The sequence below is a fragment of the Corvus kubaryi genome, unplaced genomic scaffold (assembly GCF_017639235.1).
Source record: "Corvus kubaryi isolate FWS band 111438036 unplaced genomic scaffold, C.kubaryi_AGA036_p1.0 37387, whole genome shotgun sequence".
In the NCBI taxonomy this organism is placed as follows: Eukaryota; Metazoa; Chordata; class Aves; order Passeriformes; family Corvidae; genus Corvus; species Corvus kubaryi.
Window position 1 is genome coordinate 10440143 of NW_024581129.1, and position 72089 is coordinate 10512231.

The 72089-nt window shown below is 44.4% G+C and overlaps 2 long non-coding RNA genes across 2 annotated transcripts; both read right to left on the bottom strand.

Annotated features, from left to right (window-relative positions):
* Positions 1–10578: 10578 nt before the first annotated feature.
* LOC121669074 lies at positions 10579–29692 on the bottom strand. Its single transcript, XR_006017603.1, has 3 exons — positions 25820–29692; positions 24420–24477; positions 10579–13864 (listed from the first exon to the last, which is right to left on the bottom strand). It is a non-coding gene; the product is annotated as an uncharacterized LOC121669074 (long non-coding RNA).
* A 7992-nt stretch (positions 29693–37684) lies between these two features.
* On the bottom strand, positions 37685–42334 carry LOC121668990. Its single transcript, XR_006017586.1, has 3 exons — positions 39606–42334; positions 38588–39370; positions 37685–37831 (listed from the first exon to the last, which is right to left on the bottom strand). It is a non-coding gene; the product is annotated as an uncharacterized LOC121668990 (long non-coding RNA).
* Positions 42335–72089: the final 29755 nt, after the last annotated feature.

The window sequence follows — 72089 nt, forward strand, 5'->3', positions numbered from 1 at the left end:
AGACTGTGATTTATATTTCAGAGCTATTTTTTTTTTCTGACCTTGAAACACAGGGGAAAAAAATACTGAAAAGATTTTTCAAAACAACCGTGGGGAAGCTCTAATGCAGCCTTTGCTTACCTCCTCCAGGGCTGGAGGTATTTCAGGCTCCAAAGGCAGCACAAACATGAGATGTTCCAGGCCCTGTCACTCTGGCTGGTGTGAGACACTGCTCTTTGCTGAGTGGCTGAGAAAAGTATTGGTACAGTGTCAAAAAGCCTACACAGGGTTAGAACAGGAACTCAAATCTGCCTGTGCAGGCACCGAAAAATTATAAGGGAAGTTATCATATTAAAGCAACCTGACTTTTTTCTCCCCTTAAACTAATCAAAGGCTTGTGCTGATTGTTGAGGATGGGGCTATTGAAAGAAAGGGTCTGAACTGAGAGATGCAAATGCATGAGAGAATTCCCAACCACTTCCTTCCAAAAGTTGAATCAAACCTGTGGGCAAAAGGACATGAGGGAGCCTGGAACATCCATCCCCACACCAAACCCACTCTGCAGTGGCCACATCAGCAGAATCTTCACTGGATGTGTCCAGTGGGTAACTAAGGGGAAGCAGGATGGTGTCTTGTGCCACCAGTCTGGGTATTTCACACCACAATCTCACATCCATCCCAGGAAACTTCAAGGAACTAAAGAGCATAATCAGTGAAGGGAGTTAATCAATGAGCAGAGACAGGCATCTCTGGAGGGCAATTCAGCCCAGCTAGAACCAATCACCCTGTCGCCTGTAGGGGAGCAGAGGCCAAGTGTGCTCCAAGTTCCAGTGCCTCAGTGAAGTGCCTGAAGCTCGATGGAACAAATCTCACCTAAGAGGCTTTCAAAGACCCTTAATGGCTACTGGAAGTAATCACAGATTTCAGTGAGTATGGGTCAGGATTTAACTTCATCCTATTTTGGTAGTAAAAAAGTCAAATGCAGCCGTAAGCATTTAAGAAGAGAAAAAGAAGTCACAACTGAGTTTTTTTCTGAGATTGGGATCTCTTTCAGTTTATCAGAGTGAAAGGTTGTGATATTCCCTGTTAGGTCCTTTAGTGCTGTTTTCAGAATTCTCCAGTCTCCCTCTTAAATACAAATCCAAGATCTGGATATCAACTTTAAAAAAAAAATAGTCTGCCAAAAAAGAAATTAAATGGTAGTTTTAATTTCTGTCAGTAGAACCCATACTATTTTCCCCCCAATTTTAATGGCAATGCAAGAGACGAAATAACATTCCCTTTCACAATCAAAGATGATTTCTTTTTCTTTTATGCTTTTTGTCAGCAGCGCCAACTTTTTTGAGTTACTGTTAAATGCAGTCATTGTAAACAGAGCTCAAACCCATCTACTCCTATTATCTCACTGCACCATAAATTGCCTTGATAGTGAAATAACAGCAACAAGACTGCAGTGTTCTTCCTAACAATCCCTGCTATGACTGAAGTGGATAGGTCATGTACACAAAGCCAAGAGCAGGCTTTGGCCACAGCAAAGTGTTAAGAGATATATCAGTGAAATAGAAGCTGTCACTTACACAGTGTCAGACATATAGAGCTGCAGTTAATTATCTGTATTGCTGCAGCATCCAAAAACCTTAGATCCAAACCCAAATTCCATTCTTCAAAGTGACAAATAAGTAGAGAACATAAAAATAGCCCAGTGAGGCAAGAACTAAAGCCTGTTGTAGAACAGACAGGGCCCATAACCCAGGCAGACAGGAGATGCTGCCTGTGCAGGTCCGTGGGAGAGGGAACCCTCACTGCCTGCCCACCCACTGCCAAATGCCACAGGAAAACTTTTATGAACGGGAGAAGAGGCTGGGAGGAGAGTTTAGTTATAGAGAGCTCCTGCTGAGTTCAGGAAAACCTTCAAGGTACATCTCTCAGCATCTAGCAGCTGCACTTTTAAGGGTTTTAGCAGGGCCCAGGTGAGAGCTGGTAAATCAAGAGTAATAAAAAGGATAATGGGGAAGAGGAGGAGGGAGCAGTAGCCATGAGCAGTGCTGCAAATGGGAACAGCTCACTTTTTCCTGACCTGACTGGGAAGAGGGAAGCAGTGATGGAGTGCAAAGAGTGACATGGGCAAGGGCACAGACCAGAGGAAATCACCTTTCCAGAGGCTTCCCAACAGCTACGAGGAAGGCAGACCACAGTCACCAAAGTGAGAAAAACAACTGCTGCAGTAATTGGAACAGGATACAACAGCATTTCAGGCCCTGTTTTGATATATGAATGTGGGGGGGGGAAGTATTTTGCAGCAGGAATCAGCAAGATTTAGACATTGGCCAAATAAAAGCATCTACATGAAAGTCTTGGTCAGGGACAAGGCTCCAACCCCGCAGACAGCATTCTGTCCATACTGGTCTAGTAAAGCAGCAAGGTGGGAACACAGACTAACCTGTCTGCAGCTACGTGGGGCTAGACCTGGCAGCTCCAGAGCTCTGAAAAGTGTCAGAAAAACTGAAGCAGTCTCTTGAATGTGGATGAGGTAGTGGGAAATATCAGCAGAGGGGTGGAGATGGATTTATGCTTGCAAATGGTTTTGCCAAGACACAAGGTCTGGGTCACAGAGAGGAGGAGGTGGGGAAGGGTCCTGGAGAAACCCCTCACAGCAGAGGAGAGTGAGAGGGTCTGGCTGACAGGGCACCCCAAAGAGCAGGGGAGAGCTCTGTGGCTTTCCATGGCCTGGATGCATTCAAACCTAGGAATGCAGCTTGCACAACATAACCTTTGGGACCTATTTCAGATGTAGGTAGGTTTTAAAGACACATGGATATATTCTATATGAATATAGGTATTTCACTGCTTCTTGCAAGTGCAAACAGCTTTCCTGAGAGCACTCCAGACTGCTGTACTCCCTCACACAGCTTTTAATAACCAGGCAGAAACTGGAGTGCAAAGTAGTCATAACCAGTGTTTCTCTCTCCAAAATCCCTGTGTTGCAAAGAAAGAAATTTGTCAGAAGCTGAATTTATATGCATCATTCATTCCCATTTGTACCAATTCTCACTTCTGCAGGTCAGGAATTGCTTCTTGTCCTGCAGAGCAATGAAAAGCAGGCCAATAATGCCACCCACAGGTGCCCAGGTTTATTGCTGCCATGGATTTCCAGATGGGTTCTGTGATCCTGCAGGTAACTGGGATGTTGCTTCTAACTCAGTAGTGACACAGGTGCCTCTAAACTCACCTGCACTAAGAACTGCACTGTCGGTGCTTTTTCAGCACTGCTGGGTTACAGAACTTACAGGTTACTGTGCAGATGGCTTGTTTTCATTACAAAGAATTTGTGGGGGGAAGAAACAAAACCTACACAGGTTACAAAAGAGAAATTAAAAATAAAAAAAGCCCGCCCATCTCAGTACTCAGTGATATGGAGATCTGGTGAAAGCATTTCAAGCAATCAAATCCACTTTTTAAATTAAAAACATACAACAAGTATGTTCTCACAATGTGCAGCTTATTTTATTTTGCCATTCCTATCTCAGAGATCCTTCAATTGTCATGACAAGGACTGTGATGATTTAAGAATTCTTCTTTACAGAATAAGACAAAACAACTAAGAGCTCAGTCTGACTGAAGCAGGGAGAGTTCTGCTCACAGGTAATGTACTCATTCTCTTATTTCTCTTGTCCATTTTATTAAGAATTTAAATGTTGGAAACACCGTTTTCAGTAATTGTTACCTGAACATTAAAATAGGAATTCGTGTTTAAGGTAAGAGGCATTAAAGGGTATTTATTAGTTTATTCTCCCTTTCTTACAGAGTCAGATCACAGTCTCATGGAGAGGCTTGGGATCAGATCACTCTGCAGGGGAGGAGGCAAAGTTTTCTTGCACGTGATCTGTCTCAAAAGCAGTGAAGGTGGGCCACTCAGGGGAGATAAAACCCTGGCACTCTGCACAGACTTGTTACATCTCATGGCTGGAATTAATTTCTATCCCCCAGCCAGACTGACACCAGTGAACTCTGAGTTCTGCAGGGTGGGTGATGGATCTGAATGATAAATCCTTCTCGTATGCTGTTGTGTCTCAGCCCCTCACAAAAGGTCAATTCATCTGAATTCTCTAGTGTTTTCCACCAGTACTGACTGAGGCTGAAGACATTGGTGTACTTGCAGAAAGTCTTGGAGGAAGCAAAACCACAAAAGAAGTGAGTAAATACAGGATTTCATATTGCAAGTGCCTTGCTGAAAAAAGGACTGGTCCTAGCAGTGAATTCACTACATGAAACACGATTTGTATGAGTGAGATTATCTTGGGTGTCTGCAGCTACAGAATAATTTAAGAAAATCTATAAGGGAAATTTTCTCTATTGAAAAATAAATTTGAGAACTGACTTGTGTTAAACACATTTAACATGAGAACTCAGAGATAAGCTCCTGCCCTTGATCTTGTGTTTAGGCATCTTATGTTATGTTTTCCTTAGATGCAGTTGTAGATATAGCACCTACATTCCAAGACAACATTATCTCAGCACAGTATGAATATCATCCTAGTTTACATATAGCAGTAAGTCTTTGTATATTAATTGCATAATCATTTAGTTTATTTGAAATTATTTATTGCACAGAACATAATCAGATGAGGCCAGATTCAAAGTAAATTAGACACATGGAGTGAAAAACATGAAACTGTTCCATCCTAAGCTCTTACTAGACACACTCACACTTTATTGATTAAATTCATCAGTACTCTTATTTAAAGACCTGGAGCTCTGGAGGAGCCACTGTCAGGCTATCCCTGCTGGCACCAGAGGTAAGAAGTTATTTCTGAAAGCTAAGGGCTCTCCAAAGGCCCCCCCAAGTTATCCAGTCTCCTTAAAATCAAAGGCATAATCTACTGTCCTTGAATATTTGAAGGGAAAAAAAAACCCACCTAAGGTATTTAAGTAAATGGATTTTTTCCTCATTAAAACCAATATTTAAATACTTACAGCCTTATCTTAATTACATAAAAGATGACACACCTACCTCTTAGCCTCCCATCCCCGTGGGACAAAGCCCATTTAACGTGCTGCAGGGGAGGTGACAGCAGGTCCTGTCGCTGGAGCAGGGCTGGGCTCCCAGCAGCAGCCCCAGACACACATCCCCCAGCCCACAGGGCACCCACAGGCAGGAATTAAGCAGAACAGGGAGCTGAATCTGGGTTTCCCACTAAAAATATTTATGGAAGAGTAATAAATGGTAATGATTTTGAGCAGCTACCAGAGAGCAGAGCCCTAAGTTTGGTCTGTGCCCATTGCAGAGGTTCTGCTGCAAGAGCAGTTCCAGGGGTTTGGAGCAATTGCACAACACTTGTGACAGAGCCGCCCAAGGAGTCCAGCTCAGCCAACTCGAGCTGTCCCCCAAAACAAACATGTTTATCTACAGTTCTTTTGATGCAGTCATTAAAAACAAAACCTTGTTCAGTTTAAAGATTCACTGACAACACAAGACCATTCAAAGAGTTTTCCATCAGAAGTGTTGCATTTGTTGTCGTACTAGTGCCACAAAGGATTTCACCAAGCAGACAATAACACATCCCATGATAAATAAGACCAAAACACTCTCCAGGCAAATTTATGGCAATCATCACTCACAGGCAAGTGTGATAAAAAAGCATCAAGCTAACTTCAGAAATAGTGAGAGATCTGATCCTCAGGCAAGGCCTTTCCAAGGTGACAGCTATCTGGGTGATCTTGAGGACACCTTATCTGCCAGCAGGACTGGACTGTGCTGATGTGAGCCCCTGCACGTGTGGGGGCTTTGCTTCACTGCTCTGCCACTGAGCAAGTGCCAGCTCCCACAGGCTGCTTCACTTCTGCCTCCATCCATCACAACAGCACCATTTGCTGACTGGCTAAAGAGAATGCCTTTCCCAGGGAAAACACCAGAGAGCAAACGCTGATCCACTGAGTGCTTTGGGTGGTGATAGAGCCTGTGAAAGTGAGTTTGTGACTGGAGAGACTGGAAAAGGTAGTGGCTCTGTAAATACAGCCAGACCTTCTGAATTTGGACAGCAATTCTTCAGGGAATTATGTTCTCCCCATGGGAGACAACAGCACAGGAACAATAGCTCCCTCCACAGAAAGCCCATCTGGATGTGGCCCTTGACAAAAGTAAGGGGCTGCTATAAAAGGCCCTACTATTAAATATCCCAGACCTCACTGAAAGCAGTTTTACACAGAGCTCTCTCACCTACTCACAGATTTCCTCTCCTCTGGACACAGTCTGCACCCAAACACCGAGCCAGCGTGGCTTGGGAGTTCATTACTCTTTCATGGGAGAAGAGAGGGACAACACAAGAAATTTTAAGGAGTTGAACAGGGTGGCCATAGGTTAAATCTTTAAAGATTTTCAGAAAATCAATTGCAACTGTGCCTGGAACTGGGCATTCAGTAATCATGTTTTCACAAATATATCCAATACCCATATTTACAGCTAAATTCCTCACATATCTAAAATAAACACTGCACTGCAATGTAGGAGCACCAGCCCCTCAGTGTGCCGCATTTCACTGCAGGCTCTGAGACAAATCATGGCAAGCAGTAAGGGCTGTGCAAGCAGAAAAATCTCACAACGTGGAACCAGAGCTTTCCAGCAATGCTGGCAGAAGAGAGCTACTCAGAAAAGCAACGATTAATTCCTTCTAGAAATCTGCATATTGACACCATTTCCTTCAGGTTCAGTGGAAACAGTACAAAGAAAAATAAAAATATGTTAAAATACAGCAAAGGTTTGCTCAGGAGAGGCTGTGAGGCCCTTCCCTGTGGTGCTGATGCCACTCACACATGCCCAGACTCTGATTCAGGGGAAGAGCAGAGCAGGGGCTCACTGGAGGAAGGCCGGGCAGCACCAGCGCAAGCACAGTGCCATAGGAGACAGGGCTGCCAATCTTCCAGCAAGCCCACAGCCTCCACTTGCTCCCTCTCCGTTACATGCCAAGTGCCCACTCTCCAAAGGTTCACAATTAGATTTTTTTAAAAAATCCTACTTTGTCTTCCATATATTAGCACTAAATCCACTTCAGTTAAGCTACAATTTTCCATGTTTTCTTCACTAGAGCCTTGCTTTGACATAGCTCCTCCCTCCACACCCTCCCCACACAGTTCTTGGGCTGCTTCTTCAGAAGGGAGCAAAGCTGAACCAGGCCAAAGGTTAAAGACAGGCAGTTCAACGTGACCACTGCTTTTGGCCACTTATTGTTCAGTCAGATGAGCTCAGCTCACAGACACAGAACACTCTGTGATCCTCCAGAGCCTTCAAGGCAGAACCTTGCCAAAATCACCCTCCAGCAGCGAGCCAGCAGGACACCACAAACGTGTAATGCAAAGATTTACAGTGAGGTATTTTAAAAGCACAACAGGGATCCTATCCTGGACCCAGCTCCACAGGGAATCAGGCACTTTGCACCAGCCAGGAAAACCTGCAGGACTACATTGCTGATACACTTTGCTGCATCAAAAGAGAATTGCAAATGTTGTTATTTGCTCCACCAGAATATCAAAAAGGAAACACAGCCAGAGCTCCAATGATACAAATCCAAACAGATAAATACCTTGGCAGGTGTCCAGCAGGGCTGCAGCTTGGATTCATTCACAGAGAGGCAACAGTAGAAAAGTTCAAGCGCAAATTCTTTTTCCAATTATTCATAAACCAGTAAAGTGGTGTTTAGGGAAAAAAATATCAAAAAGTTTTCTTCTACAACCACAGTTCCCCCCGGCATGGCTGGCACCACATAACCCATAACGCACGAACATTGAGTCTGCCGCCTCTGCCAAGCCCACACAGCAGCTCCCAGAAGCACGAAGAGAGTAATTAGCAGCAAACGACGACAACATGAAGGCAACAGGTCAGAAACAAACACTCCAGAGCAGATCTAGAGGCTGGTTTGCTTCCCCCAGCCCTCACAGCCAGCCTGTGAGAGCACATGGCAACTTCCTTCCTCCCTTCCCTTCCTTCCTTTCCTTCCTTCCCTTCCTTCCCTTCCTTTTCCTTCCTTTTCCTTTTCCTTCCTTTCCTTTTCCTCCTTTTCCTACCTTTCCTTCCTTTCCTTTTCCTTCCTTTCCTTTTCCTCCTTTTCCTTCCTTTCCTTTTCCTCCCTTTCCTTTCCTTTTCCTTCCTTTCCTTTTCCTCCTTTTCCTTCCTTTCCTTTTCCTTCCTTCCTTTTCCTTCCTTTCCTTTTCCTTCCCTTTTCCTTCCTTTCCTTTTCCTTCCCTTTTCCTTTTCCTTCCCTTTTCCTTCCTTTCCTTTTCCTCCTTTTCCTTCCTTTCCTTTTCCTCCTTTTCCTTCCTTTCCTTTTCCTTCCTTTCCTCTTCCTCCTTTTCCTTCCTTTCCTCTTCCTCCTTTTCCTTCCTTTCCCTTCCTTCCTTCCGAATTCCTTCCTTCTGAAGTCCTTCCGAATTCCTTCCGAAGTCCTTCCGAATTCCTTCCTTCCTTCCCACCACAGCAACCTTCCTTATGAGCCCCACATGAGCTCAGTCCTGCTCGTGTGGCCCCTCCCTTTCTTTCCAGGGTCTGGCCCCCACCTCACCTGAGACACACAGCACCACAGCCAGGTGCTGCTTGATAAATTCATGGCTCTACAGACTAATTTTGACCTCCTTGATCATAAGGTGAAATTGCCTGAGATGATGATCAAACCTGAAGTGCTCTTAATGACGGAAATGTTTGTGTATTGCTGCTCTAGTTTAGGGGTTTGCAGTAATGATGTAGGGTAACAAGAAAAAGAAAAAATTGACAGGCAGCTACAAATGGTGGTGGACTCAATGAAAACCTAAAAATCTAGGGGATAGATTTGTCCCTAATAGGAATAAGAAGGGAGTAAATAGTCTGTCCTGTCAAGCATCCTTGATAGCTGTATAATAATGGAAGAGTAAATAACCACAATTCTGGTTAAAAACGGAGGGTGGCGATTCAAATGGGAAAGGTGAAGTGCTTAGATATGTGTTTGAGGAGCCCTGTCAACAGAAAGGCTGAAGAAACACCAGGATCATTAGTGATTTCTTTGGAGCAGGAAGATGAACCAGATGGCCTCTCCCCTGCCCTGGCTGTGAATAGAGTGGGTTTATGTAGGGCCTGGACTTGTCAGTGCTGAGCCATCTGAAAAAAAACCCAAAACAAATACTACAAGAAGCACACAGCTTTGGGGCATTCTATGGTCTTTATGGCATTTTGCACACAGAGAGGTTTGTTTCAACATTTCTTTCTATTTGGGAACATTTGCACTCTAGACTTGCAGATGTTCAGTGTCACCTTTGTCACTTCTGTCTTGTCTTGCTATTTGTAGAATAGTGTCAAATCTTATAAAATTTGCTTTCTCTTTTATGAGTTTGAACTTGTCATTTTAATAACAAATATCTGTCCACCCTTGTATAAAACCACAATTAAAGATTTCTGAGATGCTTAGATAACACAGTCATTTTTATCATGACCCCTCCTTTCCAAACAAGCGTGGCTAATCTTTTCAAAGCAAGCATGCCTAATATTTCCAAGCTCTCTTCGAGGCACTGCATTATCATGACCCAATTATTCCCAAAAAAGATAGCTGGGAATTTTCTATCAAGATGATTTGCTCACAGAAAATGCAGCTATCACAAATACAGGGAAGACTCCATACCACTTAGAATGGTTTTCTATGGAGAAAATTCAGATCAAATATTTCCTGATCTATCAGCTTGATGAGATCCTGTTTGTTGCCCCATTCTTTCCTAACTGGATAAGCACAGAGCTGCATTAACCCGAGGTGTGCTGGTGATGGCTGGGAATTGCAGGTCATGTATTTAATTCCAACAGGGCAGAAGACTCTTTCAGTTTTCATTTTCTGACTTTTACTTTGAATTCCCCAGGTAAACAAAAGAAAATTTCATTTAATTTCTTGAGGTCAACTGAAGACAAAAAGAATAAACAATCTGTGCTATTCATTTCTGCACTTCTGCACCATTCTGAATGCTCTAAGCATAGGATGGGATCCCATCTCACTGGTCTGTCCCAGGAAAACAAGGTCTTACCCACTAACAGGACAGGATTTTACAAGATCTAAGCAGAGCTTTGACTAATTCTAGCTGCTTGGAGGTGTCTGAAAGATTTTCAAATTGCAGTGAGTATATTTGGGATTATTTCTCAGTTCCTTGGTGTTCTGACTTTAAACTAGGCATATTGCAAAAAACTGAATAAAAGCCACAAACAAATAGACACTCTTCAAAAGTCCTGTCACCCCTATCAAATTGCTGAATCTTAATTAATGAAGTGACATTAATGTCATAATGTTAATTAGTGACATTAATGAAACTGCCTTCTGGAGAGACTGGGAAGCTTGACATAAGCCTGTCCAACCTCAAAACAACATCAGGGTTGAAGGTAATTTTCCCCATTTTGAAGGCAGCAGCACAGCCTTCTGCCAGAGACCCGGCTCCACCCCTCAGCCCCAGGGACTGCAATGGTCGCTCTCTGTCCCTGAAGAAAGAATGTACATTTTATCCTGAGCACTGAATGACCATTCACTTTGCTGAAATGTTATTTCTTTTTATAACAGCTTAAAACGAGGATGAAAAAGGAGAAGGAACCCAGTGCTGCCACTTTGGAAAGCTTTTATTGTAATCAACCTTACAACGCTTTTTGTTGTACAATACAAAGGACGTTTAATCTCTCCTGGCTGGCACATTCCCTCCAGGGTTTTGCTGCTGACAATGGGAGCTTTCACTTTGACCGTGGTGAAAATAGTGTCAAACCCACTGCAAGGCACTGCTTTTACTCTGGATACATTTGGGAAATTCTAAAGAATCAATGACTTCATGACACGAGGGAAAAAATAGGGGTTACAGTTGGAAAGAGTTCATATAATTTCCTATAAGTTTTGCTTCCATGAATATCACCACCTCTAAAATGTGTTTAACTTTGGTGTTGCAAAGATGTGCATGGTTTGTTTGAACTCTTTGATTGATTTAAAGAAAATAAACAAACCAAATTTATGAAATAAGATTTCCATAGCACTTGTTCTTCATAAATTTCCCAAAAATCTCTGAATGTGTAGTCTCAAGGTGCTCCACGTAGAAAGGGAGGAGGCAACAGAGGTCTTGGGGTGGAATCACTGAGCCAGCTCTGTCAGCTTTTCCGTCTTTTTTTCTTGTTGGTTTAAAGGAAAGTGAAACTCTTTGCACATAACAAGATTTTGCCTGGGTATTTTCTAAAGCTCAGGCCAAATTCAACCTCTGAGTTTTGGAAAAGGTTGTTAGAAAGTTGCAATTCAAGAAATTCCTCTGTGCTTCCAAATTTGTGCCAGGCTTTTAGACTGCTGGATGGAAACCCCCCAAAAGATTTTGTTTTGTTCACAGAGAGACAGACAAGTGATTTCCATCTGGGTGACTTCTTTGCAGTTGGGAGAAGCAAACAACAAACAAGAAGCGTAGGTGTGGACTGAGGCCAGCTCAGAGTGAAGCCACAGGGACTGAGCAATGTGCATGTCCTGCCCCAGGAGCCACAGCCACCTTTTCTGTCTAGAGTTGTCCCTTGAAACACCACAAACTCACTCATCTGGTTACATAATTTCTGTACTCACAGCAGCTGTATTTTCCACACTAAAGGATATTTCAGATCAGCATCCAGATTGAATCTCCAAAACCAGCCAAAGCCAAACAATTCTAAGCTTGTATTTTTGCTCTCTGCCAGAGTGGCATAAAAAAAGAGTACTGCAGATAGAAGAGCAAACATGTTGAGATGTGTGTGAAGCTCCTGGTGAGGTTAATAGAGAGTGTCCCAACAGGTCCTAAGGAAAGATTGTCACCTTCCCAACACTGTCCTGCAGGTCAGAGAGAGACTGTGCCACTTGTCTGCCTGGTGTGGGACAGTCCTGCATTGAGAACAGCAAAAAAGCAGGGTGAAAGCAGCATTAGACAGCCCAGGGACTGAAAGGTTCTGGCATAAACTGGTCAGGAAACATTTCTGCATGTGTCACACACAGGGTGTCAAAACCAAGCATGCAACTTTCTAGCAGCGTACAAATGAAAAAACAGGTCACAAAATAGGTCAAAAAACTAAAACCCTTATGCTGGCTAGTTTCTCACTCAGTATTTTGATGAATGCTGATTGGGATCCTTATGGAATAACAAGACAGAGTAAGTAGACGTAGGAGCAACTGACTTGGATAAACTCTCATTGCTCTGAGAGGTGCTAGATAGTAAATAATCCATCTTGGAGAAGCTTTGAGAGGCTGGAGAGTTTTCCCATCTGCTAGAGATGTTTCTTAGTCTTGACTTGGATATAAATGCAGAAGGCAGGTCACACTTAAGCTGCTGCTCTGTAACCTTCTAGATGATAGGTAATTACTCATAAATGTGTCCTACAGATACTCCAGGGATCCATCTGCACATGCTTGCCCAAGAGCTGATGGCTCTGGTTGAGTTCAGAAGAGACCAGAGCTGTGTGAGGAGTGGTAGATTTAGAGGATGCTCAGTAATTCAATTTTTCAGGCTCTCAATGGAAAATATTAGAGCAATGATAAGGCAGCCCGTAATAAAATTACATTTATTTTTGGAAACCAAATTGTACAGCTGTGGAAAAGCAGGTAGCTTGCCAAGTGGGGGCTCCAACTCCAAGACTTATGGCCCCCATGGGGCTGAGACATGCTTGGCCATCCTATAAAAATTCCACCACCCCTTAATGACATATCCCTGGGCTTTGGAACCTTTTTGAGTGGAAAGTGTGTTTTTCTGGCCATCCATCCTCAGTCTGCTCTGCTACAGCAGCATGGTTTGCCCATCCCCTGGCACTGGTGACCAGCCTGGTTGCTGCTGAAACTCTCCTGGTCCCTGGTGAGGGCTGCAGCCCCCCCCCAGATGGGCTGGGCTGGCACAACCTGCGGGGACCGGGGTGGGGTGAGATGCAGGAGGTGGGAGCACAGAGCACACAATCATCTATTTTGACTGGAGACAACCAGAGAAATAAATGAGCCCCCAAATTACCCAGGATAAGTTAGGGCACTATACTGCTTTCCCTGAATTAAGTAGGGAGGCTTGCAATTAATTCAGCACAAAGAGACTTCTGCACTGACCATCATTTCACTACTGCTGGAGAGACCTGCTTGGCAGCTTTCTGGAAAAGGAAAACTCTGTAGCTGAGACAAAGCACATAGGTGGGCAGGCAGTTGTGATAAAACCACAGGGAATGAGGAAAATGAGAACTGTCTCATGCAGAACTTAGAAATGGAATAAACAGGTTATTTTTACAAGACAGAAATGAATGTATAACTCCAGGAATGAGGAAAAATACAGCAAGTAACAGCATTTGCAGTTCAGCATATTCCACTGCTATTAAAAATAAAGGGAAAAAAAAAGGCAATGAAAGCAGAAGCATTTTGAGAAACAGACAGTGCTGTGGTATCTGTAGTTATGTGTTCTGCCTTCTGCATTCCCCACAGTAATGAGAGATGTGACCCTGTAATCTGCTGCAGAATTGCTGGTCATTTTCTTCTGCCATTAAGATGCAGAATGGGAGCTGCTCTTGCTCTCACGTGGACTCTCAGACAATTTTTCTTTCTTTGTGGTTTCAGCCAATCCACACTAAAAGTCTATTGGACTGGCATTTTCTTTGCTCCTCAGGATGGAAAATTGAATTGATTCCTCTGAGAAGGAAGGGAGCAGGTATTCATTATCATAAGGCGAATTTGTAAAGTTCTGGTTGGTTCAGCTCTTCCCCTTCATTTTTCAGCTCACTCCAAGTCATTGTATCTCTTGCATCTTATCCCATTGGATGGAATAACACATCATTCAACATTATTAACCGTGGCCAAGATGATTCTTAATATTGAAAATTAGCAGCAAAAAGTGAATGATCACCTGAGAAAGCATTTCTCCACTTGAGCTTTATGACCTGCAACAGAAAGTTTTGCAATGAACAACAGCTCTTTGTCACTTGGAAGTTCTAATACTGTTGCTGTTGTGCTTTTCCACCACAGTGAAATCAGTGGTATTAACCTCAAAGCACCTAAAGAGCTCAGGTCAGGGGACCAGACCTTCTGCACTAGTAAAGTAGAGTAACTACACCCATTTTAACACCCCCAGTGTGTTGATCTGATTCCATAGCCAGGCTGTAGGAATAACTTCCCTGCAATGTGTAAGTAGCTACTGCTGGATAGTGGGTGCCCAGAGTGCTGGAGATGGTACTTGGTGCTGGCATTGGGATATAAATTAGAAACTTAGAGAACCATTTGGCTTTTCCCATCCCCTTGTCAAGAACCATTTCTTCTGTTTTTCAGCACATGGAAGAAGTTCAGATAAGCACACACCACTCTAAGACCCAAGCCTCTCAGCACAGAGCAGTTCTCTAAGGTCAGAAGCAGAGCAGCAAGCACTGGGCTAGCTGGGTCTGCTTTGAGCCATCAGTGCTGAGCCTCTGGAATTTTTCTCTCCTGATAAGCAGAAGCTCTCTGGTTGTACCCTATCCCAGTCATGCTCAAGTGTTGGCAATTGAAAATTACCATCCCAAAAATAAGACAAGATGTCGTTAAGTCCCACGTGCACTTTCTTTTCCGACTCCTACCATCAATTATTCTACTTGTTGGTAATGGCTTCAGTGGATTCTTCCTCTCAGTGGATTTCTCTGCTGCTTTGCATTTAAATTCACCTTGCCTTCCCAAATGCACAGACAAACTGTAAGCAACAAATGAGCCAGGCAAAAACAAACATGCTGTTTTTGTCTTGGCTTTCTCTGCAGTCCTGAGCAAAGGATGTTTCTATATCCCTTTGAGAAAGCCATCCAATGATGAATAACTATTTGAAAACAAATGGGTAGGATTGTATCAGCCACCTACTTCCCAGCCTTAGAAAGAGTAGGAAAATCCTCCTATCCATAAATATTTTTTAGGATGATAGTTCTGAAAATAAAGTAGGCTGGAACATTTGCTATCAGGCCAGGCTGCAGCATTCAGCTTATATCAATTACTGTCTATTTGACATGCTTCATGCTTTCTTCATTAACAGGATGAAAGGTTTTATGGGATAATAACCCAGTTCCAGTAAGCAAATGTATTTGTGGGACCAAAGGCCAAGTCCTTTGTCCTTGCTGAAGGAGCCTTGAGACTGCAGTGATTGGCAACAGTCTAGGATGGATAAATCACAACAGCAAAACTTCTGTCCCACAGAACACTGACCCACCCGTGAATCACTGAGGCCAAAGGATCCTCACTGCAGGAAAGCTGAGAGAGCAGAGATCATCTTGGTGATGATGCTGGTACAGGAAGGAAATAGAACAGCCACTGGCTTCAGCTGGATATTGAAGATGCTGTATCTGGAGTTACTGCCATGTTAAATGGTCCCTCACGGTTTCCTCATCTCAATCAAGGTTTGATTGAAAACTTGTGACCTGAAATGGTGGTCATTACCTTACCAGAACTTATTGGTTTTCTCACTCTTCAGACAGTAGGCAGATGGTAATTGCTTCCTAAAACATTTCTCAGCTGAACAGCAGTGGCAAACACTCTTCTCACCTCAGAAAATCCCAGAGCACATTACAAACTACCTGGACAAAGAGGACAGATGTGTTTTCCTTGGATCTGGCAGGAGCCATGCAATAGCCACTTTCATCAGGGAAGAGGTGTGCTTGGCTAATGGAAAATAATCATACCTGGCTTGCCACCCCATATGTCCCACACTGTTAATTTTATTGTACCTGCACTCAAATTATCAGTAGGGATCCTCTTCTCCTTCTTCATTAAGTAATTACGTGGAAAATCTTCCATCCCAACACAACCAGAGCAGACTGTGAGTAAGAATGGAGGAGGGTGTGCAGTGAGGGGTTGCTAACAAGAGGCAAAAACTATTTCTTGTTCTCCAAGTTCTCCATTCCTCCACTGGGGCCAGCTGAGTTAGCACCCAGTGTGTGCTCCCTCTTGCAGCCTGACCTTGCTGGGTGCAAAGAGCACAATTTTTCCCCTGGCTGTGGTTTCTGGCTGTGTGGGCCAGGACTGCTGAAAGGCTCTATTTCAGTTCACACAATCCATGCACCATAAAAAGAACAAAAACATCCACACTGATCAAATATCATCACACAGTGGCATCAACATATCTCATTGTGCAGTCCTAATCTATGTCCTGTATAGAATTGTGGTATTCAAAACCCCACCATGCTGGCTTTACTGGCAGGTGTTTGATATAGAACCCGAGAGGAATCACAGCAAGGACTTGAGGGGTCTGTACTCATGGCAGATGAAATCAAAGTAGTAGTACAGAAATTATTTGTTTTAATCTCAGACCATGGACTGAATTTAGAGCTCTAAATCAGTGTTTGCCTGATAGAACAATGGGTTCTTACAGGAGAGCATTTACTACAAAAACAAAGCTTTTTATCCAAATCAGTGAGTGCCAGATTTTGAATTATGGCTGTAAGAGAAAGTCTTTTGTTTCTGTCACCTCTTTAGTCAATGCTAATTCGACCAAGATGTGAATGAGTTAGTATTGCTCCCAAAAATTCTGTGACGTGCAAAGAGCCACCTTCTCCCCAGCACACGGAGCCTTTGGAACTCCTTTCAGACATCCTCAGAGAGTCTAGATGAAAAATCTGCCTTCAGATGATGGAAGACAGGTTAGTAACTTGCAGGATATTTATTTCAAGAAGCAAAGTCATGGCTACAACCAAACAACTGAAGAAAGGAGAGATGTGCAGTGGAGACACGCTGAAAATTTCTATTAATTGGCTCCAAGGTGACACAGAAGGGCAACATCCATGCCCAGCACAGCAAAAGAACAGCATATCAGGAGATAGGAACAGCCTGTGGAGCTCACCAGCAGAAGATTTGGGAGATACAAGGGGTATATCACTCTGTACAGGGGTGGTGTGAATTGCAGAGCCACCTCAGGTGGGGTGAATATTAGCTCACTGCAGCACTTGTTCCATAAGGAAGTATTTACTAAAACACATATTTTTTCAATTTTCCGGTTTACCATTATTTTGTGCAGACCCCATGGTCTCACTGGAAGCTTCTACCTGAGAAGTCTTCTTTACCATCTCTCAGAATTGGGATATGCTAAACTGACATAGCAGAAAAAATAGCAATCATTTGGGAGCAATTTATTTCCTGCAGTTATAGACTCACAAACACTCATTTCCATACCACCTACAGATGTGCATGCATCTCTTTGTTCTGATAGTGAGAAAAAAACCTATTTATATTCTTTCAGTACAAGCAATCCTTGGCTTGAATTTTTAGTTGGTCAAATAATGCTGAAGAAGGAAATATTGGAATTTCTGCCTGTGCCATGAGACTATTCAGGCAGGCAAACTCTATTACTACCATGGTCTTATCAAAGGAAAGCTAAATCTCCTCATTAAATGTTGGGTGGTGTTATTTTCAAGAAGAGAGGCTCTCTACTGCAGGCAAAATGCTGGAGAATGTGAAAGCAGGTGGTGGCAGCCTGCAGAGGAAGGCTGTGTGTGGAGCCATCCCAGGGGGAAGGGGGCAGCCACCACTCCAGCGTGGCACTGCTCAACATCCAGACATGGGGACAGCCACACTGTCCATCTGCTGGGTCCCAGCTCCCACCAGGATTGCCTCTGGATTGCTGTATTTAGCCACCAACCCCAACATCTGGCACACGTACACCATCTGGCATCCCTCTGTCTCACCTTTAAAGAAACCTATCAAGCAAAAAGCCACACATGTACTATTGCCTCCTGCCTGTGACTGACCTCTGTGTGAACATCAAAAATGTAGTCAGGAAGGCTTCATTTGATAAGGACACATGCCAAAGCTCACCTTTCCAGAAAGATGTCCAAAATCTGAACCAGTAAGTTAAAACTAAAGAAATTAGGAGCACATTCCAATGCAAGTGGCATCGAACCCGATTTTGTGTATGCATTTTTAATTATTCTTGGCATCCTTGGGCAAAATACTTTAGCCTGAATGCAGCAGAATATCCAATCACCTAAGTAACACATCTAAGTCCTACAAGATTTGAGGTGCAATGCTGAAACAGAGCCGCCACAGCACTCTCCACTAGACTTTTACTGGTCTGTCATCTGCTAAAATGGATATAAAATTAGCCCTGCTTTCCTACAGTCTTACCTGTTTGGGGAGAAGGGAAAAAGCAAAAAAGAGGGAGAGAGGACGAGGTACAAAAGCCTGTGACATAATGATAATTCTGCTTATTTAAAAAAGAAAAACATCTTAGAATATTATCTTGTGAGGGATGCAGTTTGAAAGCAGTCTAAGAGGTTTTCAGCAATTATGGTTAATGTATGTAGAAATAATCTAAATGGTTAGTAAAATGTTGACTGGAAGATAAACATATTTATGCTATATGAAACTAGATATTAAAATTGCTTTTTTGACACTTCAAGTGCAGGAAGCTGTCTAGTCCCTTTACTGGCACTCTTAAGAAAGTTAATGAGACTTTTTCCTGCTATATTTTAAATGGAAGGCGTGGTGTAAACAAAACTGCAGATTGGTTTCTTTGTTCTGCTGGGGCATCCAGATGTCCTTCAATCCACTGGACAGACTTTTGTTCACATATTTTGCATAAAGTTGTCCAAGAACCTTTAAATCATGCCAGGATCCAAAACTCTGTGTATTCAGTGGACAAAGAGCACATTCCCCTGACACCTGCTCCCCCTGCTCTAAGCCAGCTGGGGGACATTAATCCAATTATCAGCCATAGGTGAGTGTATGATTTAGGAGTCTAGGAAATTATACTGAAAGATTTTTAAAAAAAAAATTTGTTGGCAATACCCTAGGCTAGATTTTTATGCCAATCCAGGTCGAATGAACTTAACTCTAACTCTCTTCACTGGAGGCACTAATCTCTGCCTCAGGACCTGGCCAGGCTGGAAGGGACAAACCTGCTGCACCTGGGTGCAGACATTGGAGCACCAGGCCTGCCTTTATCTTTTGATACTCTGCTAAGCCAGGGAAACCTGGAATCAGTCAAAGCTCACTCAAAGTGAGTTCAAAGTGAGCTTTTGATTTATTCTGAACTATTTTAAATACCACCCACCCAAAACCAGCTGAAGTCCCCATTGTACCTACACAGGCTCAATGGCCAGAATATTTAGCTACATGTATAACAGAAGACACAACCTTCACTATGCCTTTAATTCTGAAAATAAGCTACTAGGAAAACATTTAAGTCTCTGCAAAGTAAGCTGTATGGTTTTCCTTTTGTTGTTGTGCTCCTGTTTGGTTGCTTTTTTCTGAGAGCAGACTGGATTGACTACAAAAAAGGAAGACAAGCTAAAAGTACAAAATCTATAAAAAACTAGTGTTCCAAGGAGCAAGCACATGCACCTAAGAAATCTTTGTTGATTGTTGCTAATATCTATGCTAATTAAGCTAAAAATACCCACAAAGCAATAGAATTTGCAGAGATGAGTCTATTGTCTTAAGCAAATAATGAAGCCAGAAACAGTTAAATTGATCCCATGACTCTCATTTCAATAATAAAGCAGCAACAACTGTTAATCTATAGCACTCAGTTTAAATTACAAACCCAGCGCTGAATGGGCAATTTCATTAGAGAGAACACAGCTGAGAGAGAAATGCTGGCAGGGAAAAAGAGTCATCCCCATTGAAATCCAACCTTCCTGAGAATTTCTTGTTGCTCTGCACCCAGACTCATCATCAGGGAAGAGTTCTCACAAATAGCAGGTGCATCTCTGGGAAGCTTTTGGTGTCCAAGCAATTCCCTTTTATTTCACCCCCAAGGCTACCAGGATCCAACGGGCTGAGCCAGCTGCCCAAGGCTCCATGGGCAGTCTGGGCACTGCTCCAGGGGGGACACAGGGATCAACAGGAAGGGCAGTGAGAAGGAGGGGAGAGTTTTCCCCCACACCTGCCTGGAACCACCCAACAGCACTGTCAGAGAGGCTCCAGGACACAAGACATACATGTGTCCCCAAGGATGGGAGCAGCTCAGTGAGCAGATGGGAAACTGGCTTTTTCCTCTTTTTATTCTTGTCCCTGAAACCAACACACGGTCTGCAAGCCAATCAAACTCACCCACGGATACTAGCACTGCCTAGAAGAGACAGTTCTCTTTTTAAATTAGATCCTTTCAAACACTTACACAGATCCTTGGATATTGCAGGGGCTGTGGAACTGAAACCAATGAACATCCACAGTAGGTGAGGGGAGGAAAGGCTTCCACCATCTCTCCTGGCAGCTGTACAAAGCTTATGGGAGGAAGAACTTTCTGTTCTCACTGAAGGAAGCAGGCAGGACTATAAATATCCACATGGAACATATTTACTGAAGGATGGAGTGCCATACTAACAACCATTTTTTCATGGTAGGACCAAATTTCACAGGTATTAGCAACTTCCTGAAGTAAAGTCAGAGAATCAGAGGATAACTGAGGTGAGAAGGGACCTACGAATGCTTCCAGTTCAGCCTCCTGTTTAAAGCTGGGACAACTTCTATGCTAAGGGAGGCTGTTGAGGGCCTTGCCAGCTCTCTCCTGATGAATCTCAAGGATGGAGAGCCCACAGCCTCTCCAAGGAATATGGTTCCTGTGCTGTATAACTCTCATTCTGATGATTTTTTTCCTTATACAAACAGAAGGAATTTCCCTTGCTGCAATGCATGACCACTGCCTTGTGATTTTGCAGCACACTGTGGCAGAGTCTGAATCCATCATCTATACAGTCCCTTTCCATTAATGGTAGACAGTGATTAGATGCCCCCTTATCTTCTCCAGGATAAGTAAACCCAGCCCTCATAGCCTCTCCTGATATATCACATGCTGCACTCTCCTGAACATCCCATTGACTTTCTGCTGGATTTGCTCCCCCTTGGTGACCTCTCTGTGGCCCTGGGATACACCAAACCCGCAATTTTCCAGCTGTGAGATGCAGCCTCACAAGTCCTGAGTGAAGTCTGACCTGTGGCCACACTGCACCTGAACAGCCCAACACACAGGCAGGTGTCCCCACCTTAAATACACCTGCAGTGCCTCATGTCCCTTGGGTCCTTTCTGCAGAGCTCCCTGAGCTGTCATTCCCCAACCCATGGGGCTGGTGTGTCCCCAGGGCAGGACTGGCTGTGTTTCACCTCAGTGAGCATCATGAGGTTCTCGTTACCCTGCTCCTCAAGCTTTCCAAGGTTTTTGCCTATCATTGAAAATGGATCTAGAAGGTTTGGTAACACGTTCTGCATGCCTGCATGAAAAAGAGGAATGACTGTCTCCTAAGATTTCTGTGCATTTAGCCAGTCTCCCTGGTGCCATGGTGGTTTACACCAACATCACATTCTTTACATTAGTAAAGGATAAGGAAACCCCAAATTCCAACCGACATCAGCAAGAGTTTTAGTGACAGCAGTGACCTTGAGAATACTCCCATGCAGCAGCAGGATCAGGATGTCAGCATTACTGCTGGAATGGGTTGTTTTAACAGGACTTTGCTGAAAGGGAAGGAAGATTTAGTTGTTGCTCAAGCAGAGGTGGGGGGGTGGTGTTGAAATCTATAACCAGTATCCCTGTTTAAAATTCTGTTAGCAAAATTTATGACACCCATTTTTCCCCTAGTAAGAATATTTCTTTCAGCTATTCATTTTGGTTTTCATGAGACCTTCTGCAGAGGCAATGAGCTATATCACTCTGTTCTGCTCATATAGCATCCTGAGATCTAGATGCTTCAAAACCTGTGTGCATTGTAATGACTGTATAGAATATCCCCACGAAATTTGACATCTGCATCCTTGATAATTCATTTGTATTCAAGTGGAAATATTCATTGCAGCTTTTGCAAATGCTGATGTAAGCCATGGAGTGGATGTTCACAAAACTCAACATCCTGTGCCCAGATCCTTCATAGAGTTCATCCTATACATGGGATCTCCTTTATCACAGGAGCTGTGTAAAAGATTGCCTCTCCCTAATGAAATTTCTGTTTTTCCCCTCTCTTGCTGGAATTACAAATGAACTGTACAAGTACACCATGGCTGTGCTGCTTTAATTTTGTTATAACACCCAGGGAATAATTCTGTATCTTCTAACAACAAGCAAATATATGCATTCAAAAGTTAAATATTTACTTGCCAAAGAGACATTCCAAATTGTTGTGGGTGCTTGTCTTCATTATGTGTGGGAAATTAAATTGACTTTGTACCATAATTCTGCTGGTCTAATAAAGGATTATGCACAACAAGGGGACCCCATTCGGTTGGAAAGACGCACACCCCCTTCTCATGAAACTCTATTTCATATTGCAACAAGCTCAGGTCTTATCAAACATAACAAGTTAGGACTTTACTGTTCTGAGACACACTGTCTGCTCAGGAGGTACAAGACTAACCTAGTTTAGATTTGAAGAAAATCTTGGGTGGTACCAAATGTCCAGTGTTAGGTGCAATGTGTGCAGCCAGAATAATTCTCATTCCCTTCCCATCTGCTAACAGAGAATTGATGAAATGGGAATGCTCCAAATAAAAAATAATTTTCTTAAAAAGACCCAGAATCAACATATCAAAACCTAAAGGTAGACAGGCTGCCCAAATATCTGCAGCTGGTTTGTCCTTTCCAGCCTGGTGAGGACAGATCAGAAAGCATCAAAGATCCTGCTTTGGGTCTTGTTTTAACAGATCATAATTGTGAACAACCTGTTGACACAAGCTGAAAACAACATTGGGACTGTTTTTGTAAAAGAGATGCATTAGTTAAACACATTTCCTTAGCATTTACTGGACCCAAAATCTAAATGCCTCCTAATTTCTCTTTCTTGTACATATCAGCTGTAAGTAAAACCCTCTGCCCTGTAGCTGGGGCACACAGTTTACACTCTACACAGCATGTTCTGTTATCCTCCATGTTTGTTTGCTGGCACTGGGGGATCTGATTTTTCCCCACCTTCTTTGGAAACATCATAATGCTGGCGGTTTTGAATTTTGACCCTCGCCTTCAGGCTATTAAACACTTGTTCCAGTCCTTTTAGATTAGATATCCCAACTTCTAACTGCCTTTAGGAGGTTAAAACACATAGAGAAGACCTTTAGCTTTTTACTTCAACTAATCTATTGCTAAACCAGCAGCAGTCTCTCTCTCTCTGCAGATATGCTAACCTCCTGTCACTACATGAAAGGGTTTAACAGTTTCTAGGACACAGAATACACTTGAGCACAGAATTTTGAACCGCTTTTCACCATGGATTTCAAATACAATTTGAGGCTTGCAAGGCATTACCCGAATGAGACACGACAGTTCTGCTTTTCCAACAAAAATAGCAATAACCACAAACACAGCATGACCTGGTAACCACACTCAAGTCCCAGCAAACCCTTGCATGGCCAGATAAATCAGGTGTATGCAAGGGCCAGAGCTGCCTGCTTTCAGCCCACGCCCGGGGTTCTGCATGGGCACACCTTGACTCAAGGACATGGGCACAGCTCCCTGGGGGCACAGGCCACCACCCACGGACCAGGACAGAGCTCTGTGTCCCTCCACTTCCCTGCACAGCTCTGCAGCCTCTCCAAACCTGTTCCACTGCAGCCTTACACCTTCCAGCAGTGATGTTATGCCAAGCTGGAGAGCAGAGCTAGGCCCAGCAAGTGCCCCATGCTGTCTGCAGCCACCCAGCTGTCACTGGTGTGACTGGGCAGCAGCACAGCCAGGGCCAGGTTACTGCCTAGGGCATCTTGTCAGCATGTGAAAAACTTCCTAAGCCATCCTTAACTATGTCTAGGATAGAGGTTAATGCCAAACTTTTACACAAAAAGTGTGTTTCTAGGCATGTTCACAATCCTGAAACACAGGGAACCTCACCTTGATAATCCATGGCCCGTTAACAAGTTAAGGACTGCACAGTGGCTCCGTGCTGGACACACAGGGAGCTTTTCCAGGAGCAGGGAACAGCCACACTGTCAGATTTTGTTCCTTGGGAAGACACCTGGGAACACTTTTCCAGCACTAGATCAACTGCCTCAATCTTCCGGGGTTGTCTCCTGTTCTCCTTACCACTCCCTGCCCAGCTCTGGATTCAGTATTTTTAATGCTTAAAAGAGAGCACATGCAAAGGTTCTTCGATCTCAACTGTTAAACACATAACTAGAAGCTAGGCCCTCTTCAAATGCACTCCAGAAGTGATTTGCTGGAAAAACAGGCAAATTTTGAAAGTGAGACTTGAGACAAATAGCTGAAAAGCAGTTATTTCACCAAAGAACTGCCTGTGCTCAGACAACTCATAAAAACAAACCTGACAGAGTTTGTGCTCATGTCGCTTTGGCCCTGAATAGATACAAACCTGCAAACACAGGGCAGTGTGGAGCAATCATTCTCCCTCTTCCAGAATGAATAGGAAAAACCTGTGTTATGCTGATGTGCTGAATACTGAGCAGTAGATACTCTCAAATACTCTTCCTGGCCAGAACCAGTCAGCAGGGAGTTTAAATCTGCTTCTTGGTCCTGCAGAGATCTGTCATGAAGGAATGGAGCTGCTCACTCACCTTCTCATATGTCATCTCCAGCAGCACTCTGACTGTCCAGAACATTTCTATTATCCACCTGTCAGTGATAAAATGGAGAAAAGGAATATTATGGTGTGTTCTGTAGATTACATCTTACTGAAAGGGTGAGGAAAGTTTTCAATAGTGTGTTGAACAGCATGGTACATTTTCTACATCAGGATAATTATTTTTTATCTCAAGGGTTTCATTTAGGAAAAAAAGCTATCACTGGAACTGAAAGTCTTAATTTATAGAATATTTGTAATTAGACACATGATTATGTTCAATACATAGTATCTTTTGATTTGCTAGCAACCAAATGCTGCTACAACCAACACACTGGTGATGACCACTCTATCTTTACAACAGCAGTGTCACCCTCATCTTAGAGGCGCTACAACCACACTTAAATTCCTTTTCAGCAGGTGGAAACATGTTTATAGAGCCTCATTACCTCCGTGTGCTGTCTTGAGATGGCAGACTGCACTCCAGGGTGGGCTGTGCTCCAAAGGGATGTATCAACAGCCCCCTTGGACAACAGCACCGACTGGGCTGCTCCACACAGCCCTACACATGAACGTGTGAATAATCTGAGGTCTGTACAGCTCCTGCTTTGGTCTGGAAAGATGTTCAAAGTAATTAGAATTATCATTAGCAGGCAGCTGCTTGCAATGCACTGTAGTGAGCTAAAGCCTGGGCTGCCACCCAGCAAAGGTGACAGCCTCCTCTCAGACAGCCCTACCCCAGAAATACTTTCCCATTTCAGGATCTGGCCCTTGGGAACCCATAATAACCATGGATATTCCCGATCTGCAGAGGGATTTAAACAGCTTGCTCGGGAGCAGACTCTACTGAAACATTGCATCTCAATGCTGACATCCCCTGGGGGAAGAATAAGTAGGAGTTAGGATTTAACCTTTTGGGATGACAGTATGTGGCATATGTTTGAGATAATCAGTGGAATTGCTGAGTGAAAAGCTGTGTTATCTTAAAATAAATATGGTTCACCCAGAAAGGTATTCAAACTCAGCTTCATGCAGTATGAACAATTGTTCACATCCTGTAGCATGCGGCCCTGAGCAGTTAGTACAACAAAAAGGGATTAAGTGCCTCTAATTATTATTATTGTTATCCAAACATTTTGCTATCAGAGAACCTGTAATAAATAACCACAACATCTCATGGATACAGCTGTCAAATTTACTGTCATTAGCTGAGCTGTTCTGATTAAGGGCCAGAGTTTTTCCAGTAAATACACAGATCCCTCTCTAAGGACTAAAGAATAAATGAGAACTGAAAATCCAAGGGAGAAAAAGAAAGGGCTATCATGTGAGCTTTGTTCTTTGCTCAGAATGTCATGTTTCTGTAAATATAAAAGACAGTGGTAACACAGCCCTTACCCCACTGGCAGGGACTCCTCTCTTGTTCATCCACCACAGGCTGAGTGCCCAGAAAGCATCTGAGTGCTGCAGGGTTCGTGGCACATCCCTACACTAGCACAGGAAAGAGACAGTGTGTCCTGTCCTGGAGACCTTCAGCAACGTGAGCAATCCTCCTGTTCTTTTCCAGGCTGCTTTAAAACACCTGTAAAATAAGCTGAGTTACTTAAATCTACCCTGATGTTTAAACTTACAGCTGAGCTTTCCAAAACAGATTTTACGAGTCTTCAGAGACAGACACTTAACACAGCTGGTTTATGGTTACTCAGCTTCCCCCATTTTTATTTTGGTTCACCAGCAATTTCTGGTCAGGTTTCCAGCCCAAGTCTGTAAAGGTTTAATCTTTGGTAGTGAACAGGACTAGAAGCAATCAAGGAAGACCCATCTTCTTAGATAAGGTTTTGTAAATTCTAGACATTCAAGATGCAAGTAGGTGAAATAGATCAGTTTTCACCTGATAGTTTTTGTTTTTCAAGTTTTGTAGACAATAAATGCTTTTCCAGCTTCCAATCGTTCCTCGAAGATGTCAGCATTGTCTTACCCTCTGTTTGTTCCTGAGAAATGTGATGAAACAGAAGGAGTATTCCCATTCTCTTCTGACATCTGCTGCGACATAACCACCCTTCTCCGCCTCAGAGCCTGCCTTGAGCCACCTTCACTTGGACCAGTCATAATTACTCTCCTCTATCAATTTTAAATATTCCACTGCCATAATCCTGTGCTTTTCTCACTGTTGCCCTCACTCCTGTTCAAAGTCTCTCTTCTTCCTGGTGATCCAGCACCTCTTTCCCATCCATTACCTCCATGGATCTTCTGCACCGGCCAGTGAAGCCTCATGGCAAGTTGTATCGATTTCATCAGGACATCGTGCAGTGTTTTGGAAACTTGCATAACAACTAGAACAAAAAGCAGTCCTGTCATCCATATCTGGAGCTCTACAAAATTTCCTCAGGTCTGGGAATGTACAAACTTCAGTGGGAGCTTTCTCTGTGCCTGGGTCACTGACAAAGTCCACCTGGAGCCTCCAGCATCTAGTGAGACCTGGCTATATGGCATCTTCTCCTCACCTCAGGCAGGAGGGATTCCACTGCCCATCTATCACTGTGAATCTTACAGGAACCAAGCCTTTAATCCACCATCTCTCTATCAAACTGGTGAAATTGTCTGACAGTGCCAGAAGCTTTCAGGAGGGATGGACAGACACACAGAGTCTGGACAAGCAAAGTCCAAATCTGTACTTTGAACCTGAACTCATGAAAGTCCACTCTGGTTGGGGTATAGAGAGAGGTCTCGGAGGTTTCACCTCTTCTCTAGGACTCAGCAGTGCTGAGATGGTTTGCAAAGGTGGTTGTTTACTGTGTGCTCCTCCAAATAAACTTTTGCTTCCTTGCTATACCATGGTGTTCTGCCCTCAGCAGATAAAGCAGCTCCTGATGATCTCTCCACAGGGCCATTGTTTGTTGCTGTAACAATCAGAGGAGCAGCGGGAGGGGGTTTAAAGAGCCTGTTCCTGTTTAAACACACAGCTCAGAGAAGATGGGGAGGGAGAAGGAGATGGTGGAGGGAGAGATAATGGCGAGCATCAAGAAAAAAAGAAGGGGGAAAAAAAGATGAATAGGCTTATTTCTCCACAAGCTTCACAATTTCCCAGGAAGGATGGGAACATGTTATCCCAGCTGCCCTGATAAACACAGCACAGGACAGACACAGGGATGCCAGACTCCTTCCCTGCTGCAGGCAGCAGTGTAAAAGCAGCTGCTTCCTGAAGAGCCATAGGAATTTGTGGGGTTGTTCCTCCTAATAGCTGAAAAGGACTCTCACAGATCAGAAAGGAAGCGTTTCAAGTCCCATCTCACTGATTTTCCAGGAAGCTCTCTGGAGCATCCACCAGCAGTACCCAGAAACTCTTTCCTTGGAGCCAGAGCAAGAACAAAGAGAACACAGGGAGGCAGGAGAAAGTCAAGGGGAAGAAAGGCTTGGCAGAAAGTGAAGTAGCTTCTTTTCTTGCTGGAATTCTCTATCCTGTAATTTACCTACAGCAGAACTCTGCAAATTTGCAATAATGGCTGGAAGACCCATTGTGAGCTACTGAACCTTATGAATTACAAAGTAATTGGAAAAACACAATGAAAACAATGTTTTGCTCCATAAAGCATTCCTAGTTCCTTTCCTGGGATGGCTACAGGTCTAATTTTTTAAAAGAACACTTTGCAGTATGCTGTCATACCTACGAGGGGATATTTAGTAAAGAAACAAACAAACGTTGAAGTCCTAATAAAGAGAGACTTCACTGTGAGTAAGCAGACCAAAACTATTACAGCAGTAAAAATTATGTCTAGGAAGAAATACCCAGAACCAAATGAGCTGTACTGGATTTTACAAGAGTGCAGGTTAATGAAATTACATTTGGGGCTGTTGTGCAAATCCTCGTTCAGTCCTCTCTGTCTCAAGGAAGCCCCCTCGTCCATGTGCAGGTGCACAAGGCAGAGCTCAAACCCCTGTAGCGTGAGCAAGGAGCCTCCTCTGCAGCCTCTCCTCTCCTCTCCTCCTGCAATCCTTGGAGCACTGCTGGGACAGCCTGTGCTTCTGAGAGCTGGGTGCTGCTGGGGGTGCATGGCACAAAATCATGCAGAGAAGACAAAATCCTCTGCCATAAACACTGGCAGAACTCAAAATGAGTAGAGATCTGGGAATGGACAGCAACAGGTAGAGTTCACCCTAAGAGCTCCCACTGGAGCACTGAGGGGCTGCACGGGCCAGACTGCACCCTCAGGCATATCCTGAACCCCCAACAAGCCTCAGAACCATTGCAAAATGAGGAAAATGCTGCCTCTGCTCTGCCATTTCTCTCTACTTCCAGCTCTAATACTGATACTCACCCCTCATTTGCACAGTAATACATGAGGAACATATACAAGAAGATAAAGATGGTTTTTTTCCCTGCCTTTTCTTTTTTTCTTTCTCTGGATTTGCTACAGATGTGCTAGTTAGTGATGGATGAGTTTAATCCTAGCTCTTTTTCTAAGGTTTGTTGACTATTTACTGGTGGTGTTATTTGATGATCTCTATCTACAAAAGGGAATTTTCTAATACAGAATGTCTGCATTAATGGGATTTTTGGCATGTATAAATCATCTGACCCTGATACCCATTGTTGAATAAGTAGTTCTGAGATGGATAACTGCCCACAGCCCTTTCCAGAATCCACCATGGTGCTTTTTAACCCTCTTATTTTTTAAACCCTCTATGAGGATCCTCCCTTCTCTCCTCCCAAGAAAAAACCTGTGAATGTTTTCAGCATCTGAAGAAACCAAACCCTTGTATGGTTTTGTTGGTGATTTCCTTAGGGTTGTAGTTCAGCTGCCTGAATTTTAAATCTTTATGTTATTTGCATTTGTATTACATCGGTAGGAACAACAGGCTGGCTTTACCCCCACAGATGTCTGGCTGCAACAAAGGTGGGGTTTTGCTTTGAAATTGCTAAAAGTTCCCATAAGTCTCTATAATTGAATATGTGCCTATTTTTCCTACCAGATTTCCCTTTTTTAATAAGATTATAAACATAAGAGGTTCAATATTTGCAGCGATAGGATACACCTCCTCCAGCCTTTTTTAATCAGCATTATTAGTATTTGGCCACAAGCCTGGTCCACGTAAATCACATGAGGCAGACAGACACCCTCAATGCTGACAGACAGATATGGCAGGCTGACCTTTAAAATAACACTGCAGTGTTCACATTTTACGTTTACAGATATGCATTTATCCTGAGGGATCCCACTCCAGCTCAAGATATTCCGACTGCCACTGGGAATCCGGGATCTCCAGTGCCCAAGCTAACAGGCACACAGCCTGCACAGCTCAGAGAGAAGCAAGATTTTGGGCATGGAAACCAGCATAACCCAAAGATGCCTGTGAACCTCTGATTCAGTCTGAGCAGAATCAAGTCCTCAAGGTTTCCCTGGGTTGCTCCCAGTGAACTCAGCTCTGTGAAGCACAGAGGGGATGAAGTGAAGAAAAAGAGGTGAAAGCCAAGTTGGACACCAGCAGAAAACAATGGGAGTTCCTCAAGTTGAGGTAGGAAAGGAAGAGGGAATGCAAATCTTTGAGATAAGTCTTAACACTGGCTGTAAGGAGAGAAATCAGCTTGACAGGCAGACACAGCTATCCTACCAGTTACATTGTCCCCTGAGAAACACCTGTGCACCCAGAAGTTTCCCTATTCTTTCTAAATGTGACAATTAGAGATATTCCCTCTTCCCACACATCTTACTCCAAATAGAAATTAACTGAAATTGAGTGACAGGGGATTTGGTTTTCTTACAGCATCAGATTTGCTATCTGACTCATGAAATGGCAATACATCTTGGATAAAGTTTGGAGAGGACCAGTTTCTCCTGGATGGAGAAAATTCTGGCTCAGGAGTCCATGACGCTTCTGTAAAAGCCCTTTTAACATTTAACAAATAATTAATGTTTAAGTAAATTTTGAGTGAGGATGACCTTGAAAATAACAAGAGCTCTCTTCTCATTTTTAGTTAAGTTTGCTGCCTTCTCAGAAAGTCCCCTGAACACCCAGACTCCTCATTTACACAGAGAAGACATTGCTGTTCACGCAGAGGCACAATGAATGCTGTGAGGGTAAGAAAACATCATTGCCAGGCACCCACAGGGAGAGTTGACTCAAGACGCCCACACACCAGAAAGCAAATGAAGGGTTCCCATGTTTATACTGATGGTGCATCTGAGGGGAACACAGGGAAAAGCTGTGCTAAGGCCAGGCTCAGCTGGCTCGCCGCCGTGGGGCAGTGCTGCTACAATAAACACCCCAGCAAGCCCCTGCAGCGTGGGCTTGTGCAGAGCTCAAAGGGGATTAGCTTTCCTTAAAACGTTAATGTCGAACCATACAGACAAACCATGAGTGGCACTTTCTCCTTCACCACTGACATTTCGATCCATGAGACTGTTAGCACCATCCCATCAAACACTCTTAATCAGAACGTGTGTGTTTTGGATGCTCCAGCTGTTCCCAGAGTTCCTTCCAAACCTCTTTGTGTCTCCTGGTGAACCAGGTTTGGTCCTACCACAGCAGTGCAAAATGCAGCTGACAGCATCATCATATAGATCAGGTTCTTAGAATTTACCCAAGCTGTAGAAAAGAAATAGTATAAGTAGTGCTGCCTGCTGCGTGCCATTTGGGCAGAACACATACCAGCATCAAGCATACAAAAATCTGATTTTGTCTGAGTGGAAAACGTAACATTCAGAATGGAAGATTAGAAGAAAAAACATGGCAAAGCAGGGTGTATTTTGAAACATCTCCCAAGTGTTAAAAACTGTTTGAGGGTTGTTTTTTCCCCAGATCTAGACTCTAACACAAAACACAAAGTTTTTCTGCCCCAAGAGAGCAGTGTGGCTGGATGAGAGAGCTATGCCCTTTTCAACAGAATATCACAGGTGGGAATGCACTGATTTTTCATCAAACACTAATGGCACACGTCTTTACTACCCAATGAGTATAAGAAGGAAATAAACATTATTAAAGGGTTTCAGTCTACACTGCAAACATTACTGGCCTTGAAAGTGTTTTGGATGTTTGTACATGGAGCTTTGTTCATATAAACACGCAGCAGAACTGTGTAGTCAGTACCTGTATATAAACACACATATAGAAAGCTTTGCAACGTCTGGGTCTACTCTTCCCAGCTCTCATCAATTCGTGTTGATTAGAAGGCAAAGGGTATTTCTGACCCAACAGCAAGAAAATGTTTCTTTTACTGAACCGAGCACATAAACTTTTGGTGAGAAACAAGTTTCACTGGTAACAGAACCACTTGTAATTTTTGAATTCTGGTGTTCTTTCATGAAACTTCAGCTAAAACTTCATCTTTTATGCTGAACTACCACAGAAGATGCTGAAATTACAGTAACTCCTGTTTGGTAAGATCACAACTGCTTTTGAGATGCACAGCTGAACAAAATGAAAGCTGCCTTCCTTTACCACCCAAGATGCTGCTGCATTTTGAAGAGGTGATAGCCAAATGCATACAGATGATAAGAACAAACTGTTCAAGGAATGATTCTCAGAAATGACTAATATTCGATAATAACAGCCATGAAATGAAAGCAGCGTTAAGTTTTATTAAATGATTTTCCACTGCCTCCACACTGAAGCATTAGCCTGTGCAGCAGAGAGCTCAACTAAATTAACAATTGAGAAAGAAGTGTCAGGAGCTATTACAAAATGTATTCCCAGTAATGAAATTCAAAGTCCATGGGAGCAGTTGTTTTATAGATGTGGAAGGGGGTAGAGGAAGGCAATCCTTGTCAGTAGCCCATGAGAAGTGGAACTATCAAACCCCTCCACTTCACCCTCCTCTGCAGAGTCCCTTGGGCACATACATACTTACTGTGCTGGGAATGAGCACAGGACAAACTGGGGGCTGAAAGGCCAAGAGGATCTAGGCTATGTCCCACTGCCATCAAACCAGAATGCTTCCAGTCCTCATTCCCACAGAGGTGCATGCTCCTATTGCTTATTCTGCAGGTATTGCCTCAGCAGGGGCAGACCTTGAAGTTGAAAACAGCTTCCCCAGCACACTGAACAGAAGAAAAAATTGTAGCCTAAGGTCATGTATTTCACAGCCAAATGGACTTATTGCAGATGTGAAGGGACCCCTGGTGTCCCTGTGGTACAGGGATGTTGCCACAGTCATCTCCAACAACAGAGTGTGCCACCAGCACATGTTGTGCACCTTGGTTCTCAGCTCAGCTCAGCTCACTGAGACCCCAGACTCCAGTTCCCCTTTCCAAACAAGAAGGGAAGTGTTCCCAAAGCACTTCCTCTACGTAAAACACCTTATGGTTTGGCCTGCCCAGATGCCATCCCTCATAGAAAAATTCTTGGCCAGCCTCCCCCTGGATCACTGCAAGTGTCCAAGGCCAGGTTGGATGGGGCTTGGAGCACCCTGGGATAGTGGAAGGTGTCCCTGCCTATGGCAGAGGCTGGAACAAGATGAGTTTTAAGGTCCCTTCCACCCCAAACCATTCCATGATCCTCTGTCCCTACTGGATATGGCCCTGTAGTGGGATGAGTGTATCAGCCATGGGTAACCCAGCAGAGTTACAAGGACTGAAGTACTGCAAACAGGTGAGAGTTCTCCCAGTTCAGACAAATAAATAAAAGAAATTAACATAGTGCAAACAGTGTGATCCAACTCACTCTTGCTCCTTCTTGTTGGGCCACTGCTGGTACCTCCTGACATGCGTAGCTCCCACTGTTTAGTCACCTCAGAGCTAATTATACATCCACTCCTAAGTTTCTTCAATCCATTATTTTTATAAGTAACTGAAAGAGTTCAGTCTAGAAAGATATTCAAAGAAAGACACCTTGTTCATGAGCTATAATTATCAGCCTAGAGAGGAGATACCTGAGACCAGAAGATTTCAGGGGGAAAAAAAAGAAAATTAGTATCAAGATGTCATGCTTGAAAAATGGTCAGCCACATTCACACTGAAAATCAAATCTAACCTTCATGCAACTAAATACTGGGTAGATCACTCATGGGTATTGTGGATTTATCAGCAATTGAGCATCTAAATCAGAAAGCACAATGTTCAACCACAGGTCCTCAGACTCCATGTAGGAAGCACTGGATGGAACTTGTGGTCTGTTAACGAGAAGGTCAGACAAACTCCTGATCTTAGTATCTTTAAACTGTTAACACCATCCCCTGCCCAATGCTGCCATCCTTACTGGAGCCTCAGCAACTGGCCACATGAAAAAACCAATCCTTGCATGATAAAAATGAATTTATTACCCAAAAAGATCAATTACGAAGGCTGGTAGGTCAGAGACACTACAAAAGATACACAACTTCAAATACAGGCACACTTTACTAAAATATGAAATGTCAATTACTTTTTTTAGCTGTTCAGCTTGGTCATTCATACCTGCTCTAGGATCACTTTATGCCACAGCAAATAAAGGAAAGATGAGAAGCGAGCTCCAGTCACTGTGGCTGTAGGAAATGACAGGCTTTGCATCACCAGCTTTCTTGCCCTTCCTACTCTCTGCCTCCAGGGATTTGAACTCTCAAGTCTCACTCTGATTAAACTCCATGTGTAAACTCCATCAGAAGTATCAGTTTACTTATATTTTCTTGGTGAAAGAAGGGGGACACAAACCAAGATGTGTGTATATATAACAGCAAAAGTGCAATTCATGTGAGGCTTCTACTGTGGCAGACCTGATGAGACAGAAAACTCACAGATCTGATCGTATCAGCCCAACACCTACGGCTGGAGACACAGCCCCAGGTGACTCCCTGGGCTCCCCAAAGAAAGGATAGGTCATTCTGCATGCTTGCATGCTTGCCTCATCTGAGCTTTCATCTGAGCCTTGACTCTGCTCCATAGAGTTAAGGGGCAAATTGTCTCTGCAGCGCTGCCCACAGAGCCTGCACAGTCACTGGTGACAGAGAGAAGGCATTAACCAGCCTTGGTCCCAATAAAGAACTCAGCAGCTGCCCAAGTGTGTTTCTATAACAGGCCTAGGGATGCCTCCATGGCGTTAAGAACATTTGTAAACCTTCTTCATAACTATTAATTACTTGGAAATACAAAAACCTAAGCAGCTTACAGACCCAATCTGCCTTGGCCTATTTACACAACACGTTGTTTTGCTGCCAGTTACTGTGCCTGAGCTGTCACAGCAGATTTCCTTCCCCATCCAAGTATGGACATGCAGTGACGGGCATGTTTGTGCTGGAGCATTACTTATGCAGGCCAGAAGGTTTCCGTGTCCCCTCCACTTCTTCAAGGGCATCTTCCAGCTATAACTGTCTGTGCTATAAATACTCCAACCTGGGCTCACTTTCCAGCCCAGGCACACTGGCTGTCAGGGTACAGTAAGAACACACAAAGCTATGGAGTGCACTCGGACTAGAACAGACCCACCAGCTGGCAGAATAGCCATGGACCACTTGAAAAATTGTTTACTACTACTAAAACTTCACCTCTCATTCCCTCCAACTCCAAAGCAGCACAGCTTTTTTTTCAAAATTTTATAGCTGGTACCACCCTGTTCCAAACACCATAACCACCTGACCTGACCTGATAACAGATAAGTGTACAGTCCTGCTGGATGATAACACTGGACTAGATCCCTCCTGATACTCACTACCTCCTTTTAGCTCCATGCCCAAAACAGAAACAAGAAATTCAAGCTATGAAAAGATTCAAGATCAAAGTCTATTAATGAGGATCTACAATGTTAGTTATGCTCAGCAGTAAGAAATCGACAGCTTGGAGATTAGCTGTGGTCTTAGATTAAACCTGGTCCTGGTTTAATTCTTGAGAGACACAAGAGATAAACTGTGAAAGAAGTGACATAGACAAAATGGCTTGGCTTTAGGTGGAGGACCCTCCAAGATTTAGATTAACTCCACAAAAATAATGAGACTCTGGATTTTTCTTTTCTCTGGCAGCTTTTCAGTCTGTTTTTCTTGCCCTCTGGTTGTGTCACTATTTTCAGTAGTTCCTTGGAGGGGTACAGAGGTCTCTAACTAAGGTACATTAGGCTTTTCAAGCACATAGGTGAGCCAAAACATTCCCAGAGTTATGTACTCTGATTTGCCTTTCCTGTCATTTCCCAAGCAGTTACTTTCCTTCTTTGAGCACACACAAGGACTGCAGTGCCTAAATTTAATGTTTAAGGCAGAGGCACGAAATTCTTCCTATCCCCCTCCATGCCTGGAAACAGTGTAGGTTAAGTATGGATCAGGATCTCTCAGCACAATTGCATTCTTATTTCCACCAAGCCCATTTTTCCTTTCACAGGAAAGATGCATTGACAAAATTATAACCAAATTATGAGAATCAACAAGGAGGTATTTCCTCCCTTTGCCTTGGTGCCCTTACCCTTTCCAGGAGATTAACACACATGCCCCATAGACTGCATGGTCACTTCACTCACACACTCACTTCAGCAGCCACCAGATTGCCCCCAGCACTGGCTTCAGGTCTGCTGTCTCTTCATTTTATGACTCTCCCTCTTTTCTTGGCTCCTTTGTGCCTTATGAAAACAATATGCAAATTCCTTCAAATCTGTGTCCCAGTTCTATCTAAATTCATCAGCAGGCTTTATTCTGTTAGTCTGTTTTTCCCTCTTGGAGAATGGCCTCATCATACCCCTCATTCATGAAACAGATCTCATCTCCAGTCCCAGAATGCCTTTACAAACAGCAACACATCCTGTCTCCTGCAGAGCTCAAACACCAGGAGCTTTCTCAAGGAGGTTTTAGAGCGGAGCTGCCCAACTCACCCCACTCCTCCTGTGTTCTTGAGCCCTCACACTGCTCTGAACTGTGGCTGTGCACATGCTGAGCCAGTTATGTGTGAGGGTGGTGTTTGGTGGCATGTCTGTAAACTGATTTCCACGTAGCTTTTATAGGCAGAAAACATCACCACCGACAAAGGGGGAAATGAAAGGCTGACACAGTTAAAGCAGTTCCCAAAGTGGTCTGGAGAACCTGTGGGTTACATAAATGTATTGACCTGATCATTTGGCACCTAGGCAGCCATGGACTCAAACTTCTCTGAAAACCAGTAAGAGCAGATGTTGATCTTCATGAGAACCTTGAAGAGATTACCTACAACCAATGTAAAACTTGTGAACTGAAGAAGTGATGGAATATTTTGAAACATCTGGACTTTTTGTGCTTCTACAGAGGGGAACCCTGCCATCTTGTAACTCTTCTATCCTGTGGCTAGAAGAGTGCAGCTGACACTACATCTACTCTCAACAGGTAAATGTTTGCAGCACCTTTTTGCTGGCTTCCACAAGAAGAGATGGCAATCTGAACCTGTCTACATCCTTCAGCTGGTCCTACCAACTACATCTTTCCACACTGCACCTGCAAGAAAAGTTCCCCAAAAGGTAAACTCAGCACATCTGAGAGTTTAAAAGACCCTCACATCTAAACGCTACTGGAGGTTGGTACAACCTGTGGCTGGGAGATGTTCCATTAATTCAAATATCTGAACTCCTCTCCCAGCTTCACTGCAGACCCTCATAACCTTGAATAAGCCATTTTGCTTTTCTTTTTCTGCTCTCCTGGTTTGTTTTTCAGGTGAGAGATTCCCTGGGAATGGCTGTGTCTCATAGAGTGTGCTGAGACAGCAGAGCCCTAAGATACAGGATTGCAGACTTGACTGGGCAGTAGACCTGATTAACAAAGGAAATAGCTGCAAAGAAATGTTAGGTCCTATCAGGACTTACCTATCAATCAAAATTTTATTACACATGCTTTTTGCATAATAATTATCTTTTTCACTTGAAACTAGACATAAGAAAAAATGTCCTGAAGCTCCAGAGATTTGGATTGATTTGTCATTAACACCCACAGGGACATATTGCAAGGTCTGGTTCCTGTGCTGCCTATCATCTTCTGGCTACTGCACATTTACAGCAGATGGGCTGGACTCCCTTGAGACTCACAGCTACCCATCAGGACCTGATATAGCTGTGGAAATTGTTCTTGATCCTCTAGTATACCTCTGCCTCTTGTTTTCTAATGTCTTCTGAGAGAACATCATCCCTGCGTGACCCCTTTCTGCACTGATCTGACAATGCAGAGTGGCAGTCCATGTCCCACCTCCTGTTTGCAAAGACTTGGCTGCAAGGTCAATGTTCTGTCTGGCAATTTGTTCCCATCAAGGCTTTTTTGTTTACTGCCTAGGAAAAGTGTCTGTGGCAAACCCATGGTATTTCACTAAAATCCAGGGAGCATTAGCCAGAAAAGGGCACAGTCGTTAAACAAAATTATTGGAAGTATGTTCATCTCTCCCAAATGCACTGTAATATTTTCTTACTGTGAGTTATACTTTACAACAGTAGCTCATGGAACAGGTTCATGCTTACATATTTTAAGGAATATCCTCTTCTAGTTCACTGCAGGTGACTTCTAAAGCCCTAAGAGAGAAAGAATTAGATTTCAAGGACACTTTCTGACAGTACCCTGAGTGATCTAAGAGGCCTGCTGTGGATTACTATCCTGACACCAGAAAACGCTGGTTCATGGCATCGTGCTCTCTATGAAGACAAATTAGTTGCAGCCTGACCAGAAACAAGCAAAACTCTGCAGTTCAATAGAAGAATCAATGCATAGGAACAACCAATATATAAGAATGAAACTCTTGTTCAAACAAGATCATTCATTTCACAGACAGGGCAAAGTGCTTGTGCTCTAAAGGACTTTCCATTGTATACCACCTCCAGCAGCCCAGGTGACCAGCTTACAAGACTGCCCCAGCAGTGACTTTGAAAGTGATTGCTCTTTCTTCCTTTTTCTTTCTATGAGGATCCCAGTGACCTTTAGAATTTCAGCATAAAATTTAGATCTTTTTCCAAGATGTAGCCTGTAAGAGCCTTTATCTACTCATAAGGAACACTTACACAAAACTAAAATAATTAGCAAATCACTGGGACTCAATAAAACCATCAACATTAACCACAAACACACACACACACAAACTCTAGAGCTCACCTGCAGAAGCAGGTGGTGTTATCTCACTGAGGTGGTCCCTTATAGATAGCCACATATATCCCCAAAACCTGTACTACAACAAGGGGAGAGCAATAACGACTTTGGTTATGTGCTTTGGTTATTTTTATTATTGCATTATCTCTGAGGTGTGTGGAACAGAAGCAGGTACATTAAGCAATTACCTGTGTGTGGGCCAGTAGAGCAGCAGCTTTGATGAAACTCTGAATTCATGATCTGGAATCACACCTCTGCAAAAGGCTCTTTGATCATACACAAGCAAAGGAATAACCATTTCGTGTTCTTTCCTGCAGCTGGTAAATGAGGAAAACCCATGCTTACATCCTCAGAGACCTTCTTAACTAAAACCAGAAAAGCTGCAACAGCAACCTCTCTGCACGGTGTGTGTAATCTGCTTAAGCACTGCATGGGGGTTGTCTCTGATTCCAAAAAAATACTCTTGACATAACCTACAGATACTTTTAAGACCAGTGCCAATGTTCTTGAAAGGATTATAAACCATTGCTGCCTACAGCCAGGCATTTACCCCAGACACACGGGAAACCTTTTTTAACTGTCTGAAGGAGATTAGGAAAGAATTATCAGCAACTCAGCTGACACATCCAAAACTCGTGGAAACTGGAGTCAAGTGAATCCAGGACAGCAAGGAGAGCTCACAGCAGGGGTCTGAGGCACCCACTGCTGTGCTCGCAGTGCACCCACCCTCTAGCAGCTCCCCCCTTCAGTGTGACCCACCATCACAACAGTGCAGCTCCTTATCCTCACTCCTGCCTTTCCTGGACATGTTGAAGTGGCTTTTTAGTCCAGCTTAGTTCTGTCTCACCCCACCAGGATACCTCACCTGTCTGGGGCCCATCTCCCTGAGCCAGTCTCAGCCATGCCCATGGCACACACAGGTCCAACAGCTCAGCCAGCAGGCAAACACCCAGGCCTGGCTCAACACAGCCCTGGTTAGGAGACAAAAAGGTGCACAAGTGACTAGGAGATACTTCACCTCCCACTCTGGGGTCCCCACTCTCCTCCCAAATCCCCACAGAGCACATCTTCTGCCATCCAACATCAAAAGCAGTAGTTTTGTGTCCTGCTGATGGCAGGTATCCTGCAAGAGCCCTTCCCTTTCTCTCACTTCAAGCTGAAAGGCTGGATATTCCCAGCACTTTGGAGCCAGACAGAAACTATTACCTCAGTACCAATGCAATTACACCTGCATGAAATGGGAGCTGGAGAAGCTGAGAGTGAAGTGGCTCTGTTCCAGGGAACAGCTTTCAGCAGCTTTTTCACACAGGGATGTTCTGCACAGAAAATTCCCCAGTGGCCACAGAGGCTGGAAGTGCTATTTCTGCCTTCCTGCATAGAAGAGAACAATATCATAAGTCTGAACTATTAAAATAAGCAAAGCCCTAAATTGTTCAATTAACTTGAAGCAATTAAGGTGTGTGAGTTCTCTGTGAAAAAGTACTGAGGGCACAGCTTGAGCTCCTAGCGAGGATATGATGGAGTGAAGGTATGTGACCTGCTTGAGGGAAAAACAAAGCATGGAGTGACTTCCCAGAATGTACAAAAGACGTTTTCCTCAGGTTCCAGAGCTAAATATGATACATAGGATTGTTTATTTCAGTCTTTAACAACACTTCTGGATAGATGAAGTCTTAGTACCTACATTCTTGGGGAAAAAAGTTTTGCTACACTTTAGATCTCAAAAAAATTATTCTACTTAAGATTCTTAAAATTCCAGTTGAATTTCAGGCACTTGAAAAGTTGAGTAAAATTGCATTTGTGCACTTTCAGGCTAAGAACAAAAGCTCAGTTACAAAGAGAAATGCTGCACCAAAATTGACTTAATATCTTTTCCTGTAAAGCTGCTTTTAATGTAATAAACAGTAACATCATTAATGCATTTTACACCACTGAGAGCCACAGAGATAAACTGTGCTGGGATAATATGAAATACCCAGATTTCTGCAAAGGAAAGCAATAAATATCATCATTTATTCTATAGAAATATATAAGAATTCCAAATATGAGAGCAATGAATATCTGTAAATGGCTTTCTAACTCTTTTCTGCTTTTGAAGGTGAAAGATTGATAAGAGATGGTTCTTTACTTGCAGCATTCTCAAAATGTGCATTCACATTTCTCCAAAGAAGGTGGATGGGGAATGGAAAGGAAACAAGGAGATGCAGACAGGAAAGTCTTCCCACTGTTCTTTACAGCTTTCTTGAGCTGCTTGTGCCTGAGACACAAACACGAGGGCTGGCAGCTGCCCAAACACTCACCTGAGCCCAAGAACAGCCTCAGCAAGGTGTTCCAGCAAAGGAAAGCCTGAGTTTTAACTGTTTCCAAACCCAATTCCCCCTCCCACTGCCATAGCCAGCAATGATACCTCAGTCACAGAGCACTTCTTCGTTATACAGCCGGCTGCCTCCAGAAGGGAGGCACAGATCATTCACCTGCATGCTCAGACTTCCAAAAAGGGATATAAATTTCCATTTTAGCCCTAAAGAGACTTTTTTTCCTTGAACTACTGAATGCTTCAGTGGCTTCACTTGAAATCCCGGGCATTCAGCAGCATTCCTCTTCCCAGGGTCATGCAAAGTTTATCTTTCCAAATCACTCAGTGCATCTGTAATCAAACTGTATCTTGGCTGTAGTCCTTAGGTTTACATCTTACTGTCTGTCACTTCCTTCACAGGTTTATAGGAGGGCAGAGTCCCCTGTCCTTCACATCTTCTCTCACTGAAAACATATCTAGTTAAAGCCAAAAGACAACTGATGGAGCTTCTCACGCATGACTAGAAGATTTAAGATAATATCAAGAGCAGAATATTTTCCATGGTAGTTTTTTTCAGCTGCCAAGTGGTTACTCATGCAAATTAGCTGTCTCATAAGTAAAAGAACTTCAAGGGATGCACTCAGTGCCCCTCCAGATCATTGCACTAAAAGTTGTTACGATATCTCTAATTTAATTCAGTTCTTACTCTGAAAACTATTAGGTTAATCAAAATATGAGGGAGCCCACCATCTATTTTTAATTAATAAATTACAAGTTATTGTGTAATCAGTAAGATTTCATCAAGGTTAAAATGAAGTGCTCATCCCATGATCCATGAACACAATTTTCAGCTGAGGATCGTGCAACAATGCCAGAAGATGAAGAATGTAATTCCAAGCACAAATGTCACTGTTCCTGCAGCACTGTAATAAGGTGGCCTTGAGCTCACTCAAAAGCTTTAAAACAATAAGGTTGCACTGTTTCAGAAAGTTATTTGTGTTTAAAGTTCAGCACATCTTTCAGTCCCATTAAAAGGAATGTCTTTTAAACACATCCATAAATCTAAACACAGACATCAGTTGTTCCCTGACTAGATGATTTAATTAAACATTTATTTTTCTGAGCACCTAAGGGAAGCAGCAGCATGGGCAGTAGCACCCAGAGCCCCCCACAGTGCAGACCTGCTTTTTGGCCAAATCCAGGTTCAGCCCAAATCTTTGCTTAATCCTGGAAGTGCCTCCTTGTTTTGTTTACATCAGTCTCCACATCAGCCTGAAGAGAGCTGCTGCTTTCTATAAAGTGGATGACATAGCTGTAGGTTGGAGACTGATGTTTATATTACCTCCAGTGACTCACAGGAAAAATTAAACATTCTGTCTTACAATGGCTTCATCTCTTGGACTCACAATGTCAAGACATCTGCATCAACCATTCACTGCAGGTACACCTCAGGTTCAAGGATGGCTCTGTAGAAGTCTGAAGTGACTGTATTTCTTCAAAGATAACTTCTAGTTAAGGAAAAGTTTGTAATTACACTGAAAGTCTGAGAATATGATCTTCACACAGGGCAGCAGGACAAGCAGAATGGGCAGCAGGACAACCAGTTTTGCTGAATAACTGGATCTTGTTGTGACTCCATTTTAGACAATCAAAGTACTCATTCAGTATAAAACTGGAACCCTGACACCCATAATGTGCCAAAGCACTCTCACGGTGCATCCTTACAGCACTGGCTTGTTGGGCTGTACAACTCCCTGAAGCCAGAAGTGCAAGTTCTCCAGCACAGAAGAATGTGGTACTCTAAGAACCAGCCTTAAAAAAAGAAACTTGCATAGAACTCTCATTCACTACAAAAGGTGCTCACACATACTAAGTACATTTATAGGTTGTGCTGAAAAAAGGAAAAATTATTGCATTTTCAAAAAAAAAAATTAAAATTGAGTTTGAAAAATTCAAATGGCTTTGAAAAGCAAATCAGGTTCTGGGTCCTGGTACTGGAGGATATCTAAAAGTTAAAGCTAACAGATAAATAATGCAATTGATTTCAGTCATGGACTAAAATCTCTCTGATGTCTGGGGGAACTTAAAATTCACTAACTCTTTTGGAACAAACCCTGATACTCTTCCCCCAGGTTCAAAGAAATTGGAGAATTATACCAATTCTGTATTCAAATCAGACCGTGAGGATTAGGCAAAGGTAGCCATTATCTCTGCAAAGCATGTGCATAACAATGAGCATTTTAAGAGAAAATCTTCCATTTCAGTAAAATTTTATGAGAACATGAAAAACAGTAAAACCTTTATCTCAGACACCTTACGCAACATCCTCCCCCTAGCAGCACTTTCTCTCTGATGGGTTTTACACTATTCTTATTCAAGAAACTATTCTTTCCAAAAAATGCTAGATCTGCAGAGGTACATTCTCATTTCACTGGGTTTTAAAAAACAATAATTCTGTTTGAGAGATGCCAATGCTCTTTGGTACCCGACGTGTAGATAAGGCAATATACAACGTGTTTTATTGGCTCGGTTTTAAAAGTCTTGAAAATCAACAATTCTCACTGATTACAGCTTGGTTTGCAAAAATGTGATTTTTATTTAAGGCAATAACAAATTCTCCAGCTACTTTGCAGTGTAGGACTGGGATTTAGCTCTGACACTGACTGTAGGTTTTTATTATTAGGAAGTCATTTGGACAATATGGATTATTCTTAAGCTAAATCCAAACAAGTGTCAAGAATAAGTCCAACTAATCTGTAAATACAAACAAAACCACACTGCCACAGCTCCCAGGAGCTCACATGGCAGCTCCCAGGACTGTATCATACATTGCTTTCATGTCTCAGCACTGGGAAAAGTATTCTGTCACCTGTGACTGCAAAGATAACCTTGAAAACGCCCCATATCAGAGCAATAAGTGGGCTTAAAACCAGAAAACAGCTTTTATTTCTAAATTTGGAATTTTTTAAGTCAGTCCCATAATTCCAGTAGCTCACCTAGAACAGGTCAAAAGTTTTAAAGCAAAAGTTTCTTTCCAAACAGAACAGTTTAAAACTGGATGTGGCTCTCAGTGCCATGGTTTAGTTGATGAGGTGGTGTTAGGTCACAGGTTGGACTTGATGACCTCAAAGGTCTTTTCCAACCCCGTTATTTCTGTGATTCTGTAACATTAAGGGTTCTTGTATCACACTTGACATTTTCCATATTCCAATTCTGAAAAAAAATAGCACCAATTCAGAAAAAATTATTACTGAAATACAATCAAATTTCCTTTAATTTAAAACAAAGTGGGAATTTTCCAAATCCAGAACTTTCAAAGAGTTTCCCTGTGGCGCAAAGTCAGGTTTACTCTCCTTAGCTCATCCCCCACCAACACCAGTGTGCAAACACCTCCACACCAGCCCTGCAGACCAGAGCAGCAGTGAGTCCCCTCGCGCTCACCTGCACTTACCAGCTCCTCTGATGCTGACAGAAAGGACAGCCCTGCAAACCCTCTGCGAAAAGCTTCATTTTTTCACTGTTAAAACTTATTCCATTCCTTCTTTTACATTGATTTTTCCATTTTCCCTAGGTAAAGTGATAAATCTTCACTGCCTGACAGCATGTAGAGCAAATAATTACCCATTTGTTTTTCTCTGCTATGGACCTGCTTGTTAGAGTATCTTTGGAGAATGTTTATTTCTCTGGAAATATAAACACACTTGAAAATATGTTTTTTCTGCAGAACATTCTGCTGGGACGTCAAATTCCTGCCATTTCTTCATTTCCTGGATTCTCTATCACATACCCCAGCAGCGCAGATTACCATTGGCCACATCCTGGTGTTAGCAATTAGAGGCATGGGACGGGTCTGAGTGGGTTTGATTGCTCTAAAATAGATTTCCCTATCAGCTATTGAATTCAGAATTCCAATTTTTAATCCTCTCCTGGAAACTGCCTTTTTTGGTTTTTGCTTTTCTAAAGCAAAAGAGGATATTCCTAAATTGTCCTTCCCTTTCCTACAGAAGGGGATTGCTCCTTTTTTGAGAAACTTGGTCTTAAGTTCAAAGGTAAATTGTCATGGAAATGGTACCTGCAGGAGCTTGCTCTGAGCTGGGCACTCCTGCTGCCAGCTCTAAAGATTCTCCACAGGATTTACTGAAGGATGATAAATGTTAGCTCTCTCAAGACAGGATGCAAACCTTATGCAGAAGTTCTACAAACAAACTGGAAATTGATTTCCCCTTTACAAAAAAGGTTAATTACAGAGCTTTGGGAACATGTTTGTTATTCATTACAAGTAATAAAGAGCCCACCTTTGACTTGGATAGCAGTTTGGCCCAGAGTTTAGGCTTCCTACTATTCCAATTTTCAGCTGAATAAACTTTGATGTGGAGAGGGGACAGGGCCATCCCAGCTGCTCCCAGGGACCTGCTGAGGAAAGTGGCGTCCCCAGCACTCATCCTGCCCACTGTTCCTGATAGATGGACACAAGGGGATGCAGCCAACCCAGGGGATGAGGCCAGCTGAGGGCACAGCCCACTGACACCTGGAAATCACTGGCAATGAGCACAGCTTCTCCCTGCATGAGCCACTTGGGCACGAAGGATCATTCCTGATGCCAAACACAGCCTTGGCTTTTGCCAGAGCTTGTGGGGCTGGCTTGATTTCACTGCAGCATTCCCAAAGGCAGCCAGAGCCCTCTGACAGGCACCCTGCAGACTTCAGGGACCAGGTTTTGGGCCAGCTGAGCGGGCTGGCAGAAGATGCTTGAATCATTCAACCAACTGGTTCCACCAAACACCGCTCTCCTTTCCCCCTACTTTGTGCTCACACCACTCCTCAGCGTAGCTGAGTTTCACGTGGACAAGAATTTTTTGGCTTTGCTTTTTCTCACAACAATCTTTACGAGCTGTTGAATACAACACTTTCCTTTGTGGCTGTGCTGACACCCGCTGACAGGAATCCTGAGGGCAGATGGGCTGTGGGGATGACAGCCTGAGCATGGCTCGTTCATGCTCTGGGGAGAGAAGGGTGGGAAGTCCCGCCTCCACTCCTGCAGCGCTGTGGGCAGCTGATGTTTCTATCCTTGGGAAGGTCAAATGTCTCCTAACAGGAGCATTAGGAAGTTGGCAGAGCCCAGCCCAGCTGTAGCTCTGTGCTGACACCACGCTGCAGCTCCACTGTCCTGAGCAACCATGGCACAGCTTTGGTCCTTCTTGCCCTGCCACTGCAAGAGTGAAACCCCACACCAACAAAATCAATTCCTTCCTTTGATGAAGGCAATAACCAGAAGAGAAAAATGGGAGGAAAAACAAACCTGACCTTATGACACTTGTGACACACTGACAAGAATACAAAATGGCAAGAGGTCCTATTTTTAAAGGCCATCATCCTGCTGCTGTCGGACCACACTTGTGTCAGCAGTAACCCCCAGCAGCTCCCTGGGTCAGCTGGCCCTTCCATGGCAGAAAGCTGCCTCCACAATATGCCCCCAGAACAGAAAGCTGGGCTACTACCTAAAATTGCTGCAACATGCATCTGTTTTAAGGTCTCTCTCAGGGAAACAGAAGTCTGTGGGAATAAAAAAAATTATCCTGTATCTATTTTATATCTGTGTGCTTAAATTAGCCATGACTGATTCTGCAAAGGAGCTCAGGATCTGTCCAGGAGAGAAACAGGAGAAGGAAGAACCAAGATGGCAATAAACAGCCACGGTGTGAATAGGACTTACATGCTCACAGAAACGTGGAAAGAGTCAAAAAAGCTTTTGCAAGAGTAGCTTCATGGTCTTCAATTGCAAATGTTATAAGGGAACTGGTGTTTTATCAGGCTCTCCAGGTTAAGAATATATTTTTAAGACTTCAGATTAATGAGATCTAGTGCACACACTTAAAGCAGGAAGAATTCTTTTTTAATTACTCAAAAGAAAAACCCAATAATTAATAGCCACCAGAAATAATAAATCAGCCAGTGTAATCTCATTTTCATTACCCTTATTAGCTCAAGAGATGGTAGATCAAACCCAATTTCATTCTTTGAGAAATAAATACACTATTATTTTTAGCTCATTTCCAAAGACACTGCTTGTGCTGCCTGCCTGTTTGTCCACTCTGGTAAGTTTGGAGCCAAGTTCAACTTGAATTAATGACAACATAGTAGTTTCAGAGATGTTATTGTCAGACCTGTTCTGTGACCAATCTCTGGCCAGGAAGGACTCAAACAAATGCCCCCGCTTTGGCAGGCAGCAGCAACGTGGTGTGAGACCTCCTTACCTGATTGCACAGGAATGGGGGCACAGGGAGAGAGAGGGAATACAGACCCACACACGAGGATATAAACAGGTCAGAGAGGCACTGCATGTAAAGCCCACGTAGCCACCAAATAGCCAGTAAATATACCTGTGATTTCAAATAGAATCACTTATTATCATACCATGTTTATTTCTCCTCAAAAAATCAGATTTTAATAATAAAAATATTACATTACCTATATGTCAAAAAATATGTTAGAAAATTTCCTGCCACTGTCCCAGAATTCCTACAAACTGGGGGGATAATCCTTAGCAAGCTGATGAGCAGGTTGTGTTCCATGAAGGAAATTCCTAACCTGTTGTTTACAACATATTTCATGTTATTACTAAAATAATTACTGAATGGATATGATGCAATATCTCCTTCTCTTTGCAAAACTCTCCTAAGGCCAAAAATAGATTATGACTTAACAATAACGTGCACCACATTGGAAGTCAATGAAACACTCCCTGACCAAGACCCGATTAACAAGTAGTGAGGTGTGACACTTCTATTTTTAGGAATGGATTATGTTTTTCCCTGGGCATTGGCAATGACTACTTTCTTTACGTATCATTTCTGTAATGTGACCAACCATTTACTAAATGAGATGTTTGATACACAACCTTGGGACTGTTTTTATGGCAAATACTGCAAAGTAAACGACCAGCATTACCCAGAGGTTGGGCTGGAACACCAAGGTGTGCCTTAAGTAAACACCAAACTTCTCCCAGGTGCTTCCTTAGCTGAAGTGGACCAGCAAAAGGGGATGACAAAGTGGATCACAGTCACAGGAGCCAGCTGCTCCTACAGTCCCATCTGTGTTCTCCTTGGTCAGAGCACTTGTGATTGACAGTGCTGGACTCGTACTGGGAGAGAAAAGTCTTTGATCAGAAGAACCCACAGAACATCTCAAACCCCTGCATTTAGGGCAAAGACACCACCTTGAGTGTTGAATACACTCCAAAGAAACAAATGAGGAGCAGGCCAGGAGCAATGGAGCAGCCCAAAACAAATCAACAGCACAGTTGCTTGACTCTTACCATTTAGCACTTGAACAGAACTCACAGAGAGAGAGTATAAAAGGCCCCAGCCACCAGGAAAACTTAACAATCCCAGCATCAAGGTGATTCCCAGTCTGCCTGGGAAGAAGGATCCAGGGAGGGACCATGCTGGGGACAGTGGCTGGCTAGATTTCCTCTGCCTTGGCTCACCACCAGGGAATGGAAAGCCACTGTGAACATAGAGTGAGAAACTGCAAGAAAAAAGAAAATCAGTATTTACAAATTCACAAGGAAATTTTTCATGAGGACCGGTTACATTCCTACTCAAAACCTGCTGCACTACGCAATGGCCTTTTATGTTTGCTTTTTTTTTTCCGTCATTAATTCTGACATTGACCATTATCACATCCTGCTTTCTGTAGTAATTACAGCAGACAAGAAAGATGAGCCTGAAACATCAATGGATGCAAGTAACACTTGACTCTACGGTGTTCCAAATCAATTCTCTGTAGTGTGGGCTTATCTTGAGCAAAACAAAAGAAATCTGTGAGAAATTAAGTGCAGCAGACGCGAAATGGAGGTTGGAAAGTGCTGCAGATGAGGACCCTGGTAGTTTTTGAGGAGGATATGACACTTTAGGGTGCAGATACCTGAACTCTTGCTGAATGCACTGGACAGTGTAAACTCGGTGTGTGGTGCTCAGCACAGACCCAGCATGATCAATCCCACAACAGCTTAAATACGTGCTAAAGGGATTACCTGGCCAACATGACATTTCACATGGTGCCAGCTCACCTTCAGTTGCCTTCAAACACGTGGCAAAATGTGGACAATAAATTCCAGGATGCCAGCATAACATCCTGAATGACACCACAGCACTGAGCAGCTCTGGCTCTGTCAGGGTCACACGCTGTGACAAATTCAGACTCACCTCTTTTTGCCCTAAGGAGCATTTGGCAACTAAACAGCAACCTGCTGAGGTGCTCTAAACCATCCTAGCCAGGACCTAAGATGGGAATGCGACTGAGAAGTCCTCCTTTCTCTAGGTTTTGGGATGTCTCATAGACATTTCCCAGCTTTGTCATTGGAGAGGTGCACACGTGACAAAGCTGGGGACCAGAAGCTCACCAGTGTGGCACCGTACTGAAGGAAGTGGTCATGGCTCTTGGTTCTCCTCTTCAGCACCTGAATCTACAGCTTGCAGTTCAAGGCTCCAGATATTCAAATCTAATAATTTCACTAGTGACTCACCAGCAAACAAGCATTCTCTGCACTCTTTAGTCCAGCAGGATATATACTTTTCAAAAAGTAAAAACCTGACTTTCTTTGACACAAGGGAGTTATACAATCACTTAAAAGTAAGTAGATAAACTCTAAAATTATGCCTTTTTTATAATTGCTGTGCTGGTTACTCTAAACTGATGGACAATGCCTTTATTAGCTGATTGCAAGTAAGATTCTGTCTAAATGGAGAGGAAGATGCATAAGCATTTGCTAGAAAAAAAGCTTTGTGATTTCCCTTAAAACTCTCATTTATCAATATTTTAGTTCACATTTAGCCTCCAGCCCCTTAGTCTGCATAATCTCCATTAACTTTTTCCACTAAGATTTCATTAACTTTTACTACTAACATTATTGCTCACCAAAGTCTAAAGCAAAAGATGAACCTGGGAATGGAAAACACTTGTACATTTTTATCCCTTATGCAGCATGCATAAAAGGAGTATGGTTTCTGTTTCTCAGCATCCCTGGGGGATTCACTGCTCCAAAGAACCCCACCACTGGTGAAAATACCTTATTCCTTACCTTTACTTATTTGCCTGTAACTCTGAGAATAAAAGCAACAGACTTTTGCAGGACAGCCAAACTTCGAACTGACCTGGTGAAGGGGGCAAACTCCTCTGCAGTGCTTCTGCTCCCCATGGGAGAGATTTTGACTGCATCCTCAGCAGCACAACCTTGGAACAATTTCAGTGTGGCAGAGCTGTTATAAATCCATGAAAGCACAGCAGAGCTCAGAGTGGGGCCTGTCTCAAATGGCAGTTCCACACAACATCCATGTATTGCTCCTTAATGGGCCATCTCTTAAGGTCTGTGAGCAAGAGCACACTGCCACTGCCCCCTCAGAGGCAGAGTGACTCCTTCTGCCTGTTGCCATTCCCCAGAAATGCAGGAATTCCACATACCAGAGACAACAGCTCTGTGTGGCAAAGAGGGAAGATAACAGGGAGGGTACAAATTAAACTCAACAGCACTGAAAGTGCTTCAGCATCTACTTGTGGCAAGTCCTACAAGAATAATTGTAAATGGTTTGGAGTTATTCTAGTAGGAATGATCTAATAGTCAAATTGGTTTTGCACAGATCATTGTTATAATGGGTAGCATGAAAAGGAGGCAGAATTATGCTTCCTCCTGAGCCTCCTGTATTAAAGTTAATTTCATCAGGATAATCATTGCCTGGGAGTACCCAGCCCTATTAAGACCTTTCTTTTCATGTATTAGTGAATTATGTTTTAATTCCTCATTATCAGTGATGGAAATACTATGCAGAAAACCCATCACACGTGGATAATTTGGGACCATGCACCCATCTCTGCCAGCTGCCTGCTCCAAGGAGCTGCCGTGCTCCACGTTGTCCTCACACGCCTGAGCAGCACCTCAATTAACAATTTTGTGTATCATTACCTGGACTGAATTTATTCTTGATCTTTGGCTCCTTAATACAGAATAATGCAATAATATTGTGCCAGCCAGAGGGCTGGCTTTCCATAGATCATTCAGAATGTTTTTCTATTCCAAATTTGAAGCCCTTAAAGGCACTCCTACTCCACTGCTTATTGAATCTTGTGGATGTTTCTTATCTCATCTACTTCTCCTTGTCTCATTCTGTTAGAGACCCTCCCTGTTGGATAAAGTCATCAGGTCTTTGAATAAGGAGAAACAATTTCTTTCACTTGATTAACTGCATGACTTAATGCTATCAGCTCCATTAGGGGACAGGAGCATGAGACAGGCTATCAGGGAATCAAAGTCAGTCACAGCCACACAAATCTCTGCAGCAGCACCATGAGGCTTGAATAATCAATTGCACATTCCCAGGGAGTTTACCTCCAATAATAAAAATATTTTTTGCAGCTTTCAAAGGTGTTGTGCTGCACACGTGATTGACAGTAGAAACAAAATTCCTACAGCATCACTTCTTATGTTATTTGCAGAGCTTGAGATGGGTAAGGTGCAAATTTGGAACTACTCAGATATGAAAATATGCTATTATGGAAAAGATATGTGTAAGTAACTGCATTTATTAAATTGAAATAAATTAACTTTAGCTCTATCCAGGTGCAACCGATCAGGAGAGCACCTATTGCAGAGTGAACTCTCAGCTGCCTGAAGCCTGAGAGAGTCCTGCACAGGTTATCAGTAACTAATAACTCAGTAAGTGCTTCTTGGTAAGTGTGAGGTCTAAGCCAGTGCTAACCTGCTCAGTGGTTGTTGAGTATTTGAAAGAAAGCTGCCCACTGCTCCAGGTGGGTGTTTCCAAGTCCCAGGGAGCCACACAGTTCTGCCACTGCAGGCACCACAGCACGTGTTGGACATGGCTCACAAACCCCGAGCTTTCCTGGAGCCCAAGGACAGCCAGTGCAGCTCCAGTCCCTCCTGCCCTAGCCATGAGCTCCTGTGCCTCCAGCCCATGAACTGCTGGGCTGCAGGGAGGGTTGGAAGTCTTGCTGGGGAGGAGACAAAGTGCAGTGTGCTGTCCAAGTCAGATAAGGCCTTTGCTTTCAAACCAAGCAGTTTGGTTCAATCACTGATACACACAAGCTATTTTTGTCTGATGGGATTCATCAGTCAATTCTGGTACATCAGTATCCACATCAAAACTGTCACATGTGGTAGATGTCTCAGAAAAGGAACTGGGACTGGAAGTCTAATAAAGCCAACCAAGACTTCAGAGAAACTCTGAAAATGTGGAGCCCAGGCCAAGCACCCAACTTGGGAAGTTCCTGTCTGAAGTTAAAACCCTTTTACCACCTCAGTCCCAGAAGCTTCCCAGAATAAACATCACTACAGCTACGAAGAACATGGAGTGAACTGCAAAATAATTAAACTCATCATGTGCCAAGGGAAACCTGACTGATTGCTGCAATGCTGATTAGTTACTCCCCCTGCTCCGGAGAGCATTAGCATGAGAGCAGAAGACAGCTTTGACAGTCATTGAAATCTCAAGGTTATCTCTTTGGCAGTGTGGCTGAGGTTATCGGCCCAGGAAAGGCTTGTTTCAGCTCATTATCACAACCTCTTCCCCTCCTGTTGCCCGTACCTCTGTGAGGGTGAGGCATGACCTCCCCAAACAAGAAATTAGTCCAGTCTAGGGCACTTCCACGTAACCACTATTCTTCCTGCCTGCTGAGGACACTGCTCTCACACAGCTAGATAGTACAGTAACTTACTCCACTCTCTGCAGCAGCTGCTTGCCAGAGATTAGGACTTTCAGCACTTTTTTTAACTAAAAGAATTTACATCTTCAATTCCCAGTCAATTCTCAGCCCTGCTGCAGTTCAGCCATCTGACAGAAGTGCACCAAACCTCATGTTTGGGAAATTCGTGTATATGTATATATATATATATATGTTCCCAAGTAAGATATATAAATTATCTGAAGCCCAGCCTCCAGGCCTTTTTCAAAGCTGCTCAGCTCCAGCCATCACATGCTGCAGGAGGAAGCAATAGGTCTCATACCCAAGTAGATTAACTCTCCAGAGCTTTTCTAATTAGAGACACCAGCTCCTTGCCAAGGCAATGTGCTTGCTGAAGCTTATTTTAGCTCTGCAGTTCTGACAAACCAGTCACTTTTCTTCTTATGGTCTTGTGTAATTGGAAGACAAACTTTTTCTGAATAATGAATGCTCAGAGACACCACTATTCATGAAGCAGCTTATTTTCATGGTAAAAACAGATCTACAAAATGATAGCTTAACAGTAACAGAGAATTCGCCCCTGTAAATCCCAGAAGCAGAGAATGGTTGAGATTGGAAGGAAACCCCACTCCAGCCCCTGCTCACACTGGAGCCAACCTCAGCATCAGGTCAGGTTGCTCAGGGCTGTGCCCAGTGAAGCTCTGAATGTCTCCAAGGACAGAGGTTGCCCTGCCTCTCTGGGTCCCCGTGGCGACATCTGACCACCCTCACGGAGAAAACAATTCTCCTATCTAACCACAATCTCACTTGCTGCAAACAGCTCGTGATTGCCCTTTGCTATGCAGCTCAGAAGAGAGCCCAGCTCTAGTCCTGCAATTTCTCTCTAGATGATATTATATTTATTATTTGAATTGATCCTTGGTGCTCTCCATATTTTAAGCTTTTAAAAACGAGGCCTTATTTAGTTGTGAGAGTTACTGGGTAGAAACGGGAAGAGATGCTTTTCTACACAAGTGGCTCCAGTGCATGAGGGTCCCTTCTGCAAGGAAACAAGGTGACCTAGCACCACAGCCCCAGCAAAAACTCCTGCTAGGCAAAGGAATGTACATTTTCTAGCTTACCTTTCCTTTCTGCTTTACTCTGAGGGGTGTTTGATAGAGGTCCCCAGGACTACAGCTCCTGTCACCACAGAGCACCATACCCAAGTCTCAGCAGCAATTCAGTGCATCATCCAGGCAGTGAGGAGGATTAACATGCTTTCCTAACTCCTTTTGAACTTTTTCCTCCTACTGGGACAGAATTCACAGACGTTTCTAGCCCTTTGTTCTTCCCCATAACAAAGAGGGGAAGAAAAACCGGGTGAAAAAACCATTTTTCTTCCTCTTCCATCAGCTGTGAGCAGATCCAGGCTCCCTGATGTGCAGCATGAGCAAATAGCACCTTTCAGTGGAGGTCTGAGGAGCCAGCAGATGGAGGTTAGGGGTGTACTGGCTTCTCAAAGGAGCAGTCCAAGAGCAGGACAAAGCCAACACTTGGGTGTTATAGAGAATCCCAGAAAAGAGAAGAGATTTCCATTTGCCCTGATGGTTTCACTCCATGTGTTACCTGTCTGCCTCAAACCTCTGAGCTGAAATCAAGAACTGCCCACCCTTCCCCACAGCTGATGTGTGTCACATCACAGAAACGAGGAAAAGATGGGAGCAAACCAAAGGTCAATGCAATACAGAGGGTTTAATAGAGTTTTCTGTGCTTTTTGCCTTGGACAACACTGAGGGCTCAGCCCTTTGTCTTAACACACCACTACAGGTTTTGGCAGGTATGTAATAGAAAAAATACCACAGGGACATTTATTGTGTTTCCTTTTCTGCTTTTCTCCTTCCCCACACCATCTTGGGAAAAAGTAGGTAGAGGAGTTTCAGCCATTGCCAACTGCTGTATTAAAACAATAGAAATTTGGGAAGCCCCAAAGCAGCAGATCACAGCAGGGCACTGAAGAACTGATTGTGTACCTAAGCACGTTTGCATCCCACCTAAGTTTCAAACATTAATTTAAAGTGTTAAATGCCCACAGCCCCCACACGGCACCCTTCAAACTGCAGAGGGAGAAACAGCTGAGGTGAGCTGAATAACAACCCAGATGTGCCATCGGTCTCTGCTTCCTGCAGAGTGAGCCCACAGGGAATACTGTCCCATCCCATGGAATAAATGTCAAACCTCAGGTGAGGTGAACCCTCCCAACAGCCACTACTGCCACCAACAGCACCCCAAGGGCCAAACATCGGGGCTCTTCACCATTCTGTATTACTTAAAAATTCAGCTGTTGATTTTAGCAGTCTGTCACATCACAGCATATTGCTCTTCTCTCTTTAAAACAGATAGTGTGGGGTGTGTAAAATAACTGACACCCCCTTTTCCCCTCTATTCAAGCTTTAACTCCACAGAAAAAGTCCTTCTTCCCCAGACCTTTGCATGCTGCTTCTACATGCAAGACACACGCTAAAGCACTAACCCTGAACGAGCTCCTTGTAGCACAAATTCAGCAGCAGCACCAAACCACAAGGCAGATCTTGTAATTTGCTTTCTACTAATTTACATTATACATTAATCTAACATTATACATCAATCAATAGGTGAGAAGATTTCACTGCTCACTGGTTTTGCAGAACCGATTAAAGGAGTGATAAAGAAGATTAATTTATTACAGGATCTGCTAGGAGGCTAAACGCTTGCAGGAGAAAAGGAATTATTGACTTAGATTTAACAGAGGAATAATATGTATACATGTGTACATATATATAGAATAAGATGCAGGAATATATGGACCAAATGGCTTTGGCACCTGCTATCGAGTGGGTTTGCTGGGCACAGACTGGAGATGAAGGGTGGGGAAAAGCAGCACAGACGTTCCTTCTCTTGCAACCCTCTGCACTGGTGGAAAAGCACCACTGTTATCCTCTGGATGCAGAGACTTAGAAGCCTTTAAGTGTTAAAAGGTAATAAAAAAACCACCAATGAGCCTCAGTGAGCTGTGTTGCCACTAATGCCACCGGCTCAGCAGGGAGCATGGGAGGGCACCGGACAGAGCGATGGCCCTGGGTGGGTGGGTGGCAGCAGACAGGCCAGCACAGCACCACACACGACACAGCCCCAGCATGGCCAAGCAGCAGAACCCCATCAAGCAGCTGCACAGTTGGTTTTACCACCTCCAGCAGCCGAGGTGGCTGTGCAGTGTGCTGTGACATAGATGTGCCCTAACAGCATCTGCATCACTTCTGCTCGTGATGCTAACCTCCAGGGCTCACCTCTGCATCTACCAAGACGTGGTGGGCTTGCCTTTTAATTCATCTACCTAAAAAAAAGAGCAGTTTTACATTGGGATTTAGCTGCAGCCTCACAAAACCCTGACACACACATGGCCCAGTGCCACTCATCACGGAGAGTTTGACCACAGCAGCGCAAGGAGGGACATCCCCAGCAGAGCAAAGATTCACACACAAAGGTAGTGGCTGGGGGACCACAATGGGCAGTGATCCACCCGTGGCTGTGTGTCCCTGTGTGCCAGACTGTGGAGTGCCAGCACGTTGTGTACCGGGCTCGTGGCACGGCCGGGATGCAGCGAGAGCCACCGCAGCGTGAAAGGATTGGCATCTGCCCAACGGGCTCTGCTTAATGGACTGATTTTAGATACATATATTTGGACAAAGAGCAGTCGATATCGCACAGAACAGCATAGCACATGCATTGTCTGCAGCCAATTATGCTGCTCTCTCTGCTGTACAATATTAATTTTAATGTTACCCTGAAAGGAGGGAGGACGGCAGGTCAGCCAAGGAAAATGACAGTGTTGCTGTACAACCCAGCCCTCATTTCTTTGAAAACCCATGTCAATCCAGTGCAAATCCTGTCAAGCAGGCCCTTAGAGAGCACGGTTTGAGGAAATCCATTAAGCCTTTACCCTGTTCACCATCACATCACTGCCATTTTGTCTTACCAGTGCCACATGTGCCCTTTGGGCTCTGCTGCTCTCTCCACTCCACACCCAACACAGCATCTCCCTTTCCACCAGCTCTCACCAGCAACAGCACACCCCAGCTCCAGCAGGACAGAGTCCCAGGCACTCAGGTCACCCTCCTCTTCCTGACCAAGCACAGGTTGTTTGGGGCAACATAAATGCCCAAATTGAGCCTGGATGCCTGGGAGCCTTAGCCCATGCCTCAGTATCTGACTATTGATTCACCCAGCACAGGGCAGCACCATAAGGAAAGTTGCATTATGGCACCAAGGATGCTGCTCTGAGCCAAAGAGCCTGTCCTCAACACACCACTGCAGTTTGTTGGGTCACAACATCCTTAATCTCTTTGCACATCAAGTCATAATTTGTGAAATCCCTTTCTCCTAGCCCTCATCTGACTCTTCTCCAAGGCTGAATCTCCCCTCACAGCATCTTCAGTGCTTGGAACTGAGTCTCATATTACCTGCCTCTATTTTAAAGCCTCAAAATGACAAAAGAAAAAAAAAACCCAACACCCAAAATAGCAATTATTTTAATTACTCATTTTGGGTGCAAAAAGACCCTCAGTTGTTTGATGCCCTTGACTCAAAGGTATAGCTGTTATAAGCAGCTGACCAGCACAACACACACTGCTGCCATGCCCTCTGCAGTACCTGAACGTGCTTCTCGATCCCAAATTATAGGATATTAACATTTGCAAAAGCTTTTGAGTGTTCCAGGGCAGGAAGCATTACAGGAGGCAGCAGAATCAGTATTATTTATATAGATCTCATTATTATGAACTAGAACTCCACACTGTCACTGTAATAAAGCATTACCCAGGCGGCCACTGAAAAACCTGAACAAAATCCTGTAATACAGGATGAAATAAGAACAAAAAAGGAGGCAGCCTTTCAGATGGCTTGATGTTATCCCTTTAAACGGGGCTGCCTTGACATATGCTGTGCATCGCAGGGGACTGGCACGTCAGCAGAGCTCTCCACGACAGCCACGGGGCTCAAAAATCCACCTTTCCATTCCCACCTGTATTTTTGGGTTTAGTTCTTCCCATTTTGTTTTTCTACTGATGTGAATATGCCTCTTCTGTTGGGGGATTTGGCAGTTAGAAATCCCAGGAGATAGCCCTGGCAGGTACTGCCTGATTTGAAGGTAATACTGAGCAATCTCCCAATGCTGAAGATCCCTAACAGGGACAGATTGAGGCAAATTCCTCCTGAAAGACAGGGCTACTGCTCTGCAGAACCCCACAAGCTATGATGTGCCCTCTCTTTTCAAACAACCAGCTACAGAAAAGACAGCAGCAGCACGTGCTGCAGAAACAGACCCAAATATTGGGTGCCTTTGGACCCTGCCCAAAGGATGAGCAGATTCTCCCTGTGCAGAGCCGGGGTTTATACTGTGCCTCCAGTGTACCAGTGCTGCTTTGCCTCTGCCCAGGCATGGCTGTAGGCTTGGCTGGGAGTGGGTTTCCACCTATGGACAAGGTGGCTCTTTATTTTTAGGCGCAGGCTCCTTAAATGCAGTGTCCCAGGAGGTGGAGAGCCCTCCCCTCGGCTCCCGCTGAGCCCTTCAGCACCACTGCAACAGGTGAGGCACACCCAGGGGACAGGGAAAGCCAGTATTTTTCGTGCTCTTGCTGAGAGAAGCTTGTTAGTATTGATATAGAAACCCAAAACCAGGACACTCCAGCCCCTCCTATTTGTAGAAGCAATAATTCTCTGTAGGCTCTTAAGGAATACAGAACAAACCATGTGCAAAGTAACCTCATTTCAGATCTGGATCCGTTCCAGGGCAGTTGTGGACATTTATCAACATGTGGTGATTTGCAGCAGAATTTTCAGTCAGCCTCTCCATCATGCCCACATGAGACCCTAAGGAGCAGTGGGCTGGTACAGGGAAAGGCTGAGCTGGGACTCTGCAGCACCAACAGAGCCCCAGCCCGTGACTGCCCCAGGCAGTGCCAGCCCAGCCCCAGGAAGGGCAGCTGAGCAGGGTCTGCCAGGGCTGCCCTGCTGCCTGTGAGACAGGCTGGGCACAGAGCCAGCTGGGACAGGGACAGGCACTGGCTGACCACGCCAGCCAAATTAAACCCATCCAGAAGCACCCACCGAGCTGGGGCCAGCTAAAGCTTCTGGTTGTCACCAACAGGGTTGCTATATTCTAACTCTCAGTTAGTTTCACAGCACTGCTGGGACCTGCACCTCTGGCCAGAACCCCTTCTCTTGTGACCAACTCTCATTTAACAAACTCCTGAACAAGTAGGTTTGTATTTCTTCCCAGCAAGCACGTGGACACAAGGTGCCAAGGATACCCCTGAGTAGTTCAAGACAACTACTAATACATTAAAAAAATATAGCAAGATCCATCTGAGGACTACGGATAAAGCTTAATATAAGCCAATACATATAAAATACAAATACATGGGGTATCGGGGAACTAAAGATCAACTAATCTGCATGTCATAAACCATGGAAAATAAAATGTCAAGTAAACCAGGTGTTTGGGTTGCATCAGTGCTTTGACAGAGACCTGAGATTAAAGCAGACTTCCAGGTGCAGCTTTTCAGTCTAAAAGTATTTTATAAAAGAAAAAGGCACTCAAATTATTTTAAAATCAGTTAACCAATAGGTACTACATGATAAACAGACACATAGCCAAATGGTTTCTGTCCTTGATCCAACCCTATTCAGTACATTACTCAATTATCTGAGAAATGCACAAAGCCAGTGCTGATGCAGTGTGTGCACAGCAGCGCTGGGTGCCAGGAACAGCATTAATGATGGGAAGAGATCTGGAAAGCCGGGCAATATCCGTTTATTTGAGCAAAGTGCTCTCAATAGCTGCAAATGGCACAGTGCCTGTCTAAGGACCAAGTACACAGGTCATGCTAATCATACAGATAACAGCAATTAAGGAAAGGAAATGAGGAGGTTTGTACAAAACCAGCCGTACATGAACTCCTCATGTGATGCTGTTACTAAGAGGGGAAAAGCAACCCAGGGCTACATAAATAGGAGATTAACAAGCAAGCACAGGGAAAGGGTGTTATTTCAGCATCCAGTATCCAAGATACCATTGCTAAATGCTGTGAGCAGCTCTGGTGACCATATTGCAAAGATAGGCCTGAAAATACATGAAGGTTTCAGACAAGACTCTGAAGTCATATTGGCTCTGGAAAAGTTGCCTGATAGTAAGAGGCTTTTGTGGCTCAGCCTATGCAGCTTCCCAAGAGGTGGGAATATAATAATAAATAATTCAGCCCCAGTCTGCAATTACCTCTGAGAGAAAGAAAATCTGATAGAAGGTGACTGCTGGCCCAGCCAAAATGGACACAGTGCAGAAGCAGTAAATGCAGCACACATTTTAAAGCAGAACCCTGGGCTGTGATCAGCTCCACTCCACTCAGTGAGAAGCACGAGTGACGTGTGGACAAAATGCCAGGCTGAAGTCAGGAGGCCAAAGCAGAAGGTGCAGGTGGAGTTTGGATGTACAAAGCAGCACCTCCTAGCTTGGACACACAAGTGAGAAGGGTGTGGGGATCCTGCAGGTGACAAACCCCTCCCGGTTGTGCTTAATGGCTCTCCCCAGCTGCCCCATCTCTGACCCATGTGTGACACATCCCTTAACAGTATCAAAAATGAGGTTAGTGGTAGTGGGAAAAATTTCAAGTGAATAAGAGTAAAGGATGCTCCATGGAGAGTACCTGAGGACCCAACAGCTCAAACTGCCTGTCAGGGCCATTTGCAGTGCAGTACACTGAGATCTTTGGGCTTTAATCCTCATATTGACAAATGAACAACCTGAGGATGGTTTCAGGCTGTGTTACTGTACCTTTCCACTGAGGCAGGATTCAATGGATTTTAAAAACGACAGATCACACACAGGACACTGCCTCCAATCCCTCAGCAGAGCTGCCCAGCAGCCTCACAGCCTCTCCCCAGGTCCCCACGGTTTGCCCAACAGCCACGAAGCCTCAGCAAAGTCACCAGCATGGAGAAGCAGGACAACCCCCTCCCCACTGGCCACCTCACCTCTGCAGAACTGCAGGTCCTGATGCCAGCCTGAAGGCAGAAATACTCATTTCTGCTCACTAGAGAGTGCACTGGGGTCAGGTCAGGTTATCATGCATGAGAGGAGCACAGGAAGACTTGTCAAGCCTTTATGCCAATGATACATAAATGAAGCACCTTCTGCAGTCACAGGTCTGTTGTGCTTTCCAAACCACCACAAACACTTCCACCCAAACCTGTGCATGGATTAGCTGGGGGGGAGACTCTGCACATCATCCAGTTGACAGGAGGGGAAAAAACATGACAAACCTCCAGAGTGATTAGGCAACGTTTCACGGGACAGAACGGCAGATTTAATTCAAGTCTGGAATTTGTTAGAATGTTTTGACTAAAAAGAAATAAAGGCTGGCAGTATGATGGAATATATTGTAATGGAATCCACAGCATCTTTTCCAGGCAAAAGCTACTTGTTACAATAAATGATCTAAAAAAATCAGTATTCATATGAGAATCAGTGTGCATCCACAAAATAGGAGTTGCAAATACATTAGGCTTAAAACAATCTCAGAAAAAAATCATTTTCAGTTAAGTTCCCCCATATCCTGCCCTCTCAAATGACTGCAAAGAGCATCCAGTCTCAGAAATCCCATTATCTGCCTGTTCTTGTCATAAATTCAGCAGTGTTTCTTCGATAAATTACATTCCTTTCTATTATATTATTTTAGTAAAAAGTACACATCAGAGCTCTTAATTAAAGCTCACACCTGTAAATTGGATTTTTATGTATATAATTGGAATATATACAAGTGTAGAATATAAATATAGTACATGCACGTAGAGGTGGGATCAGGATGTTCCATTACCAAAACAGCACTATCATTTCTACAGCTCTAAAAGATCCTATTGTGATCTGTGATTTATGTATTTGTGGGAGCTGTGCTTGTCACCCAGAGCTCCATGCCTCCCTCATTCCTCCGGCTAAAATAGATTCATTTTTTTAGTTTGTCTATGTGATAAGCTATTCTGGAAGACTTATTCTTGTGTGGATGCCCTCAGTCTGAAATGAAATACTTTATCATTTTGATTTAGCTTTATCCATATGCTCAAAATTCCCCTAGTCCACATGAGGAAACCAAAGAACAAACTGAGCAGTAAGTCTGCTTCCAGTCCAAATGTCCCAACATTCGTGTCAGGCTGAAAAAGCTCCTCAGTAACAAAGTGCCCTCACACACTGGCTGTACGTGTTCACCCTCCTGGGGGAGGGACTGGTCCAGCCAAGAGCAGAGAGGCAAGGGCAGAGAGAAGACTGCACAAATGCCATCACAGGATGCAAGATATGCCATCATCGTTCTTGTGTTCATCACTTCTGTGAGGCACATTCTGCACTTTCACCCCTTTTGCAGACCAGCAGCTGAAGTGTGTGTGGGAACACAGAGAATTTCAGTCTCCGAGAGATTTGGGTGCTCTCATCACAGATGTCCATCAAAAACACACAGTAGTTCCAGCAGCTTGCCCAGGTGCAGGAAATGAGCCTGTGGCAGTGCAGGGAATTAGTCCCAAAGTGGCCTGAGTCCAGCTTTGGAATTGGCCTTTGCTATGCTCCCACTTAATACAAAATTGGCTTATTTCGGAAAAGTGTCACTACAAGATTTTCATTTTATATGACTTTACTTAAAATTAGCTTATGCCAAGCATGTAGGAAACAAGAAATTAAGGAAAAGCACAGAAAGCCCAGCCACACAGCTTAAATTTATTTTTGCAGTAGGTGATGGATGGGAGGACGAGCCCTCAGCCTACAAAGGAGCAGGGCTGCAGCTCCCCAGTGAGCGCTTCCTAGGGCCGGCCCCGAGGTGTGGGGCTGGCACAGGGACACTGTGCCTGCTGCATCCCCCTGCCCACGCCAGCGGCCAGGGCAAAGACTGTGGCCCTGACCCCACAAAGCTGCCTGGCCCTGCCAGCAAGGCCGGGATTCATCTCTTCTCCATTAGCAGCGCGTTTGGCCAGACTCGGTGCCAGCCTGGGGCAGCAGCAGCAGCATGGGAAGCAGAGCAAACCTCGCGGCCCCAGGACACGGTGACACAGTGACAGGGGCTTTACACGCGGTGTCACAGGGGATGGATCCAGCTTCGGAGGCTGCAGGAGCGCATCCCACAGCCCCACCCGCCCCGAGGAGGCGGCCGATGAGTCACGGCCGTAGGTAGGTCAGGCTGGAGCGCTGCCGGCAGCAGCAGCCGAGCCGCCCCTAAAGCATCCCCGCGGGAGACAAGCAGCCCATTCACCTCTCTTTTCCCAGCCGGCAGAAATGAAAAACCCAGCCAGGAGCTTTACAGCCTCTTTATTTAAAAGATAAAACGGAAATAAACTTTCGAATGACGTTAGCTAAAACTTTGTAAAATAAAACTTCCATTAAAAGGGGCGGCTGAAAGCAGATATTTCTGAAGCTGTCGCATCCTCCACAGCGCTCGCGCTTATCGCATCCCGAACCCCCGCCCCCGGAGGAGCCGCTGCCTCCCACTGCTCCAGCCTCGCGTTCCCTGCTCTAGTTAAAATAAAAGGGAAGGAACCCTGCCTGCAAACACAGGGTTGCCCGGAGCCCAAGCTCCCAACGATCAAGTCGCTCTGTCAGGTTAATTAGCACATAAATTAAGAAATGCTTTGCTCGCAGTAGTACCAGGCACAGCCAGGGCCCTCCTTGACACGGCACAGAAGGAAAGCTGTGGGGATGGAAATGAATGAAGCACCAGGGAGCTGGTGCACAACTTTTTTGTCCTATCTATGGCCCGTGGTGCAGAGTCTCTCAATAACCAAAGCAAATGAAAAAATTCACCCTGTTTCTATCATAGCAGCTATTTCTTCCTTGATTACATTTCAAGTTTTCTGCTTAAAAAGTTAGGAGATCTTTTCCAAATATTTCCAAAATGGGCATCTAAACTATGCTTCAGCCACACTCTTTCTGGAGCCAGACCATAGCTGGGAACAGCCCTGAAGCTTCACCACCAGGTCAAGCCCTCCATCTCAACCTCTGCCACCACACCAGAAGAAATTGGTACATCTACAGCCACCTTCCATCCCGTATTGCTCCCCTCACACCCAGGCAAGATCTTTGGACAATAGCAATATCTTATAAATACTTATTTTTATGAAGAACCATGAATTATACACATTACTCAAAAGAAACCTAGAAAGCAAGGAGGTCAAAATGTCAGTGTTCACAGTAATGAGCAATTTCATTCAGCTGCCCAAAATTTTTTCTAGGTTCCTTCTTACCTGAGGATGGTACAGTCACAGAAAAGACTTGAAGAAACTTATTCTTCTGAATGGAGAAAAATAAAAAAAAAAATCTTACCAGTAATACTGAGCCAGCCTGCCAAAGGAAAATGGAAGACAAAAAAATATGATTAATGATGCCTTAATCTTTTAGTGCAATGATTTCTGCCTTCAAGGGACTTCTGGTAAATAGCACAAAAAGTCTCACCAGGAAATTCCCAGACGTATTAATCTTGCTGCTGGGCCCTGGCAGGTTCTCTGTGCAGCAGATCGCAGTCAGAGGCTCCTCAGTGCAGTGAGGGTGTTGCTGGGCCAGCAGACAAACATGAAAACCTATTTCAGCTCTAAAAGCAGCACAGGTTCAAAGTCTACTCCAGCTCGTACCACGGGGAACCCCATCTGGAGCTATGCCACCCCCTTACACACTGTCAGAATCCTGAAATTCCTGTTGTCCCCACATCAGCAGCTCCTCTGTGGAGCCTGAGGCTCTTTCTGATGCTCCAGCACTGCATGCCCAGGCCACCTCTGACTCACTATCCCTGCTTGCTCCATGTCAGGACAGCACAGCTCCTTCAGGTGACTCACATCCTGCGTGACCAAGCCTGTGGTCCGTCCTATGGTCCATCCAGTCACACCTCCCAGCCAGCATGACACCAAGAGTGTATCCATCACTCTCCTGCCCTCATCCCTGTGGGGCAAGTAGGCCTGAGGGTAGCAGACACAACAGAACTTAAAGCTGTCCAAAGCAGGGTCAAGCAGCTCTGAAGAAGGAGTGGGTTCACATGAACCCACCATGAACTGCGCTTTTTAGAGCGCCTGTTAATTTTAGGAGGCGCACTGAGTGATGCAGCTGAGGGTTTGAGCTGCAAGTCAAAGTGTGACACAAAAGACAATGCTTTGTGGAAGGGACCCTGCCCGGGAATGCAAGGACAGGGATGGAGAGAAAGGATGGGTACATGCATGCAGATAGGGATGCTTTCTTTTGACACATCTTTGGTCAATAGACACCAGAAGATTACGTAACTTAATTTATTTTAACCTCCTAATTTACATACATTCCATCCTCTTCTACCTTGTCTCAGATAGCAGGCCTTGAGGGCATGGATTTGAAGGATGGGGCAGCAGCTTTACAAAACCACTTCCCAGAGCTTCTTAGCCCCTAAGAGGCAACAACTACCAGGTGAACACTAAACAACAAAGGAGGCACGTGAGTTTGGCAAACTGAACTCACACACATTGGCAAGAATCAGCTGTACAAGAGCTGCCCACCACAGAGGGGCAGAGATTAAAGGGTAGAACTTTAGGAAGTGCTTCCAGGTATGCAGGTAATCAGGGCAGAGATGAGTAACAGCAGTGGACAGGAAGCAGTGGGAGCTGGTAGAGGAGCATGTGAGCCATGCTCATACCATCACCCTGGGCAGCACACGTGGGCTCCTGGGGCAGAACCCCACCCTGATGACAGCGGGCACTGGATTGGCAAACTCTGCTCTGGGAACTGCCACCCAGCAAAGAGCTGCTCCTGGGAAACACCCAAGCAATGTGTGCTGGGGATTTGCACTGGCACGAGACCAGGGCCAAGCGCCCCAGCACGGGGAAAGAAGGGTCCCTGCAGCAGCTTGGGATGCTCTCCAAACATCCCATTTAAGCCAATAAACTCCACATTTTTACAGGAAGCTATATAGGGAGCTGCATACATGTGTTGCATATGTACCCTGGGCATCCTCAGATATCTGCAAAGATTAAGGAACTTGACTGTCTCACATTCCGAAATCCATACCACGAACTCAGACCATTGGAAAGATGGCACCAGTGGCACTCTGCTTCTACTGGGGATGTTGGCATTTTAATGCAGTTTAAAAGTGCTTGTTGCTGTTCCCACCTCCTCCATCACTCTTCATACTTCCGCACTGCACTTCCCCCAGTCATTTCAGCACATCCCCGTACATTCATTCATTCATCATCCTCCCCAAGCTTCCTTTATTGGATCCTGCTTTGTATTTGGTGTCCCCAGACATTTCTCTTCATGCCCAAGAAAAATAAACCTGTAGAAGACCATAAATTTGCCTTTAAAAGTAAGAAAGTACTACCTTGAGACAGCTCAGCAGTATGTCAGTATCTAACTAATGAGCATCCTTATTTTCTAACCCCATTGCTTTATTTGCAAGCTTTTGAAGGCCAGGCTGTGTGAGCTGGGGGACATAAAGAGTGAACAAGCTCAGATAGGCCAAATACCCAGTACTAGAAAGACTCAGAAGTACCTACAAGGACAAGAAATATGAGGGTGAGTGGTGGAACTGGTTAAGGAGAATACTCAGCATGTACTGTCAGGTGAACATTAAGGGACCAGCACCTGCTCCAGGAGAAAAGACTGTTCTAAGGTCCCAGAGCTCATAAACTCAAAAAGGTTTCATTGATGTAATATCTTTCCCCTCTCTCTCCTCCCTTTCCTTTTCTGCCCATTCACGTAACCAGAGTCTGACAAAATTACAACTAAAGTTCCAGGCTCCCGGCTGTGACTGCTGAAACTTCGCCTCGATGCTCATTTGCACAAGGCTTTTGCAGACTGCAGAGTGCCATCTAGACGGAGGAAGGAGGATGTGCTGCGAGTCAGCCAGCTGGAGGTAATAAATCCTTCAGGGATGCATCACAGAATGCCTACAAGATGCTTTGCAGAACAGCTCTTTGCAGACTGCAGATGTTTTGTGGCAATTTTTTTAAAGTACTAAAATCCTCCTGTAGCTGAATGAGCAATGGTCTCAAATGGCTTGTGGGATGAGACGAGAGCCCTTTTAGTTTAGCATTTGAATATTTATGCATTCTCATAGAGAAACATTATAGCTCCTTATTTTTTCCAGGCTGTTTAAGGTTCAGATGGCCACTAAATCAGGCGAATTTTTAATGCTGAGCTTTCAGACAGAGCCTCATTAAAGGACACATGGACCTGAATGAGGTGTTGCATGCAAATAAAAGAATTTTTTACGTATGTGGAAATATTTGCCTGTGGAGAGGTATTGGAAGGCATAGAGTCCATGAGCTGTGGATTTTTAGCGACAGGGTAAAAATCTTGCCTAGACCATAAGTGGGAAAATATTAATCTGAGATGAGTATAGAGATGTGGTGGGCAGCAGCTGCTGCAGCACTGCAGCAGAAGGGGCTGCTCCAAGGGACAGGGTTCCCACAAACCTGCAGTAAGGAACCAAACCACTTAAACACCAAATTTCTGCTCTCCTGTGTCAAGAAAACAGCCATGTATTTACAATCTGAGCATTCTCATTTCTGCAATAGTATGAAAAGTGCAGGAAAGTCTCTCCTAAGCTGATGCATTTCCCTTATACAGAGCTGTGTGTGATCACTGTCAATCCCAACCGCCCCACAGAACAGCAGCAGCCCCATAGCCCTTCACAAACAGTGCTGAAATGCAATGACCTCCTAAACGTGCTTGTGCAGGACTGAAATGTGCCTTTGCTGCCCAGCACAGCCCTTCTGTGATGAGCCTGAGGACAAGCTGGTGCTTGTGAAGGTCATCGAGGAGGATGAAGTCCCCATTGACCTGCTTGGGCAGGAAAGCAGGTCCTGCTGTCCCATCGTCTTTGTTAAATCCGGCATGGAAATCACTCCACTGTACCTTGCTGTCTGCTCTTGCCCAAGCTCACAAGACAACCTCAGGAAAAATTCAGCAAAAGGCTGAGCTGGGGACACAGCAAGCAGAATAAATGTGTTCACTTTTCTCCTGTCAAAACCCGACCCGACAAACTCACCATTTAAACTAAGAAGCATTGAAACAGACCTGTGGAGTTGTTTGGGTTAGAGGAAACCTTAAAGAGCATCTCTTTTCAACCCCCCTGCCACGGGCAGGGACACCTTCCACTATCCCAGGCTGCTCCCAGCCCTGTCCAACCTGGCCTTGGACACTTCCAGGGATCCAGGGGCATTCACAGCTTCTCTGGGCACCCTGTGCCAGGGCCTCCCCACCCTCACAGCCAACAATAGCCAAAGAATGCCTCATATCAAGAGTCCGTGTTTAAATGACAGCAGCACAAACTGCCCTCAGAAGCACAATCATTTCTTTGGGAGTTATAGAACCATGCACTTGCACAGCAATGTAATAAACAATAGAACCTGGTGAATAATGCAAATAAAACATTCTCTCTTCCTATTTTTCATGTTTCTAAATATATTTCCTTCCGTTGCTGTCAGGCCTATTCTGCTTTGCCTTTCACAGGCCTTCATGCAGAGCAGAAACAAATTGCAAAGGACTTGGGAGAGAAGCAAAGGGGCTGCTGTCATGCCTGCCTTGTTCCCCCTTCCTCTGCCACACTCTGTCAGGACCAGGAAGCTGGGGGCTGGATTTAGATTCAGCAGGGAGGCTCTCTCAGCCTGTAATTATGCTGACAGCTCCATGAAATCTTTACTTTGGGTCTAATTAAGACTTATTAGGGTTGAAAACAAACAGAACTTGGGTGTTTCCAGTATGATAGACCCTTTCCATGTGCAAAGCAAAAAGGTGAAAACAAAAAAAGGATGGAAATTCAAGGAGAAAAAAAAGCTGTGTCCAGTATTTTGAGTCAGGGCATGGAGTCCTTCATGAGTATCACCACAGGAGATGGTGGGATGGTGGCCAGAGGCACAGAGCCTGACTCAGAGCTCCTCACCCACTGATTAGGACCGCTCGTTGCTGCCCAGCACACTGTTGTTCATGCTGTGAAGCAGGAGGGAAATTCAGCCTTTCATGGCTGAGAGATGGGGCAGGAGGAGAGGCAGCGCACACAGGTTCTGGGGGTGAAGGGCAGCACTTCCACAACTGCAGGAGAGAATGCACAGCCTGAGCTTGCCTTGGTCAGCATGAATGTCACCTTAGTTTGTGTACTGAATACCTAATGTAGGTGCAGAAAAAGGACACTAAAGCAGAGTTTTTCAAAAACACACTCATAGGAGAGCACCAGACACCAGGAGGTGAAGTTCAAAGGAAAGGGGCAGGTTCCCACCTGGTGCAAGCAGAATTCCCTTTCTCCAGAGAGAGACAGTAAATGCAGTTCATCCACTTTTCATAGACTGTTTTCTTACATTAAGAGCAGAAGATGACGAGAGCGTGTGTGCTGAGCTGCAGTAAAAATCCGTCCTTCAGCACCGTCCGGGTGCTGAGCCCAGCACAGCTGCTGGAGTGCCAGTGCCCTCTCCTGTTCAGTGTGCACCAGCGTCCCTGCTCATTCCACAGCATGTCTGCACGCCTTCAGAGGCTGGGGAAGCATTCCCAGCCTGACATCCTTCTAACAGCTCATAAAAAATGGTATTTATAAGGTTAAGGGAAATGTGAAAATGCTGCAGAACTTCTGTGGACACTGTGTCCTCTTTGCTGCAGTCCAGAAGAGTTATCGCTTGCATCGGGCCATTTAGGAAGAAACAATCCCCAAACTATCCCATGTCATTATGTACAGCAGGTTTGCATCTTCTTTCCAGAGCACATCTTCAATGACATTCCATTTTACTCTGTGTGGCTGTAACTTGAACTCCAGCCACTGCCAAATGTATGCACAAAGTCAGAGGAGGAAATCGAAGCCAAAGGGAGCCATCAGGGGTCTGACATTGGGGTTTATCCTCCCACCCTACCTGGACAGTTTTCCAGACTTTTTACACTGTCATGTAATTACAACAGCACAGATTCATCCTCATTTTACCACAGTATTAAAAGCAGTGGTGCTGCTACAAAGTGTTTCCTAACAGCTCTCCTCTCAGCCCAAGGATTTCTGAAGGGGAGATGTGATGAAGTTTTCTGGTCTGATATTATTAACTACCCTAAAGCAGCTGAAGGAATTAAAAGACTGAGTAGCAAACCTTTTCACAGTTGGAAAGTGGGAATATTCCCAGGGACACGGTCACTCAGATGCCTTAGAATTGTTATTGATGTGTCAACAGAGGGAACATTTTTTCCTCCTGAACCACCACTGCCTGGGGCCATGATGTAACGTGGGAATTCCAGCCACTAGGCTACTACAATCAATGAAGGCCTCCAACTCCCATCCCTGAGAGAACTCACACTTAATGACACATGAGAACACAACTCTTAATGGCTTAAAATTAGGACAAAAAGAACCCAAGGCTCCTCAGAACAAACTCAGCTGAGCAAGGCTTCTGGCAAGAGCAGTGCCAACTGAGCAGTGAAGGCCCCCTGATCAAACAGGATTTCCTAGTTCCTGACCTGTCCTTGTAACCCCAGCAATTACCTTTTCTCCTGCCTCCCCTCTGTGCGACCGGGCTCACACAGTCTCATTTCCCCAGCAGCCAGGGCCACCCAATAGCTGAGGAAGGAGAGGCGTGACACACAAACTGTCTCAGCCCTACCCAGAGCACGTTAACCAGACTGACAGAGACAACCCTGATCAGCTGAACATATGGAGAGCAAAAAACACCCAAGTTTAGCAGGGTAGGAACATATTTAGCACATCTCAGCTTTAGGAAGCTTACAAGCATCCTTGTGCAGGAAGGAGGAGATCCTTGAGAGCCTGCTGGGCAGAGCACAACTTTGGTGGCACCACTGCCACCAGCACCAAGAGAAATTGCCCTACAGGGAGCCAGGGGTGGACAGTACCTCCTGGCAAAGTCAGTCTCTCCTCCTGGGGATGCTGGGCCATCTGAAAGCTAAATTGCTCCAACTGGAGCAATACCATTTTGACCAACTGAAACCCAGGGCTCAGGTGAGCTGGCACAAACAGCTCATCCTGTAAAGTGACTCTTGTGCCCCTCTCACTGTCTCAGTTATTCTCACCAACACCAGCATGAACCAGCAATGGATGACAAGAGCAGGGCCTCTGTGATCATAGGTGGGCAACCTGACGTGATGTGTTATTTCTTATATTTCCTCTATGTTTTTCTCCAAGTAAAATAAACAAGGTCAGACAAAATTTCATACTAAAATATTACCTAGGATGTTGGTGGCACTACACTTATACAGTATCCCTCACTTGAAAAGGTGTACTAACCTGTACAGTAGCTTAAATTAATTCTGCTTTGTGTTCTGGCAGGCAGATACAACAAATACAGCTGCTCTGTTATCAGCTGCCAAGTCTCCTGCTACTAGCCTTCTATAAACCTGTTTGCTGGCAGCTCCTACTTGGAGCAGAGACCTGGTGTGGTGTTCACAGGGGTCACAGAAGAGCAAGGCCACACTGCAGCCACAGGGTGCTGCCAGGGTAACACCACAGAGCCCTGCTCCAGCCAAAGAGCAAAGCTCAGAGCACCTGTGCAAAGGCCTTGATGGTCACACCCAGGGGTTACCCACAGCTCCTCACATGCAGATTTGGACATCTCTAACTTCTCTTTTCTGCAACTTAGTTCTATGGAAGAAAACTAATCTGTCCCAGTTTGGATGCTCACACAAAACCCATCAGTATACCAGGGTTTTTCCAATGATGATTTTGGGTTTTGTCAGTTCTTTACATAACATATGCTCACACTGCAATAATTAGGACCAGATCTGGAACTTGCTGAAAGCCAGCTGGGAAATGGGGATTTATCCAAGAACAAGTTTTGGGACTGTTACAAAAGAAGGGGGATGTTGCACCAAAGTAAACAGAAGTTTAGAAGGTACTAAAGGTGTTTTGACACCACAAACTGTATTGCTTGGAGTCTAAAATGAGTTTATGCAATGACTTGTGGCTGTTACTCCAAACTCCCAGTTTATAGGAGCCCTACTACACCACTTTAAGGAAAAGCCCACCAAGGCACTTCCACATTCACCATCTGTGGATGCCAGACAGACATGCAAGCAGGAAGCAGTGCCCCATATTTCTGAGAAAATCAATCCCAGAGTGAAATATGAAGGGGAAGCCATACATCTAGGAGCCTACCTGTATTGAAATGCACCTTCACCAGGCCAATGATGGCCAGTTTCAGGCCAATTTCATCGGTAAAATCATCTCCTTTATGTCAAAACCATCAGGTTTGGGGTCTTCTGGCCTGAAGCAGCAGCAGCTGAGCTGGAGTTTCCTGGAGCTGGTTCATGTGCTGCAGGTGTGGGTATCCCCTCCTGCTGCAGGGCCCCAGCCAGGGTTAACCCCGGCGAGGATGGAGCCATCCTTAGGGAGGTGACACACACCATGTGGGCATGTCCTCTGCAGCTGAGACTCCTGCTGTGGCTCCACATGAGAGAGTGCAGAGAAAATTCAGCACGGGCTGTGTGGCAAATCCACCCCACAACTCTCCTCTGAGCTCTGCATGGCTGCTGAGAGAGCCTGCTGGAGGTTTCCTTTCTGCAGGACACAAACATTAATTAATCAATTACCCTAAAGCTACTTATGGCACTAAAGGTCTCTCCTGAATTCTCTAGTTACATTTGATGCCTGTACCTAGCAAGTTGCTTTTCTCTCTGCTGATATTCAGTGGATTTCTTCCATCTCCTCTGTAAGAAGCTTCGA